The sequence below is a fragment of the Condylostylus longicornis genome, unplaced genomic scaffold (assembly GCF_029603195.1).
Source record: "Condylostylus longicornis isolate FDR11 unplaced genomic scaffold, ASM2960319v2 ptg000030l, whole genome shotgun sequence".
In the NCBI taxonomy this organism is placed as follows: domain Eukaryota; kingdom Metazoa; phylum Arthropoda; class Insecta; order Diptera; family Dolichopodidae; genus Condylostylus; species Condylostylus longicornis.
Window position 1 is genome coordinate 8,105,549 of NW_026577999.1, and position 70,133 is coordinate 8,175,681.

The window sequence follows — 70,133 nt, forward strand, 5'->3', positions numbered from 1 at the left end:
TAAAGTGTTATCATCTATTAGCGAATATTAAAGTGTACGCTATCATCTTGTGTAATTGCTGAATGATTTTAACAAATATTTTTTATAATTTGAATGAAATTTCAATTTTTTTTTTTTATATTTCCAAAAATTTAAATTAGTTTTTACTATAGGACCTAGACTATGAAATCTGCTTTTCCTTAGAAATTCGGTAGTTAATTTCATTTGACGAACAGAACTTAGAAGTTTCAAAAATGGTTTTATTAGAAATAGTCAAAAATATAGAAATCGGAACTTACAGGAAATATCGAGCGTCCGATTTCTTCGAAATATTTTAGTTAATGTCTTGCTTCGGCAATCAGTTATAAAATGTATATTTTTATTGACTCTTTTTCTTATGAATTGGCAAAAAAAGTGAATTTGTGCAGACCGACGAACCTACCTGACGTTCTTCAACTGATTATTCCAACAAACAAACAAGTAACAAACTTTGTAAATATTTTATAACTAAGATGATTTTAGAATTCGGATGCCTCAATGTTTCATAAAATTTAGTTTTTCTTTAAATTTTTCTTTAAATAAATTTTTTTGGAGTTGAACCATTTTAGCAAATGTATTTCAGAGAATATACGTGTGTACTTAGAATTATATACTCTGAATTTGATCTAATTCTAATTTTACCTTAGTGCATCTCATACTTAACCATGAAAATGCAAAATAATTGAAAACAACAAAAAAATTTCAATAAAAACATTACAGATTTGACGGCTGTATGCAAAGTTAATCTTTTATTGATGGTCTTTTCCTAAACGTTGGAACAATGAATCATAGTAAACATGCCATCTGTTCTTAACTAAATATTGTTGTTCTTGTTGTTGTTTTTTTTTTTCAATTTTTCTCATCGTTTTACTTCCACTTTTATCTATTTTTATCCCTTTCATTATTAATGACAAATCAAATGTTTTGTTTCTTTTTCTATTTTTTCTTTACGTTTATACTCTTAGTATAATCATAAAAAAAAAGCAAAAACATAAAATATTGAGTGAATTTGTAATGTTAATTTGGTCGTTACTTCTTAATTCATATTTTTAGAATACTACTGACCCGGAAAAACATCAATTTGGCAGGAAATCATGAATATCTGTTGAATAAACATTGTAAATCAAATCATTGAAAGAAGAGAAAAAATCTTAGAAAAAAAAACCTCCTCCATTATATAAGATTGAAAAAGAAAATTTAATATTGAAAATATTTTCAATAATTCAATTTATTGATCATTTATTTAAAAGAAATTAAAAAAAAATATTTGAAAATTGATTTAAAATTTATTAAGAATCAAATAGAATAACCGATTTTAAATAAACAATTAAATGATAGGAAAGCAAAAATTTATTTATTTGATATTGTGGAATAAGTGTCGGAGTCAGATTTTTGTAAGCCTTAAATACTTTTAATTGCAATATGCCTTCCGCTACACTTCCTTCGCTTTAAACTTTCGAAGAAAGAACATTTCAATCGATTTCAGCCGATTAAATTATACCCTATATCTTGAAAACTTTGTCTGAAATACAACTGCCAGTCAAATTTCACACAACTACCAAACAATTTGTTCAAATATTTCATATTACTAAAATTTTTCAAGGATACGCCTGGGCTTAAATTAGACGCATACTGCTAAATTTTATACAGCTAGCTTAAATATAGCTTTTTGAGTTATACGGCAATTACCAAACTTGTTGTTCGAATTGGTCGAATTAAAATAGCGGCCTTCTTTAGCAGAAAAGAAAAATTTTTTCAAAGTTCGTTGGTGGTGTTTGTTTTTTTTTTTTGTTTTTGAATTATTGTACGAACCCAAGAGTGAGCTTGTATCGATTTGGAATTTTGTACTGAGCGAAAATGTGTATACATATTCATACTGAAGTCGACTCCTTCAAAAGATTGTTAAGACCTACAAATTCCATACCAAAGTTAATATACCCGTTCACTATAAGTTATAATAACACAGAACACTTATGTAATGTGTAATTATAATTAGAAAAATTTTTTTTAAGTTTGTAACCCAAATTTAAATGGGTTTATTTAAAGTTTTAAATATTTGAATACATCACTGTTTTTTTTTTGCGCAGAGTCAAATACAATTATTATTGTACAATGTTTATTTTCAATCAGAATTTTAATTTCATTTTAATAAGACCACCAACAAGGAACCACAAATTAAACTTACAATTGAAAAACATTATCTGTATAGTTGCGTAAATAAAAAATTTGACAATTTTGTAATCATTAAAAAAAAAGTTTTTATAATAAATTTAAATAGTTCTTTTAAGTATCATAAATAGGGCATATATATATATATATATATGCCATGTTTTACATTTATTTTTAATATTATTCTACATTTGAAACAATATCACTTTTAAAATTATATAAGCGGTGTTAGGTTTTCATAATTGGTTTATCAAATTTGTTAAATGTTACAATATTTATTAATTCACTTTCAAAAAACTGAAGTTCACATTTAAATCTCAATCCCTTAATTGAAAATGAAAGTCGAGAGTATTAAGACCTCCCATTTAACTTTAGATTTGAGCTTCAGTTTCACAAATCATTGAGTTCATTCAGGTAACTAAGTGATGACCAGCCACCCGACATCATTCAGTTAAAGAAAAGGTGCCATAACCACTACACAATTGGTCAGATATTGTTTTACTTAAACTTTCCTAAAAGCTTTCTCTCGAAAAAAAATTCTAATATAACAAGAAATTGCATCATCCGGATAGTGTTTTTTTTTATATTCTAAAAAATTGCATAATAATTTTATTTAATTTAGAGTGAAATTTATTTAAAAATAAATTAATATTAAAAACTATAAATAAATTTAAGGTCAAGATCAAACATTGTACAACATATAGCAGATATTTCATTAAAATGATATTTATTCAAAATTTTATTGGAATTTTGACAATTTTGATAATTGAATTTTTTTTTTGTCTAAAATGAATTTTTTATTATTGCTTGATTTTATTCCGCTGTATTTATAAAGAACATTTAGAAAGTAATAAATAAAATTTTGCCTTTCAATGCATAATAAAATTTAAATTAATTGTGGATGTTGCAATTCCAAAAACACGCGCAATATCTTATGAAATTTTAAAACTAAAAGCTTTCCATCTCATGATTTTAAATAACATTAAGAGTCAAGAAAAATTAAAAAAACATAATTTTAAATTTGTGGAAATTTCGAATTATTTTTTGTGTTTTCATTTAGTTATTGCTAATTAATATTTTAAATAAATTTTCCAATTTAAATTATTGTGTTTCCAGGAGTGCTTATATTTGAAAAACTATACTCCAACTTCAAATTTTAGTACTCTAGTGTGTATATTGATGTTCTAGTACCATTCATTTCATCAATTCCTATATCAATTTCTGTGTTTCAATCAATCTAGAACGGAAAAAAAAATTTTTTTTTTTTGTTATTTTTTTTTTACCGAAAGGAAGGGTGAAAAATTTCGAAAGACACTGCCAGACAAAAAGCAGTAGTGTGGAACTGTAATCCACTAAAAAACACCCTACTCAAAATAAATTATAAAACTAGTCGGAAACGACTAACCATTAATTTTGCTCCAACCTTTTGATTATCCACAAGCTGGCACAATAGCGTGCTAAGTACTCATTGTTCCAGATAAAAAACATTAAACTAACTCCAGAAGTCTCGTACGTTTAAGTCTCCTAACAAAGTTTTGATTGTCAGCCAATCGAGCCGCCTCGATGCTGACATGATTGGATAAACGCATTTTATGATTGGCTGCTTGCTTTTTAATTTTGTCTGTGACACTTAGGATCGTGAGATCCCTGTGTATATCGGCATTACGGACATACCAAGGGGCGTTTACTATTTTGAAATCTTTGAATAGATTGGATATGAGTCTGCGCAGCGCAGCCCCACAACTGCGAGTACCGTAAGCCCAGACAGACTTAAATATTTGATTATATATCTTATAACTTTGTTGTATATTGTCAACTTAACGCCTTCCCAAAAGCTATTCAAACTTTCTGTATTCCTCCTCGAGTTGAGATCTCTTTTTCTTTATATGCTTCTTCCATCTGAGCTTTACGTCCAACGTCATTCCCAAATATTTCGCCGTGTTTGCGGACGGAATCAAGACGCCATTTATCCGAAACGAAAATGAATTGTCAATTTTCCTATTAGTGAAATTCACGTGTACTGATTTCACCCCGTTAAGTTTTATATTCCACTTTCGTTTTATATTCCATTTGTCGTCATTCCTTCCGATTCAGGAATATCACACGTGTATAGCAAGTATAATATCGGGCCAAATATACTCCCCTGGTGGCACCCTCGGCCTGATATCCCTAAGCGAAGAATACTCCTCAGGTAAGATTCGAGCAGGCTAATATACTGTCTTGGTAGTAATTGCTTAAGTTTTTTTATTAATCCGCAATGCCAAACCATATCTTAATCTGATTTTAAGTGTCACATACGTATACACTTAGATTCAAACATTGAAAAAATGGTAATATGTGTAAGCAATGCAAAATTATGTACATAGAATATTAATACATTTCTATTCCGGTATTTCTCAAGACACCTAGCTGATTGATGAAAAGTAAAATAAAAAAACTGTCAAAAATTTAAGAACAAAAAAATATTAATAAATAGAAAGAGAATTAATAGGTAAATTTGTGTATGCATTTAGATTTTTTATACATGCACATAATCTAATCTAATATCAGAAATGTATAGAGTTTGCGGTGATAATTCGGTCATACTCAACAATTTCGATATGACATCCGTTTATAAGCACAAATGGTTATTAGTTCACAGAGACATAACTAGTCTGCCGTAATTTGCTACATATGTATTTATTTCTGTGGCAGGATGAAGTTTCCGATTTTCTCAAATCTGAAAATTTTTGAATATAAATTTTAGATATTTAATAGATTCCGAAAGAAGTCATTTGATATTTTTTATATTACATATTTGAAATTGTAATATTTATTACTATTTTCTGCATAATATTGTAATTGCATAAAAATATTAAATAATTCATAATATTAATATTATATCTTTATTAACTCTATTTGTGTTATTTTGTAGAACTACCTGGCTAATGTTAGATCCTAAGATTCTCCTTTTAAGGCGCCGGTCCACCAACTACTGCTCGTTTGCGCATAATATGAGAATACATATAAAAAAACATAATTTTTTGAAGAATCTTCAGCATTAGATTTATTTTATTAGAATTATTTTGAATTTTAAACATTAAAACAAATGCATTAAAAATTTGCATTTAAACAATTTGAATTAAAAATTTTTAAATTTATTGGTCTCCCTTATAAATAAATAAATTTAAATTTCTTTCTATTAATTTGTCTATGAATCTAAAGAAAAACACTTAAAAAATCTAATAAATAAGATACAAGCAGAAGTTAAAAAAAAAACTAAATAACCGTTTCGCGTAATTTTCTCGGTTTACACCAATTTGTTTTTCTTTGTTATTTTTCTGTTCAATGAATTTTCCAACTAAATTTTTAAACCGCCAAGAACATTTATGTAAAATGTAATAAAATATTATGCAATATTTTATCAAATTAAATTTATGCAATAATTTAATATATTAGATGTTCAGTATTGCAATATTATACAGGAAACAATAATTTTTCCCTTTCAAGGGATCAATTAGAAATTTGTTGTGAAAAATTGAATTGAAATGATAATGAATATTAAAAATTTGATTTATATAACAATGGCGAATTTTTGTTTGAAAATTGATTTTAATTCAATAAAAGAACGATAGTTAGATAGATAAACATATGGGCCGGCAGAAGATGGACGAAGAGACTGACGGAGAAGTTAAAAAAATACAAAGAGGCAGAGCGCCAGTCTAGAAGCAGATAGACGGATAAATGGACAGAAGATGAACATATAGATAAACGAATAGAGACACAGACTGAGAAAGCTATACAGACAGGTAAACTTTTTCTAGTTTAAGATGAACTTCTATATAAAAATGGAAGTATAGACTATTTCGAAACTCTTTTTTTTATATACTTCAATGCATATACCAAATTATTACATATGTAAATTTATGACGTATGACAATAAAGATTAATAAGTTTGCATACATAAATAGAATCTCTATATATACTTATTCCAAAATAATATATTATAATTATCATAACCATAGAAAGCAAAAATAAATGCACAATATGGTTCACATATAAAGTTTATCCCATTTATAACTTTTACCATATTTTATTTTATTTCCAGTATCTCCAAACATAATTTATCCTACGCAATATTTACAAATATTTTAACTTGAATTAAATCTAAAACCTTAATGCAATTTTGATTTCTCTGAACCATATACACACTATGACATTAATTTAAAATTTTAAATTTTTGATGTCGTGCTAATAAAATTAATTTATTATACTTATCTATTTAAAATTTTTATAAAAATTAATTAGACCAATTATAAAAGAAATTAAACAAAAATAACTGTAAGTGTATTTCTTAAATAAATATTTTATATTGCACTGCTTAATGTTTTAAACAGTTTTAAATTCTTTAAATTGCTTCTCAAGTAGTGTTTTTTAATAAGCTTTACAAGTTTTTTTGAATATTTAAAATGTACTTAGTATGCACATACCACACAAATTGTAGTTTAAAGTGAAAGTGTATTTTAAACACTTTTATTTTGACCTGTTTCTAATATTACATACAAACTTACATATTATTTATAAGTAAAATTCAATATTGAATTATTGTTATTGAAGATTTTTTATTTTACAAATTCAATAATACTAGCAAATTGGCATACTTACATAATAACCCACATATAATTTTTATGTAACGCAATAAAAAACACTAAATAGAGAAATGTAGAAAAAAATTTTTATTCGAAATATTTTTAATTTATACATTAAAACTAGGTAAAAGAAAAAAAAAATAAAGAAATAAAAAAAGCATTTTTTGTTTTAAATTCAAGTTCAAGCTTACAGTAAAGCCCACATTAGCAATATTCCATACATGTGCTTTTCTAATTACATGTACACACAATATTATACGCTAATAACAAATTAATTATTTTCGCTCTTGATAATTACTTATATATTTATTGTATATACATATATATTTTGTTTATATTTTTAGTACATAAATCATTTAATTGTTTATTGTAAATGTATATTGTATTTTATGGGCGTGACGTAAATGTAGAAAAAGAAAATCTTTTTTAAAATGTTTTTTTTTCTTCAAAGCAAGTTTAATTTTCTTAACCTGCACTTAATGATAAAATAAATTAAATGTTAAATAAAAAATTAAAAAAAAATCACAATTTTTAATTAAAATTGTGCATTCAGCTGCTCAAAGTCCATTCCTTACATTATGAATTTGGAAAAACTATCATTACCACATTTATGAATTAAATGACTTAAGTGACCACTTCTCGACACGTCAAAGTCAAACATTATATATCTGAACTAAAAAAACAAAATTTCGGCGGTCAATGATTAATGAATTTTTTTTAATTAAATTTATATTTTCAAACTTAAGCACAATTACACTTTTTTTTTGAAATATTGAATATTAACCGTATATTCTTCCAATATATCACAAAATATCAATTAAAACTTTTCTAATATACCTTAACAACTCTCATACTGTAAAAATCTAAAATATTTACTAACACGTTAGGGTTAATATGTTGTTGTTTTGGAAAATTATTCTTTTAAAAATCAATTATTCAAGTAAATTAAATATCCATTGAAAATATCTAAAAGAAATTGAAATTTTCAAATTATTTTAAGAAATTATCATTATTTTTCCTTTAATTTTAAAACTATTTATTTATTTACTTGAATATTATACTGTTCTTGCCCTTGAAATTCTATAATAAAAATTTAAATAGAATAATAAAATTAAATCTAAATATTGAAACATTTAATTGTTTTTTTTTTATTATTATAAATGCGTAAATAAAAGATCTTAATTTTTTAATAAAAATTTTAATTTTTGAAAATAGGTTAATGATAATGAAGTGCTATTTCGAAATTAAAGCTCCATCCTTAGTTAATTTGTAGTACAGTAAATTTTCCAATAATAATGGGTGCCTTTCTTTTGTGCTAATATAATTTTAAAAATTTTGACTTAGATGCAATCAGTTATTTAGTATTTCAAATTAATCTTCACAGTAGACTTCAAAAATTCAAACATACCCGTAAATTACACCCAATATTAACTTTTCGTAAATTTTATGTTTTTCAAGTTCATTATAAATAAAACGCAATCATTGATCTGTTATGGCTAACATGTAACATTAAAGATGCTCAAATTTCTTTTCAACAGAATATTTAATATTTAAATGGGCATTCATTGAAGAATGTATGAACATACATATTATACCAGTTTGCTCAATGGCTCCGAACGTGCTCAACGGCTCCGATGAGGGTTCTCCAAGAAAAGACTTCATTTTATATGCATATAGAAACTCAAACAAAAAGAGCCTTCCAAATCAAATAATATAAAAATAAAAAATTTTGTGGCACAAAAAACCAGTTAAGAATTAGAAAGGAAGGAAACAAATTTCAAGACAAGTGATCTTCTTACACGCGTACACTCTCAGCAATATTTCTAACGGAGATTAGCGCTATTGGATTGCGTGATCATGAGTATATCACGAGAGCAGGAATTATGTGTATTATTTCGGAAACAAGATTCGTCTTTAAAGACCTCTCATTTAAAGTGATGTCTTAGCTGGTGCATCATTGCTCTGGATATGCTCAACAAAGTAACCAAGTAACAAACGAAGACCAATACAGTATTTACAGCTGTTTTAACTTTTCCAGGCTTGATGTTATTAATTCGTGTACTCACCTTAATAGCACGCTTATATAAAGTTAAGCATGAATAGAAATTATGATGTAAAATACTAATTAAAGTAATACGATTTACGTTTATGAAATCTGTGAAAACTCCTACTTCAAATTTGAAAACAAAACTAACATCAAATTAACGATGAAGCAGAATAGCTTCAAAACGCAAAACAGAAAATCATTAAACTAATTGACATTATTGATTTTTATAGCATAATTGATCGTAATTAAGCGTTCTTTGCGTTTCCAAATTAAAATAAAATTACCATATCGAAACTCTTTAAATCCACTCTAATTAATTATGTAGCTTGATAGTGACAAAACGTTTCTTATTTTGCACTAGTTTTAAAAATTTATAATTCGTTGATCAAGAATCAAAAATATTAATTTAATGTATCAAAGTTACAAAAGTTTTTCAATTAAAATTTTGAATTGTTTCATAAGTATGGTCTTACTTATTTAATATAAAGAGTTATTACGACACTAAATGGAAATAGGTAATAAAAATAAAATTCTATGTAGCAATTACTTCACTTATTCTTACACTACTTTGTTTACTATAATTACTGTACTCCTATTAAACAAAGAGGAAAACAATTTAAAGAAAAAGAAAACTATACAAAATTTTTTCAAATTTGTTAAAAACAGAAAACGAACACTTAAGTAGTTTCTGTGTATACACTTATGCTGGTGGAGCAACTCATTAAAAATATAATCAAATATTGAAAATAACATAAAGATATACCAAAAAAAAAATTATTTGAATAAAAAAAACAGAAAAACATTTTATATACAAACAAATGTTTAAAGGTGTTTCGTCAAAGTGGTCATTATATGAGCTTAAAACATTCCGCATTTGCTTTTATTCAAATTTTTATTGCGCAAACAAATAAATTATTTGTTATAAAATTTGTTACTTATCATTTCTTTTTTCCCTCATTATTATTTTGAGTTCTCTTGCTTTAAGTAGGCTTTTATATGATATATGTTTGTATGTACCTATGTATATTAATATATTAATAATGATGTGGAGAGCTTTACTTTTTACTATAGCCAAAAGAATTTTTATTTCATTTTTCTTTAAATTTTTCTTATTATTTTCTATAGTTTTCATTGCAATACAAATCACAAATCTTTTACATAAGTACATATATAAAAAGTTTTTAAATACATAATAATATAATTTCTAAAAAAAAAATATTATTATTATATTATTTAAAACTATGTACAATCTATGTATGTACTTATATGTACACATTCGTATAGGTATTATATAAAAAATATTTATGCATTTGTTTGTAAAACTTATTGGAAAATATAAGTTTATTTTTTTATTTTAAAAAATCACATTATTATACTCACATTACGTCAAGAAAATTCTACTTATAAAGTATCGGTACGAAATTCATAATACAAGTAAAAGAAATGGAGAGTAAATCTACACGTCGCTCTCTTATAATTCTTAAGGTGAAAACAGAACAAAAGCGATTATTTGTGACGATTCGTATAGAACAGACGTATTTTGAGACGGCTCAATATAAAGCGAAATTATCGCTGCGAATTTAACCGGCGGTAGTAAAATAGCCTTAATTCCTATATTATCGCTAGCGTTTTTTTTTTTTGACGTTAACTGTTTCTATGTGACATTATATGCAAAATATTGAACAGTTAATTTTGCTGCTCTGCTATTTTTCTGTATTAACAACGGAAACCGTTCTTCTCTTTGGTTAGTGCAAAGTCTGCACTTTATTTTGGAGCTATAATCAGTTGTAAGTTCTTATGGAATAAAAATAAAGAGGAGAGAGTATAATAGAGAGCCAAAAACACATTTTTTGTTGGTAAAAATATTTACGTATGAAAGAGTAGCACAGTAACACAAGTGGGTTATAGTTGATAACTCTTCAATATCTGCCAAAAATATTACCCATAATCGAAAAAATTGTATCTATATGTTTGCAAACTGCATGTGAAAAAAACCATATGTTTGGATGTATAGCCGAAAACTAATTTAAAATTGAAAAACAATAGAATTGCGTATGTAAACCGAAAAAATTTAGGGAAATTTAGGGAAACTGTGGATTAGAGTGCAATAGGAGATCGTTTTTAAATTTCAATGTAAAAAATATTATAGAGTAATTTTCAAAAAGAATATCAGAGAGCTACTCGTATCTTATAGATTACTAGATCAAATGAACTTTTCCACACTATGTATTTTTTCTTTTTATCTTTTATTCTCTTTGTTTTTATTAATTTTTCTTTTATTTATTTATTTTTTACTTTTTTTTTTATTTTATTTTTTGAAAAAAAAAACTTTTTGATTCCCGCATTTATTTCAGTTCTAATTCGAAATTTCATATGAAAAGGCGCGACGCGATTAAATTAAATTTTTCATTTGTTGTTTTTTAAAGTTATGTAAAATTTGAGAATTCTTTACTCTATATTTTATTTATTTTATTTTGATGATTATTATTTTCGCATAGAAAATTCGAAATTTTGTACATACATACAAACATATACATAACATAAATGTTTTAATTATAATTTTAAAACAAAAGAAAAAATTGAAATCAATTTTTTTTAGAAAAAAAAATAAATTATAAATATTTTATTAAAAGAAGTATTAAAATTAAAATAAAAAAAAAATATTTTTTTACTATTAAATTAGGTATAAAAAAAATTTTTTTTTTTGCAAATACATGCAAAAAATTTTATGATATAATAAATGGATAACGTGCTAAAACAAATTGAAAATTAAAATTAAAAAAATAAATAAAAGCAATAAATAAAAAAGAAAAAAATTAATGACATCACATTTTGGGAAGTTCTCAAAAAATACAAGCAAAACACAGAAAAAAAGAAAGACATCCTTGTATATTTTAAAGTGACAATAGCAAAATAAATTTTTGGAAATTATTTTAAAAATATTTTATTTAAAATAAAAAAAAAAAAACAATAGCAAGAGATAAATGTGTAAATAAAATAATATGAGATTTTGTTTTAAAATATTTTAAATTAAATTTATTTTATTTACCAATTATACAATATTGTTCAAAACTTAAGTGCCTATTCTATACCATTGTATGATAACCGTAAATATTTAATATAATGAAGAAACTACGGCAGGCTAGACTAGTAATCACCCTAGTTAAAAATCGAATGGCGTAGGAAACTAGGGCATAATTATCTACGATATCACAAACACCAACCTCTTACTCCTCCCATGGGTTAAGTAGTGAAAAAAAAATGATTAAACACCACAAAAATTTGAAATTCGAATTATATTAAAATTTTGCCAGCCATCAAAATAAAACATTTGCAACTATTTGGTTGTTTCAAATTTTCGAAATAAATTTTAAATTTTGCCTAAACTTTATTCTAATGATATTGCTAAAAACTTTCAAATTTAGTAAAATTTACATGTTGTGCCCAAAAAATTCCACCTAAAAGACCACACAAACAACATACATATGTAGTTCAAATTAGCAAATGAAATGAAAATTTCTTAACGGTAAACAAATATTTCTTCATACAATGTAACATCAAATAAATACACTGACAAGCAGTCGGTTTTATAGTTAAATTTATTGTTTTAGCTTAATAAAGCCAAAAAAAAACTGAATCAGAACTTTAACCAGTATAAGTGAATATCATAGTTAGGCACATATAAAATAAGTTTTGAACGATACTGTCAATAAATTCTCAAGGCATATTAAAATCTAACATACATATATTTTCTCTATATAATATTAAACTAAACAAAAAATTTGTAAATTTTTCTATTTAAAAATAAAATTAAAGTTGAATAATAATATAAGAAAATAAAATTTATAAGGAAAAACAAATAAGATTATAACGATAATTTATTATTTTAAAATTTTGTGAAAAATAATAATAAAATAAAAAATATTTTTTAAATAAATTAATTGCTTAGTTAACCACAAAAAAAAATCATCATCAGAAGAAGATTAATTCTTAAATTGTCATTTAAAAAAAAAATACATAACACTTTTCTTTTTCTGTAAATTTTGAATATTGTCAAATTTTCTTTAAAAATTTTAAATATAATAAAGAATATTTTCAATAACAGTACAACCTCTTAGCAAATAATAAAAAAATCTACATGAAACATAAAAAACTGTTAATAATAATTTTCAATTGATTTTTTTTTTATTTTATTTACTGATCATAAATTGCCAAATGTTTGACCAAATATATATATATAATCGAAAAACATAAAAATTGAGGTATTTTTTTTTGTACATATATCGTCAATCTGCGGGATTATGCTATAGAAATATTAAAACATTAATCTTGTGTGTACGCAAATATACGCATAAGCACTTATACAAATATTTAGGTTAGAACTTAATCAAAACCTGGTTTTGTATACCGCCTGTATTGACATACTCGTATTATATTTATATGGTTTCATAATATTTAGAAAGATAACACATTAATTATTATAATATTAACAATTTAAATTTTCAAATCTAATATTCCTATTGAATTTATATTGTTATACCAATTACTTAAAGACTTATATGTATATTCTGAATATTAATATATTATGAAATAACAAAAAAAAAACTTTCATGGTTCTACTGTGATTATTAAAAATTATAATTTTTCTACGATGCATTGATGCATTTATACTTATATATACAATAAACCTACATATATATATAATGTATATTTAAATTTATTAATACATACATGTTTGTATAATGCAATATATCGATTTTTTTTTTCTTTAAAATATTAAATTTCATATAAAAAAATTATTTCTAAATTAAATTTACAAATCTAAAATATCAATTCTAATTTAAATCTGCAAGACTTTTATATACATATACAATACATACATATGTACATGTAGATCTATACTTTATTTCAAATAATTTATTATAACATCATATTATAAACATTATAACGTGTACATAATTTTATTACGTGAATCCATTTTATTATAATAAAATCATATAATAGCTAACTCTATAACTCATAATATATAAAATTTAGCTTTTAATACAAGTTTTCTTAATTAAAAAAAAATTATTTGAAATTGCAATATTTACGCTCATTAATTTTATCGCTCAAAAATAAATATTGCAAATAATTGCATATTTCCCCTATAAATTTCGACGAATTTGTTCTAAAGTCAAAGGAAATTAAATTAAAATAAGGGAAAATTTTTTTTTTTTTGTTTTTAAAAAAAATGCAAATCCTTGAATTTCTAAGTTAATTACTTTTGTGTACATATTCTACCTAGTTACATACATAATGCACTCGGATTTTATTGCAAATAAAACGGGCGAAAATTGAAAAACCAACAGTGGGTAAAACCAACCATAGCAAAGTTAAAAATGATTTTTTTTTTATTTTCTTAATTAGAAGAGCTATAATTTTTTTTTTGTTACCAAAGTCACCACCATAATATTTGTCCTTAAAAATAAAAATTATTTTAAAGTGTAATATTTTGCACCTGATGCATAGAAGGTGTAAAACAAGTTCAAATAACAAAAACAAAAAATTATGTTGATTGAAAACATTTCATTACCATCAACACTTTTATCCCATTGAAATTCAGTTAGCTTACAAAGTCAACATTTTTTTTTATAGCATAGAAAACAAAAAAAAAACTCATAACTCAAAGAAATTTTTTTTTGTATATTTTTTAAGCATACTGAAAAAAATATTCTTTAGGAAAAAATTTAAAGAGCCAAAAAAAGTTTTCTGTATAGGATATACAAAATATGTCAAGCAGTTGTTACTTCATAATTTTTTCTCCTTTAATCGCAATTGTGCCTATATACACATTATATAAGATACTACGAGTAGTATTTTGATTTTTGTATAGAATCACAATATGTAAAGTTGATATTTCTATGAGAACCAAGTATACATTATTAGTCCCATATATTTTATAGCACATTAAAATTTATATTATGTTGTAATGCCCTGTATTAATATATTTTATATCAAGATCGAGATAATTCTTCTTAACATATCTTCAAAAGTGGGAAATTATTCTGTATAGTAAAGGTCCACTTACTGGGATTCGATTTCCTCAAAAACTGTACTGGTTCGTTCAAAAATGTTAAATGAACTTGCTGTTAAGATCAGTTCCAGTAGCCTGACATACTCGAATAATTAATCTTGTCCACATATAATTAAAGAATACAAAGAAACCAACGGTTTGACATACTTATAAAAGGCTGAAAATATTTGTTTCTGCTTGTCTCTAACACGGTTCAGATTTTTTGCTGTGAACTTAGCATGTAAAATTTGTAGCAATTGCAGTACCTCTCTTATTATATATGTACAATATGGTCACTAAAGAAAGTAATCTCAAAAACCGATTTATTTAAAGTGTTAAAACGAAATGTCATAACATTAAGCTTATGAAGGGAACAGAGTAATTAAATTTTCAATTGACTTTTCAACAAAAGCTTTTAAAAAAAATACTTATAAAAAAATTCAATGAAGCAACGTAGCTAGTATAAAATTATGTAAAGTACAAATATACTAAGAGATTCTTGCTTTTAAGATTATTTAGAGGTGTAATATTATGCTTAAATATGCCGTCACTGATCAACAACATTTTTATAATAAAAATTTATTAAAAATATATTGAATTTTTTATTACATTTTATTTAATCATCGTTATTGATTCGAAAAACAACAACAATATTAATTTACCTCGCATGTTTTCTTATATTTTTTGAAAAAAAAAATTGTATATTTTTCATTAATATTTAATTTAATTTCTTGTTTATTTTAAAAGGGAATCATAGAGAAAAAACAATCTTCCCCCCTCTTGTAATCTGCATAATTGCGTCCTTAATATGTCATTGTTACATTTACAAAGCGGGACGGTTTCTTTTATCGAAGCCTATGTAATGTTTTACACATATGTATGTTTTACAACCCATATTGCGTTTTATAACAAAAAAGAAGAGGTATAGAAGATTTTCTAACAAAGTAATTAATGATATACTTAATTATACTTAATTTATACCACTTATGATACTTCAAAGTACAGAAACAAAAATTTTTAAAAACGATTTAAATACAATAAATTTTATTTTTATTCTTAAATGATAAAATTTCATTATATTTGAATTATAAACATTTAAATACAAATAGAGCAAACAATACAATATTATTGTTTAAATTTCAACCACGAATACCACATAAATTATGACATGGCCTATAATTACTTAGCATATATTTTACACATATTTATATATGTAAGACGCATAATGTAAATAGTCTATAAATTTTCATATTAAATGAGTTCAGATTTTCATAAGATTTTCAACATAATGTACATTGTATTTAAATATGATGTATACATAATTTTAATAAATACTTAAATATTTTAAAATGCTAAGATGAAAAATAATATATTCTTCATTTTTAAATGATATTTAATAACTATACTAAATGATATAGGAATCGCAATTAAGTATATTGTAAATCTAAATAAATTGCAGAACAAATATGCAAAATATACTGTGGATATAAAATATATGCAATTTCAATTATAACGCATTGGTTATTTTACAATATCCATTTTCAATTATTTGCATTTTTTATTACAATATATTTCATATTAAAAATTTTGTAATCAACCTTTGATAGTTTCTCTTATTTCTTATGGTACAATTACGATTCATTAAATCTATGTTTATTATATGGATGCCTATGCAGGCAGAATTATCAATGCAATATAATAATATACTTACACACTTGACACTATAGTACAGTTTCTAAAGTTAATTTTTTTTTTCAAAGATGATTAGTTTATGAAACTTAAGATAAATCCAATATTACATAAAAATTAAAATAATATAAGTATGAATACAATACTAAAGTATGTATACATAACATAAAAATTATGAACACAGGGCGTTCGAGACTTGCAAATTGTTATCATTTTTGTTTAATTAATTAAGAATTTCCTAATAACAGAATTAGATTAATAGAACACTTTTAATAAATAAATATAATTTAAATGAGAATTAACTTTGATTCAAAGATGAAAATGACACGATTAAATACACATACACCGATACACGTATCGTATGTACATATATATATATGTACATATTATGTGCATATCTAAAACTTTCATGAAATTTTTTTAAATTTAAAGTGAAAATGAACACAAAAATTATTTCTTAGAATAATTAAGAAAAGCGATATGAACATTTTTTTTTAGAAAAATAAATAAAATTTTGAATTTAAAATTTTAATACTGTGCTTATATGTTTGAGGGCGTATATATATATATGTATATTTGGATTATTTGGAAAATTTGACTTACGAATTTTAAGAAATTTTTTAATATAAGTATAATTCTCTTTAAAATAATTTACTCATTATTAAATATAGGAAACAAATAAAATTTTATTTGGTTGAAAACACTTAAAACTCTGTTGATTCATTCGTATCCTACACCACAGCCCCAATTATCACAATTTTTTGTTATATACAATATTTGCCGTTTTCCTGGCATTATATTTCCGACATTATTTAATTCCGTTCATATTTTTTTAAAAATTAATCAATATTAAAATAATTTCTCAAAATATATTATAAATTCGAAAATCGATTGATCTTTTTCTTGAAATAGTACAAACGTATTAAAAATTTAAAAAGAAAATTTCAAAATAAAAAAAATCTTAAAATGTTTTACTAATATTTTTTGTGATAATACAAAATGTATTTTAAAATACATAATATTTAAATATTTATTTTGTTCTTTTTAATTTTTGGAAAACATTTTGGACTATAGTTCTCTATTATAATATTTTTATGACTCAACAATTAATAAATTTGTCATTTTAAAAACTCATAACAATGATCTACTTCTTAATTATATACGAGTATATTTAAATATAATATTTTATTTATAGAAATGTTTCATTCAGTAGGTTATTATGAGTATATATACAAGAATATAATTATGAATTTTCGAAAAAGAATTTTTAGAACGTATATATTATTAAATTATTTTGAAATTTTAAATAAAATACAAAAGTAATAAATTCAATTTGTTTGCTATTTTCCTCTAATTTTCCTTGTCGTGATTTCAATTTTCTCTTTTTTTTTCTATTATTTTTATTTTCTTATAAAATTGATAATAAATGAAATCATATTTTTGAATTTTTTTGATGATTTCTTTTCAAAAATTTGTTTTCCAATTTTTTTTCTTTTTAGAAATTGTTTTTATTTTTACTATATTGTACAGTGTTATACACGCAATTTATTATCATAATAGTTAGTTCGATTCAATATAACATGATCATATGTAGGACTACACAGTATACATAAATGACATTCAACCACAAAACGATATACAAAAATATTTTATAAAATACACCTTCACATTATATACATATCACATAAATTTTGTATGAAATTATTTTCTGACATTTATAAATTAAAACACATCTATTTAATTTTTATATTATTATGTTAAAAGAGTATATGTTTTTATTGTTTTTTAGTATAATGAGAAAACAATGTTTTCCGAATCGTAAAAATGTTGCCATAGTAAATAATTTATCATTATCATAATCATCATAATAAATTTATATATGCACATAAAATCTATAGGTGTTGACATTTTAATATTTATAGACAGATACGATTTATAATAAGAATATCTATGTGAAACATAATTAGTGAATTTGATAATATAGATCTATGTATTATTTAGAATGTAAATATGTAATTCTGAAAACTGTACAGGTATACATACATGCTTATACTCGTACAATAAATGTAATTTTTCAAACCGCTGTCAATGTATAAACTTCAATAATAATTTTTGTTTTTCTAATGTATATCATAAGAAAATTCGAATTCTGGGTTTTATTTAACATATTATTCAATTACATGTTTACAAATTTTTATTTCTTGAATCAAAGTGTATACACATACACATAAATTGAATTTTTCAAAGGTGTCATATGAAAATATACTATTACAATAATGTCATTGAGCACTTTCGCTATATTATACACACTTAATATGTCATATTTATGTTAAACAAAAATTTACCCTTATTTTTTAGTCCACTCATTGTATATTATTATAGCGGTTCAATTTTAATTGTTTTCATAAAACAAATTTGGTATTTAATCATTTATGTGCGTTTATAAACATCTATTAATGATTACTTATGCACACTTAAGACAATAAATTGTTAAATTATGTTCATGAAATATAGAAATTAAAATTTTAACAATAATAATTGAATGTGTTATAACATTTATACCAACTATTAATATAATATTGAACATATGTTTATGTAAAATATATAATAAAATATAATTAAACTATAATTGTTATATTTTAAATACATAGAATACATAATAGGAATTATGATATAATGTGTTATTTATAATTTATGATTACATTTCAATAAATAATATAATACAATATGCTCCGCATACATGTAACTGTATCATATTGGTAACTCTGTGAAGTATTATGTAATACGCGTACTTAAAAAGTGACAATTTTGACAAGTTATATTTAATTATATTTCAATTTTTAAAATTTTGAAGAAGTTCCGAATTACTCGTATACTGGTGGTTTTACAGATGCAGGCTTGAACAAAACATCACACTTAAAGTATATTAGGTCTACTTTTAATATTTTCTCTATACTTATGTGTACGGTTGTGAGATTACTTTATTTTGAAATTGGAATAATTTTTTTTAATTATTTCCTTACTTATGCAACTAAGTATTATACTCATACTTAGCAATTACTTATGCTAAATACTGTTATATTTAATTAATTGTTGAATTTGATTGACATAACATTTTGTATCGCAATTGCAGATTTAAAGTTAGATTTAATTTTCTTTCAGAACAAAAATTTATACAAAATCAAGTTATAATTTAATTACATTCTTTTCCTCTTATTGGAATATAAAAATCAATATGATATTTTTTTTATTAAATTAAAAATAATCTTTCCAAAAACAAATTGTTATTGCAAAACTATACTTGAACTATATATATATGGTAACATTGTTTTTATATTTTATCAAAGAAAATACCGACAAATTATCACTCCTTAATTATTTTTTTACAAGTAATTGAATTAATTACAAACATTAAGCAAACTGAAAGTAGTAGATTCGCGTCACATCATATAAGAATTTATGAATTTTATTATTCATAGAAATTCTTATTTCGATTCAAACTGATTTTCAATCAATATATTGTTTGTATGTAAATATAAAGAACTTTATTTAATTATATATAAAAATTCAATATCAATAAAATATTTTTTAATTAATTGTTATATCATGACTTATAAGTCTGTAAGCTAAACTTATTAAATAAGCGGTATGCTAATGATTAATTTTAGATTTTAGAATTAAGTACATCTCGTATACATATATATATGTAATATAGAATTTCTATTAAGTATTATACAAGTATAATAAAATAGTATATTTAATATTTAATTTAACGTTAAAAGAAAAAGCTTGTTAACATTAACAGGTACAAATATTCTGTAAACGCCACGGAAGCTCTTTCAAATACAATTATATTAAGTATTGGAATTATTGAGCACAAGTTTTGACGCCTTAAAACTCGTATTGTACTGGCTTTTTTTCATTACAGATTGATTTATTTATGAATATATAAATACACAAACAAATGTATATAAGTTAAATCAAATTATATACATACATAATATATACACATATTATATAAATCAATTAAACTATAAATTTTACAATAACTACGTATATATAAAAATAATTTAAAATTCTCTTTGTTCTGAATGACTTCTGTATTAAAACAACAAAAATGCATTCATTGAATTTTATTGTACACAAATGCCAATTAGCATATTAATTTATTCTCATAAGTAGTTCATAAGATGTAATATCACGATATCTTTTAATGACATCCGATTAATCTCAATGGTTGATTTTTTGAAATAATTGAATAAATCAAATGTGAGCTTAAAAGTTAACATTTATTTTGTAATCAATGTAAGAATTGATGTATGTACCTACATATGGGTACGTATTTTTATGTAAGTATTTAATATGAATTAAGTATGATTGTGAGAATATATGCAATGAATTACATAAAATACATACCTTGCATTAACACAAAAATATTTTGGTTTTTACACTTTCTGACAGTAAAAAATTTATAATACATGCCGTTCTTTTTATATCATACTTACTTGCACAGTACTCTTTCATATTAGTGTGCAAAATTTGTGCCGTTATTGCAATAGATTATCTCGCACTTGCCGCGTCTGCTACTAGTATGTGAATCAAAAAATAATGGGAGCATTACATTCCATAATTCACATTTAAAAATTAATACTATTCAATTTTGACAATTTTGACACTATAACGTTTATGTATGTGTTTCAAATAAACTGAATGAGTAAATTTTTACTTGGCAACAAAACTGTAGTGTTGAAAAATTTAAAAATGGTTCTGTTTCAGAAGTCACAATGTCTCAAAAATAACATAATAGCACCCTGACTAAAATCATAAAGTGTACAAATAATCGTTGAATGAAGATCTGATTGGAGGTTTTTACATAAGCAAACTTTACACCAAATATTAAATTTAATAAATTTTGTGGGATGATTTGAACTAAAGGTTTTTTAAATAAACATACCCGAAGTACTGCAAGACATTATTTAAATTACGTAACAAATTAATATCAAATTATTAATTCAAAATGAATGAATGAATTTCTTTCAGAAATGAAAAATAACAACAAAAAATTTTATGAACACTCCAATAGAGTGAAGAAAAGAACATATGTAGAACGAAAAAAATCAGAAAGCGTCATGAATGACAAATTTATTTAACGTTTTGATCTTAAACTTATTTGACATTTTAATTAAATATTAATTATTTTATACTATATTTATAAATTGAAAGAACGTTTGCACATCTTAATTTATATGTTCTACACACATATTAAAAAATTGCATAAAATAAGCTGTAAATAATAATTTAATTAAGGAAAAGTTGTCAGAACAAAAAAGGCGTCTACAAATATTTTTTTTATTATCATGAAAAAATTATGATTCAATAGAAAATAAAAATGCTATGAATTATTACCTATTATACTTCTTCATATAGATTTAATTATGGTTTCAAGCATAAATTAATTGTTTTCTTTATTTGGATTTTCGAATTAACTGAAATTATGTATTTATGTATCATATGGCACAAAGGTTTTGGAAAACATATACACATACATACTTGAATCATCATATATCAAGAATATTTTCTTTTATACCGTAAATTGTATAAGACTATAAAACTGAATAAATTTTAATTGTAATTATAATCGCTAAATACTAAAACGTAAATACTAAGTGTAAAGATTGTCTATACATAAATTATTACTGATCTAGTCCAAATTGATTTTCATTAGCACTATATTTCTATCGCATTATAAAAACAAATAATTTGTTTGTTGTATAAATGTTTAGGCTACATAATATGTAAATATATATGTATATACATCAACAAAGTATGAAGTTTGTATTATATAGGTGCAAATATATATCTGCCTTAACTGGTTATGCAATAAGTGTTAAACAAGACTACAGAGTACTAAAAAAAATTAAGAAAAATAATTAAAAAAAATTAAGAAAAAATTAAAATTAATACTCTTTTTGAGGGGTAGCCTTTCTTGACGGGTAGCCAAAATAAGGTTTCTGAAATTTCTTTTTGAAATTTTGTCTTGTATAGAAGCCACATATTTAATTTCAGCTTTTAATTTGACAGCAAAACTTATAGTTTGAAAATATTAAAAGAAACCGAATCCAACAATTTTTATATTGATTTGTGTGAATATAACAGCTTAGAAAGCATCAAATTTCATTAGTCTTCCTAAAAATTTCGTATATAATGCACTATCTCTGATAGCAATTTATTTATTCTTAATATTGTTGGCGACTATAATTTATAGAAAATAAAAGCTGATCTTCAAAAATTTTACAGTTTGAGAAAAACTTATAACATACTTGTTAACTTTACAAACAGCGTAAATATGCATTTTCGTGCCGTGGCTTGTCTAATTAAATTTGATTTTAAATGTATACATATTAGTTCGGTATATAATATGCGGCATTTGATTTAGAATTCGATACTTCGTCAATTCCATTTACATATTATTGATTTTTAAATTTTATGGTATTAAAATCACATTCAAAATAAGGTATACATATGTTGCTGTAAAAATTCATATTGAACAACCCTTTGCTCTATTTTTGTTTACACAAAATATAATTTGTAAAAATATTTTGAAAGTGAAGACCACATAACACATTTTCTTGTTTTATTTTTTAAATAAATACAAAAGATCGTAATTTTTGAATTCAATTTTTTTTTTATAAGAATACATAACAATAACAGTATTTATATAATATTTACATATGTATGTATATGCAAGTTATGTTTAAACAAAAAGTTAGAACACAAAATGTACTAAAAATCATAACAGATAAGAATGTACAATTTGTTTTTGTTTTTTTTTTGTTTTCATTTTAAAATCTTAAAAGAAATACAACAATCATATTTGTAAATTAATGAATGAATTTAAAAGAAATAATAGGTGTGTATATCATACACCTACGCTTTATACAATATACATATATTCATATTTACTACATATATACTATTTACTCTTTAGTAGATGGTTATGTAAACCATAACCAAAGTGATATTCTTTTCAAATCAAATATAGAGGGACATTTTAATTATTTATGTGCAAATTTTAATTGTATATTAAAATCTACAAATATGGTTTGTTTACTATAATTATATATAACAATTTTATTATAATTATATATATTTACCCATATACCTTTGTATACATGATTTGATTAAAGAAACGGAAAAGGAAATGTCTATAATGTTATATAATATGACTATTAAAAATTTATACAATCAAAAAAAAAGAACATTAAAATTAAAAAAATAAAGAAGAAAAAATAAAAAGAACATTTTTCTATTGTTTAATAACGGTGCGTATTATAAGAATATACACAACTACAATAAGAATTTTTGTGATATTGCAAAAATCTTATAACATATACCGATTACATAATATTACTACCCTTGAAATTTAATATAATAATAATTGTATAGTCGATTATTGTAATTCGATTCAAGACTAAATTTAGAATTCAATACTTTTTAGAGTAACTTTTATTTTTCTAAAAAAATATATTTTTTTTTTATTTTACTTTAAAATATCATTTTAAAAGTTCTACACACTCGCGTATTTTGTTACAGTATATTTGGTTATACAATTAGCACGCATTGAATTTATTAATAAAATAAAGATACTCTATTGATCAGTACAGGAATTTATTCTAAAAAAAATAAAAATTTCTAATCGAAATTTAATTCTTTTTTTTTTATTTTAGTTGTAAAATTTTAATGTATAAATAAAAAAAAGGTGCCTATACCAAAATTTTTATTTAAAAAAAAATAAATTTAACAAAAATTTATAAAATTAATAAAAAAAAAATTAAAAAATGAATTTATTAAATTTAAGTGAACACAAAAGTATAAATAGTGGAAAACTACTATTTACGATATTCTTATGTAAGTATGTAATTGCTTTAATTTATCATAACTTAAGTCCGTTAATGCGTCATACTAAATAAAAGTTTCTTGAATTTTTTAAAATTTCCATTTGACTCACTTCATCAAATTTATTATTAAAGAAAATATTATTAAATAAATCCCGTAAAAATTTTCAATATTATGTAATAGTATGGCAATGAAAAAAAAAACTGGGTTCAATTTTTGTAGCCGAAAAGCATTATTACAAAATTGGCAACATTTCTGCCTCCATATTGAATACATATTTATTCTGTATTATGATATAAATAGCTGATTTGTGATATAGAAATGAAGCTAGATTTTATGACTATGTTTTCAACAGACTTTGTTAGATTGTTCATGTGTACATACCAAACAAAACATTTCTATGTTAATTAATATGACTGCTTCTGCAATAAACATATTCACTTACAGTAATAAAATATTGCTGTAATACCTAAAATATATGCTGAGAATTTTTTATTATATAACTATATTTTTGTATATTCAATATCTAGAACGAGAATGATATGATTAAATTTGCAGTATTGCAAGTTACAAGTTACAATTTACAAGTTTATATACAAAATGTATATAGATATTTATAAAATTAGGCGAAAAATTTCTCGTAGTAATGCTCCATACCTTAAATATGATTTGTAAAACACACTGAAGATAGCTAGAATAAAACAGAAATTTTTCATATTATAAAAATTTCAACACATTTTCCCAACTTAAGAATTCAATATTATTTTAAATTTATGTTTAAATATATTATTTTTATATATATATATATATATATATATATATATTTAAAATTATTTTGTTGTCATAGAAACTCATCTTTGAATATAGATTTTTATAGGTCGTCTTAATTAATTTAAAAAGTTGCAAATAATTTCACCAAAATATTTTATTTTAAGATTAATATAGAATGTTAAAAAATTTTTTATTATTAATTTCAGTTACGACTATTTTAGTAACGATTCAAGCGAACTTGCAAGGATTTTATAGAGAAACATGTTCATATAGAAGAGGACAACTTGTTAGTAAGATTAAAAATTATATTAAAGAAAAGCAAAATTACAAAAAAAAAATATTTCATTTAGTTTCAACCAATCAGTGAACACAGAAAACGACTTCATTTGTTAAGAGAACATATGCTTATAAGAGCATCAGTAGAAGGACCTGAAATAGATGGTATGCAAAAGTATAATTATATGAGTTTTAGGTATTTATTTTAATTTAGAATTTTTACTAAAAACGATATTCTACTAAATATCAATATTCTTATTACCGTAATATATAATATTGCTCCTTGTAGGATACCTTTTACCATCATATGATGAACATTTAAATGAACGTGTTGCTGATCGAGATAGAAGAGTTGAATATTTAACAGGTTTTACTGGACCAATAGCTTTTTTAGCTATAACAGTTCATAAAGCAGCATTATGGACAGAAGATAAATATCTTGTACAAGCAAATAGTGAAGTAACATGCGACTGGGAATTATTTGATCTCAATGGGCCAGTTTCAATTATAGAATGGTTTAAAGTTAGTTTTTATCAATAAATTCACAATGATATATATTTCATTTTAAAAAAAAAACATATTCTTAAATATATTAAAGGTTAATTTACCAGTGGATGCAAAAGTTGGAGCTGATCCTCATATTGTACCACATTCCTTATGGACAGAATGGAAAACAAAATTAGATAATGATGCTTTAATTAATTTAGTTAAAGTAAATAAAAATTTAGTAGATATAGTATGGGGTGATAAAAGACCACCGGCTGTTGATGTTACCGTAAAAGTACATGAAAGAAAATATGCTGGTGAGAAATGGATAAATAAAATTGAAACATTACGGAAAGAATTGGATGTGTTAGATTGTGATGCAATTGTATTAAATTCATTGACCGAAATAGCTTATCTGTTAAATATTCGTGGACGAGATATACCATACACACCAGTTGTTAAAGTATAAAATTACATAAATATCAAATTAATATCGTATTTGAAAACAAATATATGTACATTATTATAGGCTTACCTTGTTGTCACCAGATATGATATATTCTTTTACACAGATCGATCAAAAGTTTCACTTGGAATCTCTTTACATTTGAAAGAAGCTGAAGGATGTTACAACACACAATGTGTTAAGTAAGCAATATATTTAAATTAATAAATTCAAATATTTAATATTTATTTACTACACTTATAATTTCAAAATTTTTATTAGAATCAAAGATTACAATCAGATATGGCGTGACTTAAGAACTTACAGCCAAGTTTGGAGAAAAGTGTTAATGCCTGCACCATGTGTATTTGATAAAGGTTATCTTAAAACATTGACAAGTGTTCGACAATTCATTTTTTTTCCTTTATTTTAGGAGCATCTGAAGCATTATTTACTGCAATACCTAGGGATTCAGTTGTTGAGAGAATTTCTCCAGTAATATTTATGAAAGCTGAAAAAAATGCTATTGAAAGAGAACAAATGAGAATTGCTCATATAAGAGATGGTGCTGCTATGTGTGAGGCTATGAGCATGCTTGAAGAAAGGGTAATTTAACATACCATATAATTTTTTAATTATGTACATGTGTATGTAAAAAAATTCTATTGTCTTTATAATTACACCTTTTTATGTTTTCAGTTTGCAGTTGAAAAATGGACGGAATTAAAAATTAAACAAGAAATTGAAACATCACGCTTGGCACAAAAATCTTCAATGGGCTTATCACAAGAAACTGTTGTAGCATATGGACAACATGGTTCTATACCACATTATATTCAAAGCAATGCAACTGATATTGAAGTGAAAGATGATAGTTTATTAATAATTGAATCAGGTGGCCAATATTTAGAAGGTACAACAGATGTATCACGAACCTTCCATTTTGGTACCCCAACTATGGAACAAAAAAAAACTTATACCAGTGTTTTACTTGGTATTATAAGAATTGCAAATTTAAAATTTCCATCTAATTTAAGACCAGGAGAAATTGATACTTTAGCTAGAAGTCCAGTTTGGTCATCAATGAATGATTATCCACATGCAACAGGACATGGTATTGGATCATATTCTGCAGTTAAAGAATGTAAATTCGACTTTACTTTTAATTGGAATGTTTACGTTTATTTAAAAATTTTATTTTCTTAACAGCTCCAATCGATGTGTCTTATGATGCAAAAGATAAATTTCTTTTTAAAGAGGGTTACTTTTTCTCAAATGGTAATTGTAATATATATTGTAAAATTACTCCATTATACCAAAATTAAAACTATTACATAATATTAAATTTAAAATTTTTAAAAATATTTTAGAGCCGGGCATGTACAAAAAAAGTGAATATGGTGTTAGACTTGGAAATGTACTTGAAGTAATTAACACCGGAAAATCACATCCATCAGGTGTTCAATTTTTAAGTTTCGAACAAATAACTTTAGTTCCATATGAAGCTAAATTAATTGATAGAAGAATGTTAAGTCCTGAAGAAGTAATAAAAATATTTTATAATAAAATTTTCATTAAACAAATTTCCCAAAAATTTACTTTTTAGCGGCGTTGGTTAAATATTTATAATGCAAAAATCCGTGAACATGTTGGTGAAGAATTAAAACGTCAAGGTAATATGCAAGCATTCTACTGGATGATGAACAAAACAGGCCACATAAAAGAATATTTCCCAGAAGAGGAATATCGCTACTACGGAAGCTTATCAAATTCAATGTCAAAAAATAATTTTTATTCCACATTTATTTTATTTTCGCTAATATTCATTTGTTTTAACAGCTTCACTTATAATATTTTAATTTAATTTATGTATTCCTATAAATATAATATACACGTTATGTAATTTGTTTGTGTATTAATTTATGTAGATCAGCCACATTATATTTCCATATTATTTCCAAATTCATTAATAATAATTAATTAAATTAAGATATAAAAAATGATAATAAATAAAAAAAAAGTTTATGTTGTAAATATTTAATTTAAAGCGTATAGTGATTTAATAAATGCCATCATTTCTAAATGAATTTTATGACATATACGTATAAAACATACTATGTATTATATATATAATAAATTAATGTATTCGTAATTATAGTTTCTTATAGTATACGTACATAAATATGCTAATTTTTCTAATAAAAACTAATATAATTATTTTATATAAAATTATGTCGTCTTTTTTTATAAAAGTGAGATACATATGCTAAAATTTTTAATTTTTCCTATTTAATTTACATTCCCCTCGAGTTATGTTTCAAAATATATAATAACATGATCTGCAAACATAAATCATGAATTTCTTAAGACATTTTCAAGAACAATAAGGTGAAAATGAGGTAAATTAAAAAAAAAAATCGTTTTTTCACGAAGTCTTTCATTGAAAAATTATGAATTCTATAGCTGCAGACTTGCTAAATAATAATACTTACTTATTAATTTTTGAATTTAATTACAAAAAAACAAAAGTTCAAAACACTTTTGCAAGTCCGTCTGTTTACAAAATTTCTTCTCAATAAATTTTGCTTTATGTTTGTTTGTATAATTGTTTTCAAAATTATCACTTCAAGGTTTCTCCTAAACTTATGCAAAATTATAAATTAATCAAAAAATACAATTGCAATTAATAGAGAGGACTTGTATTAGAATTAAAATATTAGTCTAAATTATTAAACATTTGTTAATTATTTACAACTTTGAAAAATAAATGATTTTTTGTATTTCGTTTTCTAAATACATTTGAGACAATTTTTGAAAAAGTTCAGCTCATTATCACAAACACCCTACATCTCCAATTTTTTAATTAAAATTCTCTATGGTATTGTTTTCATTTAAATAATTTTCAATAGTAAGTAAACAACTTATTCTAAAATGTTTTCGAATGATGGAGTTATATTTATTGGTCTAAGATCTTCTGATAAAAACAAAGATAGAGGAACAATGTGATAAATTCATCTTATTAAAGTTTGTTTTATTATCCATATTTAACATAAATAGTTTTTCATTATTTTATACAAAATAAAGATTGCTTGTTGTTTTTTTAATATTAATTGACCATAAAAATATTTTTTATGGTCAATTAATATTTCAATTTTATTTAATATTTCAATTTTTTTGAAATATTAAATGACCATAAAAATATAATATTCACTTTCTTTCTATAAAAATTATGAATACATATACAAAAAATTAATAATTTCAAATGCTTTTAATAACATATTTTTTAAAGCATCAAGTAAAATTTTACACACAACTTAAAAAAAAAAATCAAAAAGAAAAGAGTAACTACACATTTTAATAAATAATACAAAATTAAAATTAAAAACTGTACAAAAATATTAATTAATAAATATTTATCTTATTAATATTTAAATTTAAAATGAATAAATTCTTATTATGCTACCAATCATCGTCCTCTTTGTGCTCTGACACTAAAACCATACGATGACCATCCGCACAATTCTTTAATCTTTTCAAGCAACCCCTGCTAAATGGATTGTTTCTTAAATCTATAAACTCCAAAGTTTTGTTTATGTCTATTTCATCTGTATCCACCTCTGAAATGAGTAATTGAAATTGATTTTATTTTTTTTAATTCTATATTAATAATTTTAAATTTATTTATTTAATCTCATTTAATGTAAAAATTAGTTTAAGTAATGTCAAGAGTGGCAAACTTCCCAAATTTCATACACATATGCTATAAGCACATAACATGCATGGCTAATAAAACTTATAATAAAATTTAAAACAAAATTAAAAACTAGATGGTTCCCGAATTATTTATATAAACATATTGAAATATTCTTATTTCAAATTATAGTGTTTTTCCAGGAAGAATAGTATTTTAAATTGACGCGTAATTTTGTAGACATCGTAATTTATTTATACCATTAAATAAATGGCCCAATTTATACTTATTAAGAACGCAATTTCAAAAATAAAATAACGATAAACAAATTTAGAACTTTACTTAGAGCTATGAAGAATAACGTAAAACTGAAACGTAATTTGCAGAGCTAAAAGATTTACAAATAAAAATATGAAATGGAAAATAAAAGCAGCCAATTCTACAATTGTATACCTATCCACTTACAGAACAGTAATATAAATTCTTAAACAGATTTACATATTGACAAAGCTTACCTACTATTGCATTATCATTAGCTATTAATGTTTTTAATTTAGGAACTTTAAATACAACTGTTGGAAACGTTATAAACGAGTTATGTGATATATTTAATATTGATAAAGATTCTAAACTTTCCAATTCGTCTGGTAATCTTGCTATTTCATTCCTTGATAAATTTATTTCTAAAATAAAGAAAACAAAATCATTATTATAATAAATTTTTCCGCAATATAAAATGAAATATGAATTTTGATCTTTAATATCCTTATTCTATTTCTATTAATAAAATAATACACTATTTATGTGCAAAATATGAAAATTGTACATTACCGGCAAGTAAATTAAATTTCATCGAAAATTTTGCACTAATTATTTTTATCACATTTCCGCTAAGATCACATTTTATAAGTGGTGTATTTTTCATCAGATGATAAACAGCATCTGGTACTTGCGTGAGTTTACATTTTGAAAGATCTAAAATAAAAACATAACAAAAACTATTAGTATTTTATAAAAATAGATTCAGAAGAAAAAGAAAAACGACATTGAAAAATATTTTTATTTTTTTTTTCTATGTCATTGTCAATAATGCGCATAAACTCATGACAACCCGGTAAATAATAAATAATGAAATAAAATAATATTAAATAAAAGAAACCCTTTTAATTACACATTATTATTAGATTATAAATATTTGAAATATTGAATTAATTTTTTTGTATTTCAGACAAAAAAAAATATCTGGAATTGAGGTTAAATCAGATTATTTCCCAAAAAGCATTTTGCTAGATCATAAAATATTTTTTATAGTATTTTCTTAATTTCATTGCGAAATATGCGTATAATACTCATATATTATACATTTTCAACTTTGATTGTACTTTCATTGAACTTTGATTTTTGATTGTAATTTCTTATTTTCGAACCCATTTCGAATTGATATTAATGGCACTTAATACTTTTCACTTTTAATTCACTTTTCAATCATATATTGAAGTTTTTATAAATATTTTTTTTAATCCCTTCTTTCTCGAAATTAATTATATTTTTCGAATGAATACATAAAATGTTTCTAGGGAATTTCCACTCAAAAAATATTATTATGTACATATACACATATTTTCGAAATCCTTGAATTATTATTAATAGAAAACCTTAGTATATAATTATTTCAAATTGAATTATAATAAATTTAAAACATTTTAGTCTCAAAATTTTCTTGATTGTTAAATTAATTTTTTTAAACGCACTTCACTTATATTTTATTATTCAGGTATTTTTTTTTTTTTTAAATTTCCAATTATTTATAATTATTTAAAAAAAATAATTAATTTAAAAAACGTTTAGTTTTTACATATTAATTAATATTTTTTTTTTTATTTACCTAATATAAAAGTTTCTTTAGCTTCTTCACACCGTCTAACTACTTCAACAACTTCGTGAGCCATTTCATTTATTAAAATATATTAAAATTGAGATTGCTTCGCATTAAATATGAATTCTTTTGAATATATTCGAACAAAGAAAACAAAGAATTACTATACAATATAATTTATATTTATATTTATAAAACAAAAAATTAAAAAACGTCTTAACAATTTAACAAAATAAAAATTATTGGTACTAAATAGATACAATGATACCAACTTGAAAGAAAAATTTTTCATAGTAAAAACAAAGTGATTGTATGTACAAATAAGAGTATGTATTATGTTTATATTGGCGAATGTTCATAGGCCATTTTCATGCGTGGGTGTTTGTTTCAATTTTTATTATTCTTCATTGTGTTTTTATTTTTTTTTTTCAAATTTTAAGTAATGAATATAAAATTTTTTAATAATGTTGGTTGTACAAAATTTTCTTTTTGAAAAAATATGAAGATTTTCTCAGAAAAATCTTGTGTATAAACGTATTTATATGCTTCATGAACTCTTTGTATTCGTTACTCACAAAAATATTCTCTTTTCACTACAATCAAATAATTATTTTTATTTATTATTATTATTGTTGTATAAGAACAGCAAATATCACACAATTGCTACAAACTGTAATAGGCCAAAAAATTTAATTGTATAGGTACAACTTGAATAATTTGAAATATTAAACAAAATGTAATTAAAAGTACACTATATGATAAAAAGCCAATATTCGAAGGCAACGGTGAAAATCGTTAGATTTTGCCAATATCCGAAGGCAACAGTGAAAATCGTTAGATTTTACCAATATCCGAAGGCAACAGTGAAAATCGTCGTCGAATATCATGATCAAGCATTTTTTCGGAGAATTTTTTTTATTTGGTGAAGCTCTTAACATTAGCGTTTCAATCAGATCCAATTACTTATAAATTTTGGACCTACTTATATATGTATGTAAATCCACTATTGCCCGTGTTTATTTTATAGAAGCAAGCTATGCAATCGGAAGGATAATTAATTTGTCCGTCATTTATTTGATAAGCTTCAGATATGTAAATTTTTATACGTATTAGGATACACATAGGTTAAAAGCTTTAATTTTTATTACAAATTTTTTAACAAATTTTTTCAAAATGTATTTAAAAATACAGAAAACAATTTTTAATTCAAAAAAGATAATTTATTTCTGTTTTAATGCATCTATTATTGTATTGAGTAATATGTATTGAACATATTTCATAAGAAAATAAGCATTGATGAAGAGCGTTTGTATTGCACGAAATATGTTGCGTAGAAGAGCATAAGTAACATTTCTTTTTTAAATTACCAAAAGTTTTATTTATTTTTAAATATGTACATGTAATGTTTATATGGAAAATATCGATATGGATAGGTATGTACATATAATATAGGCTCTTACAAGTGTTAAGATCGTTGAGTGTAATATCGAGTATGAGTATTTCAAGAACAACACTTACAAAACTTAAAAAAAGCATCTTACTTGTATTCGGATAAATTTGTTCTAAAAATGAAAGTCTTAAAAGACCTATTTTTGCATTATCTTCTTTAGGAATAAATCAATGTCTTGCAAAATCAAAATTCAAAAGGTGCACACAAAAATTTTAAAAAAGCACTACTGGATCTGAAAATACATACTAAATATATTGAATTGTCTATTACATATTTATTTTAATTCTAATATAAAGTTTAACCTTTCTATTAATGCCTTAAGAAAAAAATTAAGTTTTAAAATTACTTAATTTTAACTTTTTTCCTTAAAAAATTAGGGTAATAAGTGAATTCTTATATTTATTGTTAGACTTCAATAAAACTTTTTCATTTCAGTTTATTTAGATTACTAGTAAAACACGATCAAATACCGAAATATACTTATGTATGTACCCTATGTTGTATGTAGGCACCTATGTACATGAGTCAATGTGAATAATATGTATGAAGTTCAATGAGATTTTCTTCCCAACTGCTTAATTATAAAATACATTTCTGAATTTAATAAAGTTTACTCTTATTTTGCAATTAAATTTTGTCAAATCTTTAAAATAAAACTAAAAAATTAGATACGTATGTAATATTAGTTCAATTTTACAAACTTTATAATTTGGAAATTCTACATATAAGCCATAACTGCAGTGCGATAAAATGAGGATACAAAAATATATTATGTAAACAATGTCGAATTACGTTGTCAAAGTGACATTTAGTTAAATTTCAGTGATTGCCAAACTTTAAAAAAAAGAATGTATGGGCATATTATTTATTATAAACGCATCTATGATAGATGCATGAACCTAGACTGACAATCCAAAAAAATTTTCAAATTAAAACCAGTTGACACGTCAAATTTCTTTGTGATGTAGTTAACTACTGACGACGAGTATTTAAATTTTGAATAATTTTGTAAAGGAATTTTGAAAAGATGCTGTAATAAATTTTATTTCAATAGTTGAAAAAAAAACATTAATTTGTGCATTCAAACATAATATTTTGAGTTATTTTCTAGATATGTAATTTCCTTATACACAATATCATATTTTTATACACTCTATAAATTATTATACAATAAATATTAAATATATCCATTTAAAATAATATTGTAAAAACTTGAAGAAATAGACGCCAAAATAAAATTTAAAAAAGTCCTTCAAAACATTGAATTATGAAATTTTAAACACTTTTCCAAAAACTTTTGTCAATTGATCAAGAATTGATCACGAATTTTATCTTGATCAAAAAACCATTAGATTTAATATTAATTTATTTTTATTATATATGCGTAGATAAATTAAAGTCATAAAACAACCGTTTCGAAAAACAAACTATCATAAACCATAAAGTGCATTTACCATACTTTTTTAGAAACTATTTTAGTTTAGGTGTAGACGTTTTTTTTTGTATCTGTAAAATACGTGAAATCACTGTACTTATATACTTTAATTTGTACACATACATATTAAAAGCATTAAGTGGATATTTTTGCAATAGTCAATTCCAAAACAACTTTTTCAAGCAATTAAAATTTCGTTCCACATTATGGACCCGTGTAACGACATTCCCAAATAAATTTTTTGACAACCACAGCCATTAATATATAGTTGACATTTTACTTAATCTGGCAACATTTATGAGTACTTTTCAGTTTTCTTGCTAAAAGTAATTTTATCGGCGTTAGGTAAATTAAGAAAAAAATTTTCAAAGAAAGTTTAACAAATTATTCACATTTAAATTTAATTCTGTTAAACTTCTTCGCGTTATTTAAACCGAAAAGTTAAAATATAATTTTAAATTTTGGTAGCATTAACGAAATATTATTAATTAAGATTTTCTATAAAATTAATGGCGGCAGCCATTATACTTTATTGATTGTTACTATTGAAAATTAAATAATTAGTAAAAATGTCATGGAATCAGTGGGCTACAACTTCGTCTATGCCAACAGTGAGTGCTACTGGCCATTCAACTGCAATGCAGCCTCCTAATCCTCTTGGACCAGTACCTACATATAGTGCTACTGCAGCTCCCCCGACTATTCCTGCAGTTCCTCCTGCAAATCCGTCATTTAATTATGCTGCTATGACCCCGGAACAGCAATATGCCATTCAGCAAAATTGGCAACAATGGCAAGCTTATCAACAGCAATATGCTCAATGGCATGCCCAGTATGGTGAACAGGTAATAATTTTACTTTTTTTGTCTGTTTTCTTTGCTGAAGAAGCTCCTGATTGCAGTATCAACGAGAGATGCAAGCCAAGCTAGGTTCAACAGCTCCTCAACTTCCTTATTCTGGTGGAGTTTCACAGACTCAAGCTCCACCTCCTGCTGCTCCGCCGCAACCCTTACCATCTGCTATTGCTGGATTTAGTCAAAACTATCCACCACCACAAAATTCAACTGCATCGTTTTTAAGTGTGCCACCTCCTCCGCCGGATCAAGATTCACAAAAATTTGTTCAAAACATTAGCAGACCTCCACCACCCCCTCAGGATAATGCAATTGCTACACAATCATTGCAATCTATTCAGCCAAAATTGAATGAATCTGGAAACTTGCACGGAAATCAAAATAATAACAAAGTAAATCAATATTTTGAAAAAGATAATTTCAATAAGAGCAGCGCAAATATAAATAATTATGGTAATAATAACCAATCTAACAAAAGTAATCAATCTTATGATAGAAGAAATGAAAAAATCTCACAAAAAGAAGCGCATGATAACTTTAATGTTTCGAGCCAGATGTCTTACGGTAGAAATTACGAAAATAAAAATTCAAATAGAATGTTTGATAACAAGTATTCAGATGAACGCATCCAAACAGATAACACCAATAATAATGAAAAATCAAGAGAAGAAATATTGTTTGATGAACAATTTAAGAAGTGGGAAGAAGAGTTTGAAAATTGGAAAAGAGCAAATGTCAATCACCCTGACAGAAAAGCTTACAGGGAATATGAAATGAAGTTCGAAGATTGTAGAAGAAAATTGATTGAAAGAAGAGAGCAAATGCGAAAAAGAAAATTAGAGCAAATGCAGAGAAATATGCCACAGACTCAGAGTATACCTAACCAACAAGATGAAAATTTAACAAAACATCAAAATGAAACTGAGACGTCAATTCCACAAAAAGCAACTATTCCCCTTAATGAGCCTAAATTAGAAGAAGAAAAGAAGGAGGATTTAAGTGAAAAGGTTTGCGATCAAGATGAAAGAGGAGGAAGTTTTGAAAAAAATGATGAATCTGAAGAAAAATCTGATTCACAACACTTTTTAACTTCGACCAATTCAGCTGAAGGTATACCCGGTTTAGATTTGGTTCACGAAGATGTTAAGAAAAATGATGGGGAAGAAGTAGCGGAAGTTATCGATCTTGATAAACAGGTCGGTGAAGGATCTCCAGTTAAAAAACAGAATCGAGAAAGCAATGACACAATCATTAATAGTTCAAAAAATGATAATATATGGATGCAACAAAGCAAACAAACCATTCTAAATACATCTCAACCTAAAAAAATTCCATCTCTTTTTGACACAAAAATTGAAAAACCAGAATTCTCTCCCCCTAGAAAAACTTTTGAAGATGATGTCTCGAATCAAAGTGGTTTGGGTGGTATTGAAAACACTGTTAATAAAACAGCAGAAAACACTGGCCAGAAGACTTTAGATCTCTCTAGTTGTCCTCTTCCAGAAAATATAACAAAAGCTCTACAAGATCCAGGAGTTTTAGCTATTTTAAGTTCCGCATTAAAAGGCAACCAATTTGATAGTAATGATGCCAAATCAACAAACAATGCTTTCAATAATGATCGTGGTAATACATGTAATAGCGATTTTAATAGTCCTTTAAGAAAGTTTGATAATGAACGAAACTTTCAACCGAATATTTGGGACGATCAAGATAGGAGAACAGATTGGATGAATAGATCGGACTCAAACTACCCAAGATTTGGAAACGAATATGCGAATAATATGAATCAACGTAACAGATTCGATGATAGATTTGATGACAGATATGATGATAGATTTAATGACGGTCCTATGTCTTGGAAAAATTATGAAAGGTAGGATTAATTTTACAATATTTCTAATTATAATGTTTTATTTTAACAATTTAACAGCAAAATTTTACTGAAAAATTTTATAGAAATGGGGAAATTGTAGCATTTTTAACTATATCAAATTCATTTAATAGGCTGAAGATTATATAATCATATATATTATATACCCTGTCTTAAAAAGCTTTCCCAAATAAAGAGAATAGAAGAAAAAGTAATTACCCAACCAGGAAAAAAAAATTGAAAATAAAGATTTTGAAATATAAACCGAAAAAATTCCTTAACTTACATATTAACTTTGCAGAAACAAACTTGTCGGATTTATTCACATATGAACGTATGTTATGAACCCAATATAAAACATGGAAACTGAGAGAAATGGCCTTTAGTCTGATTGTGCTATCTCCAGATTTTAAGATATAATTGTTTGCAAATTTATTTTGGAAATAAACTAAATAAATTATGAATTCCAAAATATGTGATCGGAAATTTTTTGTTCCTAAATGCAATCTCCAATGGACTACCCTCTTCTTTTTATTTTATAAAATTAAATTCAAATTTACCTATCATTGTTACCAACAAAATTTGTCTCAAAATATTTACATGTTGCAATTGTAAGATAAAAAAAACAAATTTGCTTACTCGCAATGTGTTACCATTCCCGCTTGTAAACATTAAAATAAAAGAGAACCAACAATATCCTTAAAACTGTGGAGTCTTACCACATTTCGATCAATAGCTCGATAGAACAGATAGAGATTTCTCATTTTTACATAAAATATTAAATAACAAAGTTTATATTTAATTTTAATTTTGAGTAAAAGAAGGCTACAAAGCAAAACATATACCATATGTCTGCAATATCTATAATAAAAAATCCTAAAATTAAAAATACAGGCGAATGACAATAAAAGAATGAATAAAATTTTACTAAATTTTATTTACTAAAGAAAAAGTTAATTTAACTCTTGGTTATTTAAATTATTTACACTAGTATAACATATACAGTAAATAAATGATTGGTAGTAGCGCTACAAACTTATTTTCCATAAGATAATTTTTCTTCAAAAAAATTTTTTTTTGTTTAAAAACTGCCCGGCAAACAATAACTAAGAAATAAAATACTAGCAAGATTTGCAATTACTTGCAATCTCTGATCAATTCCCGCCCAAAAAAAGTTATATGTTTTATTATTTTTATAACGTAACTTTTTACAAAAAGCAGAACAGAAACTTCGTCTTCACTTTATGCAATATCTTATATTTTTTGGAATATTTCTTTAAACCACACATAATTAATTTTTTACTTTCTATCCTAAATTAAACATCAAAACACCAATTGGATTCATTTTCATCATTATAACGGCTCTACAATCATTAATTATGATGAGATTGATAATTAAATTTTGGGATTTCTGCGTACCTTCATAAGATTAGGTTTTTAACCAAAGAAGTATGTAGTTTGAAAATACAAAATCTGAAAAATTACGATTAATGTTTAGCAGTTTAACGAAGTGTAATGAAAAAATATTAGGAAAAATAAATTTTGCTATGTGGAATTAAAAATCCCGAAATTTAGTTTAAAAGTATAAAATTGAAATAGCTTGAATAATTTATTTTTCTCAATAACTAACTTGACCCATTTCTATATAATGTCGTAATAAACAAAGTTGGCATTAAAATTATTGCTACATAACGCTGACAAGAAAATAAATCCAAAACAACAACCCCAGGTTGAAAATTACGCGTCTAATTTTATCCTTTAAATTTTATTTGTTCCATTGATTATCAACAGAAATGATAACCGAGGCTCCAATTTTTCCAATTTTAATGAAAGAAATCGTGGTGGCGGCTTTGGTGGTCAAAGATACGACGATAATGAAAACAATGACAATTTTAGAAGAGATAATGAAAATAATCGTGGTTTCAATCCCTTTAAGCGCGATAATGATCAAAACCAAAATCGTGATCAAAGCAAAGATAATATGCAAGACTCAAATGATGATATGGACCGTAGTCAAGGTCAAAATAATAGAGGAAGAGAAAGGGATAGAGATAGAGGTAGAGGAGATAGGAACAGAGGTAGAGATAATCGAAACGATAGAAGCAACAGTAATAAACGAAATAACCGTAACCGAAGTAATAGATCAAGATCAAATAACCGAAATAACCGTTTCGATGATAAAAAAGGTGAAAATCCATTTGACACAAATGATAGAACGTCTACCCCGGCTTTCAATCCATTTAGGAGAGGTGAAAACGCTAACAATAATAGCATATTTGGAAGTAATAAAAATCAATCAGAACCTGATGATTATTTTAAACCTACTCAAGTTATTGATTATCAAAATAAATCATTAAAATCTAACGATAAACCTGAAGATATATTTCCACTTGCAAAAGTAGTAGATTATGGTCATAAAAAGACTGGCAATAATCAAAAGGAAACCTCTAAGCCAAATGAAGACTATTTCCCAATGAAAACAATTGATTATGGTCATGCGTCAACAATGTTTAAAGGAGATAGCCAACCAGAAGAGAAAAAGCCAGAGAAAATAGAGAAGCCAGCTGCACCTTCATTTGGTGGGGGATTCGGAGATTTTCTTGCAAGTAAAACGATGGGTGGTGCAGCGGGTATCGGAAAAGAAAAAAAAGTAAACTAAAAAAAAAACTATTTTTTTCTCATTTCAAATACTAAATGAATCATATAAAATTTAATTTAACTATAATTTAAGTTTGATATTTAAATACTTGTAATTAATGAAAAAAAAAAACTTCTTTTTTTAATTAAAACAAAAAAGAAAAAAAAAAGTTAAAAAAAATAAGTAAATAAATTTAATTTTAAGGTTGAAGATTATAAACCTCCAGTAAATAAGGATTCAGGCTTTAATTTGAACAAACCTGAATCATCACAAATGTTTGGTCATATACTGTCCACAAACAGCCAGGGAAATATTAATTTGAATTTTTGTCAAAGAACCTTAACAAATAAAAAAAATTTAGACGATAACAATGCTCAGTATCAATTCAAAAATACTGATTTTAAAAATAAATTTAATAATTTTAATAATAATAATAAACTAATTGATAAAAATTCAAATATTGATGTTGACGAAATTTCATCTGATGATGACGACGAGTAAGTTCTACTTTTTTCTTTAAAAAATTTTTTGAATTTATTATTTTTTTTTTATAATCAAATTGTAGTTGAAAATACAATTATTATTGTAATGATTTTATATAAGAAAACATAAAATCTATATTTAAAAATGAGAATTTTTTAAATTTGCATTATTAATTATTATTTGTTTCAATATATGTATTTTAAATTAATACTATGCAAAGGAACAAAAAAACATATTTTTTAAACTTCTTGAAACCTATGCAAATATACAAACACATGTGTATATTTAAATGTTTAAAAACTAGAAAATTCCATTGCTCTTGCATTAAAAATTTTTTATTAAAGTAAGTGATTTAAGAAAAAAAAGAAAAAGAAATCTACACAACCACTTAGTACATATTTTTATTCCTTAATTTAATGAATCGAAATATTGATAATCTAGTTATTTTAATTTTTTTTATTCCTTCCTGCTGTATATTTGAATTAGACTAGATATTTTATTTTACTTTTACTTTTAAATATCTGCTACTCGTGTTAGACATCACAAAATTTAGTTAATTCGTTCGTTGAAATTTGTTACATACATCGTTCCCAGAAAAAGAATTCCTGATCTCTTTTTGTAATATCATATAATTAAATTTATTTTATAATACATTTTTTTCAAATAACTTAATTCGCAATTCACTAAAATCTTAAACCTCTTCTTACGTTCAAATATGCAGCTGACCGCGTAAATGATTTTTCTTAATTGTTCTTGGATTTAAAAATTTTATTATGTTTAAAAATATATAAAAAATTTATAGATATATAAGGATGTTATTAAACCACAAAATAGTATCAAATAATATTTTCACGTGTGCAAAATTTAGGGAAAATCTAATCCTTTAAAATTATTCAAAATATTAATTATTTTGAATTTTGAATTCTTAGTTCAATTATTAATTAATTAAAAATAATAATTCTTATAATTACTGTTGTTTTATGGAAAATATTTAGCTGAAAGGAAAAATATAATATTAATAAAATTAAACTTGAAAGAAAACTTGTATTAATTAATCTAATAAAATAAATAATGAAAACACGTAAAAAAACTAAGAACAAAGATCCGTAAATTTTGAATATTACTTATTAAAAAGTGTTTTTTGTTTATTATTAAAAGCAAACTTTTGCGTTTTACATAGTATTTACACGAAATTTTATTCAATTGCAAGATTTGAAAAAAAAATTAAAAGCTATTAGAAGTTGCAATATTTAAAAATCGTTTTGAAAATGAAAAATAAATATGTAACTAAAATGAATTGCCTTGTTTTTCTTTTTTATTATTATTTCATATTTAAAATTCTTGTTTTATTTTAGGAAACTAATTCAAAAATGCCACAAGAAAAAACTTCAACTGAAAATTTGAATAAAAAAAATTTTTTTTTTTCAAATTTATTCTTTTATTTTCGTACAAAATTTATTTAAAGTTACTAATAATACTTTATTTTTTAATAGTCATATTTGAAGCAGTTAATATGCGATTATTATAAATCACAATGTAAAAAAATGCAATAAATTTATACCTGTTCCAAAATATCAATTCTTATTTTAATCTAATTATTTGAATGTTTGACTAGACTTTATAGTTTGATTAAAAACAATGAAAGCCTTACATCGTCTGATTCTGATTATTCACTTAAAATCGATATGCATTAACCGTATGCACTACTGCGGCCAAATTTTTTCCCAAAAACCAAAATTAACCTTTCATTTTAATATTGTAGTGAATTTATGCTTCGTAAGTTTCTAAATTTGTAACTTATGCTGCATAATTTTGTAAACTTGAGAAAAACCTTTCGATAAATCAATTCTTAACTTACATCTTAAAGCACACTCGATAAACCACAATGCAGTGACTAATATTCGATACGTCTTTGTAATAACAATAGCACATTTGAAAATTGCAACTATGCTTAAAGTTCTAAAGCATTCTTAAAGTTAACAATATTTAAATCTGTAAATGTGTTTTGATTATTGTAAAAGTAAAATATTGAGGACATTAATTATCGGATAACTCTCAAAATCGAATGTTTGCCATGCCACGTTGCAAGTCCGTATGTAACCTAACATATCTTTGTTAGAAATCGAAAAGATATATGAGAATGTCATGTATTATATTATGTTATACAACAATCAAAAACAAACTGATATAAGTACTTAACACAATTAGATGACAAATTCGTGTGTTCGTATTAACGGCAAGGGACAACTCGCCCTGAAAAAGCAATCGATAAGATATACAATTATTTGGTTATTTTATTTTATATCTTCAATCCTTCTTATTTAAAAAATAAATTCTATCAAGTTTACTAAACTTAGTGATGACTCTCCATGTACATAAATATTAAAAGCAAAATTATTTTTGTTCTATATAAATTTTGAATTGTCTTGGAAAATAAAATTATGAGGGTTATACTAATAATCTAATGGAGTTAAAAAAATAATTTAAGGGATATTATTCAATAATATGGTTATTTCATCAAATAACCTTAAATTTCAACATTTACAACCCGCAATTTATTTAATTTTCATGTTATATCATAAGCATTTTGTGTGTATTTAAAATTTGCTTTATTCTTATGAAGTTAAAATTTGAAGACACTTAATAAGTTTTTAATTAAATATTTTGATTTGTCCAAATACATAATTATATTCAAATATGTTGGTAAAATTACTATATACAAATTAAAATATACAGAAAAAAAAATGTAATTTGATTATTTCTGTAATCATATTTATTTTTTTTTTGTTAAATTGTGTAAGTTATACAATATTCATTCATTCTATATTGTGGACGTGTTTAATGCCATAGATACTCGTAAATTATTCAAAATAAAAATTTTTATTTGAAGTGACGTACATAAAATAAAACACATAGTTTGTGGTAGTTTGATTTAATAATCTAAACTACATTCGGGAATACATTATATGTAGGCGTACACAAGAGTTGTTTTTGCCTAAACATAGAAATTACTATTTCAGAAATTTCAGCCCCATACATTGTAATCACGTTTTGAAAATATGTAAATAAATACATAATATGTATATATGTATAGCTTAGCAACGATGTGTATATTTATTAATGCTAACCAAAAAGTTATATTGACCATTATTGTTTATTTTTAAAACTTAAGTATAAGATTTCTATTTTATGTTACGTTAAAATATTCTACAAGAAAAAAAAAATTGTAATATATTATAACTAAAAAAAAATGAACTAATTAAGATTTGAAAAAAAATTAAAATTTTTTTTATTACATCTAAGAATGTAAGAGCTAAATGGAATTTTCAAAAGAAACCAAATTCATATAGAAGATAAATCATTTAAATGCTATTAAATTTATATATATATATATATATATATATATGTATATATGTATCTTTAAAACAAAATTCTATCTAATATAACAGTTTTTCTTTTATTATATTATTATATTATATTATTCATATATAGAAACTATTCTAATGAATCAAAAAATGTTGCTACCGGTACTAATAATGTTGGTATTAAAGAATTAAATAATATAAAAAATACCACTTCCTTTTCCACATATCTTGATACCATAACAACATTAAAGGAATCTAATAAAAGCAATAATGAGAATAACATATTAAATATGATACCTCCTCCTCCTCCACCATTAATATCAACAAATGTATTGGAAATATTTTCTCCTTCAGTGAATAAACCAGTATATTCTTATAATCATAATATTAAAAATGACAGTTTTCAAAATTTAATAAATTCTTATTCAAATATATCTTGTCCAACTTTATCATCGTCAATATCTACATCAGAAAATAATCAAAATATTAATAATAATAATAATGTGAAACAGTTAATATTTCCATCAATGGAAAATCATAATACAATTACTATTGATGAGATTCTTTTAAAACCAAGTCGAGATTCTCGTCCAAAAAAAATTGTTATAATTCTACGGGGACCACCGGGTAGTGGTAAATCATATTTAGCTAAATTAATAAAAGAAAAAGAAATTGAAATGAAAGGTTCACAACCTAGAATATTAAGTATTGATGATTATTTTATGAATGAAGTTGACAAGGAAGAACGTTGTCCAAAAACAAAAAGAAAGGTAAATACAATAATTTATAAAATTTTTTTTTAATTATATGCTAAATAAATATACTAATTTTTATTTTCTGTTTTTCAGATAATTAAACAAGAATTAGTATATGAATTTGATAAAGAAATGGAAGCTAAATATATTGAATTTTTATTAAAATCTTACAAAAAAACTCTTTCTGAAGGTTTGTTTAATTTTGTAATTGTTGACTGTCATAACCATTCCTTAAGAACATTCACTGAATTTTATAATATAGCAAAAGCTGAAGGATTTACGGTAAGATTTTTTTTTTTATAATTTTATTAATTAAAGTTGTATTTATTTTATATACAACATTTATTTCGTAATTGGTAATTTTATTTATATTATTTTTGGTTAACTAGACTATTAAGAGAATACTAAGAATATTAAATTTTTTGTTGTTTTGTTTTGCGCATCTAGACTAAAGTTAAAAAAGTAATTTGTAGTTTATTTTTAAGAACTTTGAAAAAGTTTTTAATTTTAAAAAAAAAAATTTTTTTTAATTTAACATTTAATTAACAAAATAAAATTCAATAATTTTGTAAAAATCGAGTATAATTTTATAAATATAAATTTTGAGTAAAATGAAAACTTAATAAATTAAATGAATAACTTTTTTATTATTTGTCTGTACAAATTATATTTCAAATATGTGTAAATATTAAAACATTGTTTATAAGATATTTCTATAAATTATAAGTAAGAGCGATATGCAACATAATTATTCAAAAAAACAAAATTGATTTTCTTAAATTACATTAAAGAAAAAAACTAATACTATATTTTAATATTTTAGCCATATACCATCGATTTGATATGTGACATCGAAAAATGTTTAAAAAATAACATACATGATAGAGATCGTGATGAAATTAAAGATATGATTGATACATGGAAAGAAACTCCTGAACATTATATTAAACTCGATGTTAAGAGTTTAATTGAAGAAGTTGTTGATATACAGGAAGTAGAAATGGAAGATGCTTTTGATAATATAACTGAGCCCGTAAGCAATCATTATTAAATAATTTTTATTTCCTGTTTTTTTTTTTTTTTTGTTTTTCTAGCATTAATAAATTTTTTAATATTTTTATATTTATTATTTAATTTTATAGGTTGTAAATTTACAGGTTTTAAATTCAAAAAATCAGTTTGCAGCTTTAAATTTTCCATAACTTATTTTTCTTTTTTTTTTTTTATAGATATCCGCTTTAAAAAGTAGAGGATTAAAAATTAATAACTATATAAAACTTATTAACTATATTATTAGTCCCTTATTTTTTGAACTTATTATTTAAATTTTTTATGGAGACAAATACATAATTATATTTGAAATTTAAAATTTAAACTGACATACATAATATATATTCATATATTTTTATATTATACTTTAATGCAAATATTTCTATAGGATAATTTAAATTTCAGGAAATTAAGTATCAGATATTATAATTTTTTCTGATCTTTCTGCATTTCGAAAATTTGTTCAACCAACTTTATTGTTTCAAATTTTACTTGATAAAAGATTTTTGATTTAGGAGTACCATATAGTATACATAAATTGCATATTTAAATTTCTTAATATTATTATACTCTTATATTAAGAAATAAAATATGCTTTAAGTTTTTCTAATTGAAATATTGATCTGGTTTTTCTAATCAAATTTTTGGTCTCAATTATTGTTTTCAACATAAATTTTTCTGTGAAAGGAAAAAAAAAAATTTACTGACTATGTAAATGAAAACTTTTATATACCTTTTTCCCCCTGTTTATATGCCGAGATTTCGACAAACTTTCTGAAATCTACATAAATTTTAATGACAAGCGATATTAGCCAAATCATGTAAAAGAAAAGATTATAATTCTATTAAAGGTGAATTCTAAATTATCTGGTGTGTGGTTAATCAAAGTATATAAAGATTCATTTTTGGATTTTATTTTGGACAATATATTTGAAAAATTTCTGAAACTCATTTTGGATGCACTAAAATACATAATATTATTATAATTTTAGTGTTTTATTATTTAATTTCAACTTTTTCTACTATGGAAACCCAATTAAAAATTTCTCTGTACTTATAAACTTATAAAATTTCAATTAGTTATCTGACGAATAACATTTAATTATTACTCAATGTTTATCAAATCTTTTTTAAATTTTAAATGAATATAATTATTGTTTTTTAATTATCAATTAGAAATTAAAAAAAAAATTAGACAAAAGTATATAAAAAATTTTTATTTTATTTTTAGGAGTCAGATGAAAATTCCCATCAATCAGCAATTAATAACAATAAGAGTGACAACGAAAATGAAGATGAATTAAGTTACGAAGACAATTTTAAGGTAATATTTATAAATAAAACTCAAATAAAAAATTGATAAAAAATTCATTAGTTTCGATAACATAAAAGATTTCTTTTTTACTAACGCCATTTTGAATATTCGTTACTGGACTTAAGTTAAAAATTTTTTTGTTATTTTCAAGATGTAGAGAATATTAATTGCCATCGAACTAAAATATTTCTAAAAAATTTTATACTAAAAAGTTCACTTTTTCAGGATGTCATGAAAAGTAAATGGGATGCTGATACAACCGAAGATCGCCTTGGTAAATTGTAAAATTTAATACCAACAAAATACATCTTATAAGTTTTAATGAACTTTTTTAGCTCGGCTTGACGGAATAAAAAAGAAATTGAACAAACATGATACACTAGAAGACTATCTTCAAATGGATGGTTGGGAACCTCCAATTTCAAATTCACAAAATAAGAAAAGGGTTTGTAATTAAAACTTTTTATTATACTTATGCATATTTATTTCGGTTATTATTTTAGGTCAGGTGGGCTGATATTGAAGAAAAGCGAGCTCAGGACAAAATGAGAGCCATTGGTTTTGTTGTTGGTCATACAGATTGGAATCGGATGATGGATCCTACCGGTGGATCTTCAGCATTAACAAAAACAAAATATATTGAAAGAATTAATAAGTCAGCATTAAGTAAAAAATAGACCAACATTATCTACAAATTGACATAAGAAAAACACAAATTTTTTTTTTTTGGAGACAAATATTCAATATGATTGAACTGGATATTCGCTATATACAAATAACTATTTTATTTTATTGAAAAATATTTTATATAAATTTTTCAATTTTTTTTTTAAAGTGCAAGCTTGGTTTTTCCAGTAAACTATTATGAACAAATTGAATGTTAGGAAATTTCCAACATTTTGTCTATATTCAATATTCAATATGTGCATTTCAATATGTAAACACTATTGTATTCATGAATAGCTATTAATGAATAAAGCATAAATGGAAGTTTAATTTTAAAAATTAATTAAAATAAAAAAGGTAACAAAATTACATTTTTATGAAAGTTTTTGTTTTATTTTCAAACATCAGTTTTGCAGAAAAAAAAAATTATTAATAACTTAAAACTAATGCCTAATCACATATGCAAGGGAAATCACTTTTTCCTTCTGACCGTTGTCCAACCTTCCTCTGGCTCTACAAACGAATCTTCTTTTTTTGATTCTCTATGTGAAGGCTCATCAACTTCCATTTCAGATTCCGTATCACTGTCACTATCAGTTACATCAATTCTAAGAGAAGCGTTTGGAATCAGCCATTGTTCTTTCGATGGCATTTTCAAAAAGGAATTTTTTAATTCTTGAATATTTTGCGATTTGTAAAAACCTAAACATTCAAACAAAATTGATGCTATTTCTAAAAATTAAAATTTTAATTAAAACTTTTCAATTAGAACCTATTTATAACCAAAACCAACCCTTTACGGAATTATCTTCACAAATTGTATTAAATTCTTCATCTAGCATTTCTTCAATTATTCCTTCCAATTCATACGGATCGAGATTTTGATTTAACATGCAATACTGATACACATATTCCATCATTTCTATTGCTGTCTATAAAAAATATTTCTTACATGTTGCTTTCTAATTAATAACCCCAAACTTACTTTTTGACCATTTCGGCCCCCCATTCCATTTTCTACAGCCAATCGAAGACCTGTCCAGTTGTTGAAAACTCTTTTGACTATCATCTCGAATTCTTCAGCCATTGCACAACGTGAGAGCCAAAATTTTTAAAGTTTAAATATTTTTGATTAGATTTTTATATTCCAAGATATTTGAACTTAATAATTTATTACACAGGTTGTCATGTGTACATCAATGACGGCTGTTTTTTAGTTTGTTTTTAATTCATAATTATTTACATATTCCGTTCTGACAAAAAGTGTTACAATTTTAATATTGTATGAACACATGATCGAAAGTATGACGTTTGGTTGTATACAAAACGCAAGCTACAAATCGATAAACGTGTTTCAGGATAGTGTAATATTTATGTTTGAATTTGTGTTTATAAGACAAGTTCCATTTACATGATCGAGTGGTTCATGAGGTTATAAACATACATATGTATGTATTTTCCAAATAGGTTGTTTAACCTTTTCGAGCTTAATAACGTATAAATTAGATCATCATTATTTCGTTGAAGAAAATGATAATTAACTACTAAATTCTAGTTTTTGAAAAATGTATAAATAAAATTAGAATTTATCACAAAATTATAACTAGTTTTATGTTAAATTTATATTTATAAAAATTTTTAACAAAAACATTTCGAATATAATAGCTAAATAACTTCGAAACTATGCAATTCATCTTCTCTAAATCTGAAATAGGACTTTCTTCTCGAAAAAAATTTGGTAGCCGCTCAGCTTGTGAATTCATATTTCAGCATTATTTGAATATGCAAATTCATCATATACTTCGTTTATATGGCTAGTCGAGTACTTGACTGGAAGTTTCAATCTGCATATAAACTGTACAGATTTAAGCAATATTACTTGAAATCGAATTGAGTGTGACTAGGTGACAAGCATTAAACATTAATTTGTCGATTTCAATCTTGTAATCCGCATAAATTGAAATTCATTCGATTTTCAAATGAAGCTAATAATTTTATCGGATCCACTTGACCTTGAGCTTATATGAGCTCGAAATCCGCTCGAACTGCATATTAACGCGGTAACAGTGACTATGTGTCATGATAATTGATATTTCTACTCTGCAGATTATTAATCGAATATATATCGATTTTTTTAACTTAATCACGCATTACTACTTTATGTTGTTTTTTTTTTAATGCGATGCTAGCGCTGTTATTTAATTGTCAAAAGTGGAAAATGACTTTCTTTGACAAACGTCATAAATCATTGTTTACAAACGATAACAAAAAACCATAAAAATAGCCGTCCATACAAAAATTTGTACGTACTTTCTTCACTATCAAAACTTAAAATTAAAAAAGCACCTTTATTTCAGTAAATATTGATTGAAAATAAAATTTATTAGATTAAATGAAATGTCTGAAGACATCATAGACTTCGAAAGCGATGAAGAATTGATAACTGCTCAAAAGGTAAACAAAAAACTTAGTAAAGTAGACGTAAATAACAAATTATACAAATTAAGGTATTAGAAAAGTTACAATGTGCCTGGCTGAACGAAAAATTTGCACCTGACATTTTACCTATCCAGGAGGAAATAATAGAGCTTATGATGGGCCAAATCTCACACATGGAAGAAAATATGGTCCAACTAGATAAAAATGATCTTAGATACATTGCTCATAGAATGGAAATTGAGAGAATCCGTTATTTAATTACATCATACTTACGTTGCCGGTTGAAGAAAATTGAAAAATATACAAGTTACATAATATCAGAAGATGAGAAAAGTTCTGAAGATAACAAACGTCTTTCACAGGGAGAATTAACTTTTGCACAAGAACTATTTGAAAACACTCAAAATCTTTTTAACAGAATAGCTTTGCAATACATGCCAAATATGCAAAGATCAACGGCGGATTGTGATAAAACTGTTAGACCTAATTTAATGAGTCACGTTTTTCTTAAGGCTAAAACAACGGGTATTTATTATGTCTTTCCACATATTTCAAATTATTATTTTTTTTAATTATTTACTTTTAGTATCGGGTGTTGTAATTGGTGCTGATGATGAGGAGGTTGATTTAGCGGAGGGATCTCAGCATATTATACCTTATCAACTTATATCAGATCTAGTTTTAAATGACAAAGTTCAGCTAATATAAAATATAAAAATGTAATTTTTGATTTAATTTTGATATTTCTCTTAACTAATTAAAGCTGCCACAAAGATATTTGATATGGTCAGAAATATCGAGTTAAAACATTGCAGATATAGAACTGTAAGGACTTACATTTTTTTGACTTAAAAAATTTTCTATTTATACATATTCAATTGTGATAAAGTCTCTTAAATAGTCCTTTTCCAGAATTTTTCATTATATTCGAAAAAAATTATTGCTCATTCTTTATAAGGTTATTGAGTTGAAGTATGAAGATGATGAAAATTTAAAGAATCCGTTATTTAATTACGTCGTACTTGCGTTCCTATAACTACATTCCTTTACTAGAGATGTACATGAATGTAAATTAAATTAAAAATAATTTTCTTAAGAAAAGGTTATCTTTTATAACCTTTAAAATATACCAAACCTTTTCGCTAAAAAACGTAAGCGTACACACCTTATGTTAAAAATAAGAAAGAACACATAGACTTAACATGCATAGTTGTACTTAACATTGAACAAGATTCTTGGAATAAATAAAAAATTCAAATATCACAAGTAAAAATAAATTTTTCTTGCTTTTTTATGAAATCTTTAAATTTCCTTTATTGCATTCAAGGTAAGAGAAAGCATAGTCTTATTTTTTTTTTGTTTTTTTTTTTTTTGCTAATCCTTTAGGTATTTTCCACTTATTTTCAATTTTTAAATAAAAAAATGTAAAGATCATAGCCACGTTTAGGCCAAAACAATTTTCAAACCAACATCATGATCCAGATAGAAAAACTAGCCAATTCGTCTTATTTTTAAGCTTATGCCTTACTTTCTCCTCCTTCTGTTGTCGCTTGTGATTGAGCGTCAGAGCCTGATGATGTCTTTTCATCTTCAACTTTTCCGAATACACAACATGGACATTTCTCTTTAAGAGCAATTCGATATTTAGGATGACTACAAATGTAATGTATTATTTAAAATTGATCTTACATAAATTGTACACATATGTATACATAAATATGCAGCAGTAAAATATACATAAATATTTTTTGAAAATTACCTGATACCGTATACAATGGGATTATAAATAGCGCTTGATTTAGCAAAAACAGCTCCCCAAATTGTAATAAGAGGTGTAAGACCTTCGTATTTGAAAAGTCCCATATAATTGATGATTGTGTATGGTGTCCACGCCATGAACCACAAGCTGATTGTAACTAATGCTACTTTAGCTAATTTTCCCTCAGCAGATTTGTCAGCATCATCTGATGATCGGAGAGATTTTACATTCATTTTCTTGGCTTGTTCCCGCATTGCTTTTTCGTGAGCTGCTACAGCCTATAAAGTATAGAAAATAAATTTATTAAGTAGATTTTCCTTGAAATTTTCCGTCTGGTTATACCGCAATGATGAACCAATAAGAGTAGCAAATAAGGAACAATGGTAAATAGTATGCGAAGAGGCCATAGAAAATCAAATATGATCTTGGATTCCAATCTCTTGATAAATAATCAATTCCGCATGAAGTCATGTTGCCTTCTGGTACATTTCTATATATTTAAAAAATGTAAGTATATTTTTTTTTACTCTTCCCATATTTTTTTTCAAAAACTTAAATTTACCTGCTCCATCCAAGAAGCGGTCCAAGTGTCCAAAATACCCCAATTGTCCAGATACCAAGAATTTTAATTACGGCCATTTTAATAGTCATTGGTGTACCATTAATACCTTTCACAATTACATTATATCGATCAAATGCAACCATTGTCATTGACCAAATAGAACCACAACCAAATAAACTACCACAAGCTGAATATATATCGCACATTAGTGGACCAAGTACCCAAGTCTCAAAAAAGAGATTTATAGCCATCATTGGTCCATTCGTAAGCATCATGCAGAAATCTTAAAATAATTAATATTTTCATATTAAGAAATTAATCGCTAATTTTTTTCATTTTACCAGAAAATGCTAAATTCAAAATTAGTAAATTTGCTGGGGTCCTAAGTGATTTGGTTGTGGAGAATACATAAACTACGACACCATTACCGCAAAATGATAAAATGCATAGAAAAGCTATAAAGGCACCTAAAAGTTTCGCCCAAATTGGATCCATTGGTGGATATTGATTCCAATAAGGATGTACTAAATGTTTCATATCAGGGGTTACCTAAGTATATTAGTTCAATATTAATTATCAAATGAAAATAATTTCCAACTAACTAAATATTTTTTTGATTTTTAATTAAAAATTTTTTTATAATACTTAAAAAAATTAAAATATTAGCTATTTACTGCTAAAACATTGAATTTGTATATTATAAATACTGCAATGTTATTGTGGCATTAAGGCAATTAGAGCAATTCTGTATTTATTTTTGCATGTAGATATATATATGTACTTATTTAAGTATATACATAATACATTATTATTTTGTATATAGATAAATATATTTATTAAATCGTTCATTTATTTATCCTTATTCTAATTAATCAAAACTTTTTAATTATTCGTCAATAATCTTTAAGATCCCAAAACATGAATTGTAACATTTAATAATTTTATTATCAATAAGCAATTTGTCACAATATATATTTTAAATTAAATTATATTTAATATTTTATTTTTATATATAAAAATTTTTAATATCAATTAAAAATGTGATTAATAAGCCCTACTGCCACTATTATATTATATATGTATATGTAATTGTTATATTAATTATTTTATTAACATACTTTATCGACAACAGTACCGTTGGCAACTTGTGCGGCAAACTGGGGCCCTAACATAGATTCCATCGCAAAACTATTTACAAAAATAATTTTAAAATTTAATTGTGTGTTATTAATCCATTTTTTTTGTTTTTATTCTTTTGTTATAACACTATACTATTGCACTATTTAATTTTAATATTACCTTTCCATAGTAAATAATTATAATTATTTTCCTATATATTGCACACAAAATATATATGTATATTAAAGAAGTTTTTAATAATATCACACTTTTTAATTTAAATTTTTTTAAAATTTAAATTTTTTTTTTGGCTTTGTTTTTTTTTTTTTTTTTACTTATAAGTTTTAGAATCTACGTGACCTCCCTTTGCCTGAGGCACGAATTGTTAGGTATCAAAGTTTGGACTTGCTTTTATACTCTTGTTTTTTAATTAAATTAAATATGAAATGAATATTATGAATATAAATATAATATATTAAGAAAAGAGAATCTTAAAATTATAATATTTATTGATTTCAAAAAAAAAAAAAAATAAAAATAATATATATTAAATAATTTTCAAAGTACAAAAAAAAAATTCACAAACAAAAGAGTTAAACATAAAAATTTTAATATATTTTAATATTATATTTTGCATTATTTATTCTAAAAACAATATTCACATCATATACAGATGTACATACAAAAATACTATTTGGTATTAACCTTCACAATGTGGAGGAAAAATAAAAAAATAATATTTTATTTTTGTATGGTTTCAGTTTATGACCAAATATTGAAAAAAAAAAAAAGTATAACCTTTTTCAATATATAATGATATATACCGGGGAGGAACCTTATACAAAAATTAAAAAAAAAAAAAATTAATATTAGAAGAAAATCAAAAATAAAAAATGTAAATTGTTACGATAATGTAAAAAATACATTATCATGGTAACAAAATATATAAATATAAGGTTGCAACAGATTTTTGAAAAATTAAAATCAACGACGTCACTAATAGCACTACGATAATGGTTATTATTCAATAGTTAAATAGTTATAAAGACAATTTAATATTTGAACTTAAATAAAATTTAATAATATTTTATTTAAATAATAAAATAATATATGTGTATATTATTTAATAAAAAACTATATTCTGATTATTATCCTTATTTATCCAAATCATTTTTAATTTTGACTTCCGGAATCTTAGATCGCATTACCTAAAAATGTATCAAAATTCATTTGAATGTTTCTGAAAATTTATTAACCCTAAAAACATATGTGCAATATATTTTATTGCAAATTAAATAATTAATTCATATAATAATTAATATATTTAATTAATTATTAAAAATTCGTACAATTAATGTTCATATAATAATTAAAATTTTAAAACTCATGTTATTTAATTTAATTTAAGAGGATTAACATTTATATTATTTAATTTAATTATTAATACAAAATATAATTTAAATATTTATATTAATAATTAATATTTTATATATATACTATAATGAAAAAACATTTTAAATTTATTTTATTTTATTATTTATTTATTTCATAATAATATTTTATTAATTATTATATATAAAGAGACTTGTGCAAATATTTTAATGTTAAACACTTCGTTTAACTATAAATTCCGTACTAACCTCAATAATTTTGCTTTATAATTAAAATTTCATTATTAAAATAAATTGACAGTATTAATATTCATTTTTGATTGGGTGGTAAAAAGTCAACGGGTAAATTCAAGAATATTCATCGATGCCTTTTTAATTCGAACCCAATTTCCGTTTATATGAATTATTATTCGTTTTTGAACGCATTTTTTTTAATTTACTCATTTATATGTGCGCCTACGCGTATGCTATTATGTCATCTTTTCTATGTATATTGTATATTAATAAGACACATAATTATTGTAATAGCTAGAGTTTTTGATTAATTCATTTTAGGTTACTGGTATAGAAATAAGGAAATCATAAAACAAAAAATTAAATTAAAAAATAAAAAAATTGTAAGGTACTTATGAATTATTTTGAATTTTCTTTTAACACAAGTAGGTATATGCAATATATGTTTATGAAGTCTCCACTCTTTTGATATGGATACATGGTTTATATGCAATTATTAATTATACTTGCATTGTGTTGAATGCATTTTACAAAAAAAAAATGGTGTAATTGAAATAAAACTGCATTTATTTTGTATTTTTATTAAAAATATATAAGTATGTATATAATTGTTCGATCATTCATTCATTATGTTATAAAACGTTATGTTCTTTTAATGTTATATAGCGATGTTTTATTTTGTTATATTTATATATAGTGCTTTGATGTTATTTTGATTTTTTGTCTGTTTTGTTTTCATTTTTTTTTTTTTTCATTAACAATTATTTCGATTGTATAATATGCGTTATACTAATTTTTTCGATTACAAACATAAATTGATACACACATATTTTTTTTCTTTTTCATATACTGTTGTTGTTGCTGTAGTCGTATTTTGTATATAATTTTTCAGTTCTTGTTATTTGTAAACACTTTTTAACTTATATCTATATATAATTAATTTATTTCGCTGTTTCATCAGCTGTTACCGCTGATTGATTATCATTTGATGCTGATTTTTTCTCTTCTTCACCTCCACATGATAAGCATGGCATTTTTTCTTTTAATGCCAATTGGAATTTAGGATGGCTATACACAAAAATATAATTAAATGTTTAATTATTAAATTTATAATTATTTTAAAATAATTGTGAATTTGAATGTGTTTTCGACATAAAATTTATAACTATTTGAGTAAGTACTATTTAAATTAGAAAATCTGTACATAAGTTTGAATTCAATTGTTTTAAATTTTCTCAAAAATTGCTTTATTATTAATGAAATGCATCTTCCCATATATTTAGATCTAATATTAAATTTTGATTTATTCCAATATTTACATAAAGTTCTACCAATATTTTATATATATATATATATATATATATATATTCGGAAGCGGCTTATATAGCTACACAACAAATTTTGTAAGAATTTGTGACTAGAACGTTGTATGGCCCCCTTATAATAAACAGTATAAACCATATGTGATTTGCACTGTACATACATACATATATAATTTTTGTATAACAATTTAATTGTATCTAGCTACAAATTTCGAAAATTAATATATGTATGTATTTATATAATAAATCTTAATAATCTTCTCTTAACTAAATAACCTTATATCGTTTTCATTTCTTTAATTCATAACGAATATAAATACGAGTATTTATACAATATGTCAACACTATTTTATAAATTTTTATTTCTATTATAATACTGTTATATATATATATATATATATATATATGTATATAATTTACCTGATTGCATATACAATTGGATTATAGATTGAACTTGCTTTAGCAAATATTGAAGCCCTATACGTAAAATAAAATCATATTATAAATTTAAAATAAAAAAATATATTTCGTTTATATTACCAAATTGTATTTAATGGGGTTAAAGTTCCAACTTCAAAAATTCCCATCCAATTAGTAATTAAATATGGTGTCCACGCCATAAACCATAATGATATTGTTATAAGTGCTATTATAAGAATAAGAAAATTTCAAAATTTAAAATAAAATTTAAATTTCATATAATATAAAATGAATAAATTTTACTAACCTACTTTCGCTAATTTATATTCAGCTGACATATTTTTACCATCACCATCACCACCACCAGATCTCAAAGAAGCGACATTCATTTTTTTGGCTTGTTCTCTCATATTTTTTTCATGTTCTGCTACTGCCTATGCGTAAATAAGAAATTTTTTTTTTATAATATAATATAACAGAAATAAAATAATCTCTAATAATATACAAAATATGTAATAAATTTTTCCTTTTAATAGAAATATTAAATTGAAAATATTAAGGTATGTTAGAATACAAAATTTCAATAAAAGTTTACCCTAGAGTAAATTAATTCTTCTAATTAAAATAATTTGTTTTTCTAAAAATAATAAAGCCATGCGAATTGTAATGATTAAAAATTGATGAATGGAATTGTATAAAAACGAAATTCTTAAGAAAATTTTATAGAATTTTCAAAAGTCTTGAAATTTTCTATTCAGACTGATTTCGGTTATCGTAAAAAAATATTTACTTGTCAAAAATTGCATTTTTTTTTGAAAAATTACAATTTGTTCTGTTTCTGGTCTGGTTGAATCAATTTTAAAATTATAATTTAATTTCACCACTCAGAGTAAATAAATAGTTTTAAAATTTACAAAAGGCAAAAGTTGAGCCTCCATAAATAATAAAATTTAAAAGTTTCTGTACAATCATATTAATTATTTCCAAAATTTTTATACCATTTTAAATTTTCTGAATCCAAAGAATTGAAATCTATTTATGTAAATTACAGAAATCTACTTAAACAATCAGAATATATTTTGTTTGTATGCACATATGTACATATGTACATACTCACTGATCGTGTTATATTTTCGAAAAAAAAGGAAACAATGAATAATATGTAAACGTAAGTTAATGTACTAAGGGTGAAAGTACTTCACTATTACCATTCTTGGGTACCCATAAATATATGCAATATTTTCGAACCTCATATATTTTGTGAATTTTATTTTACATAATGGATTCATTAAAAATGGTGTTAAAAGTCATGACAAAGGAGTGAAAAAGGAAATGACAACGCTAAATGCTTAAAGGGTCAGTAACAATATAATCAAAAAGTTTTAATTTACAAATTTTGTTTCATAATTTTTTTGATATGATTTTTTTTTTTGAGTTAAAATGAATAAAAATACGGAAAAGGATAAAATTTAGTACTCCTATATGAGACGAAATTTTGAAAAAATCATTATAGTTTTCAGTGTATTAATTGATTCGTGTTCGAAACGCACATCCGTTGTTTAAAATTAAAATTACAGAATATTAAATAATCTTAGACATAAAACATAAGAAGTAAAGAGAGAAATAAAACCTCAAATATAATAGCTATTAAAATTAATTTATTTTAAATTTATATAAATAGATTTATAATGCAAAATGTAAGAGAAATGTAATAGAAATGTAAAAGAAAATATAAGGAAATTTATTTGTACTTTTGTACTTATAAGTAAAGAATTAAAAAATAAATTCAATTTTAATCTGATTAAATTTGTAATCCTACGGGATTTTAATTTTATTTCTTTTATTTGAATGTTTATTTTGTATAAAATATATTTTTAAATAATATAAAAAAAATATAACAAGTGTGTGAATTTATTTTATTTATTGAAACAAAACTAATTAAAAATTGAGAATTTCTCGTACAGTTTAAGTAACTCTATTCACCATTAGAGTCATACTTAAGCACCATGTTTAAATGAGGTGAATTCATAATGTATAGGTTGTGTAAGAGTGTACAGTTATGAGAAATTAAAATGAATATTTCAATATGTTAAGATCTATTTTTGAAATATATCAAAAAATTAAAAGTATTCTTAGCTGTTTTAATAGTAATTATATAGAATTACAAAAATAATAACTAAAGTAAATTTTAAAACAAAAAATTTTGCTATTAACTTAAAGTATACATATAACAACTAGTAAAAGCTACTTTATAAAATCTTTTAAAAGCACGTGTAAGAAATATGATATTTACCTTAATAATAAAGTAATATGAATAGATAATTGATAGTAGTGGTAAGAAATAGACAAACACTGAATAAGCAAGAATATAAGAACGGCTAGTCCAATCTTTTGTAAAATAATCTGTACCACATGCTGACATATTACCCTCTGGTACATAACGATTCCAACCAAATAATGGTGCAATTGTCCATGCCAAATTAAATAACCATATTGCTAAAATTTTAATTATAGCCAATGTTATTGTTAATGGTTTTGCTGCCATTCCTTTTGCAATAACATTATATCTATCATTGGCTACTAATACCATTGACCATATTGATGTACAACCAAATAATGAACCACACATACCATATATTTGACACATAAATGGCCCAAATACCCATGTTTCATTATAACAATTAACTAATAATGGTGGTGCCATTGTAAACATCATACAAAAATCTGATATAGCTAAATTAATAACAAATAAATTTGATGGTGTTCTTAATGCTTTCGTTGATGTAAATATATATATAACAATGAAATTTCCTGTTATTGACACTGTTGCTAATATACACATTACAAACATTAATATACCATGCCATAATGGATTCATTGGCGGAAATTGATACCAATGATCCGCAATTAAATGTAAAACATCAGGCATTACAATATCAACAACTGATAGATTGCCATTTGATGCACGCATATATTCATATTTCGGACTATCAAATTTTAAATGCCTCTGATAATCCATTTTGTATTTTTTGGTTTTTTTTTTTTTATTTTTGTAAAACTAATTTAAAATTTTTTTATAATTTTACAACATAAATTAAAATTTAGCTTTCGATTTTGAACTTAAAAAAAAAATTATTAAAAAAATTTAAAAAAAAAATTAATTGTTTAATCAATTGAACTATATTTAATATTTGCTATTTTTGTTTATTTAAAATAGCCAATGATATTTCGAATTAAATGTCGCAACTAAGATTATTCTAAAACTTGACAGCCTTTTTATATTAAAATAATTCGTAGCGTTTATTTAATTAGCCTCCAATAATTATATTTATCGTTATTTATAAAATTTATATTAAATAATATAAAACAATAAATAAAAGATATAAGAAAATTGTCTTGTTTAATATCAACACATTGAAGTGCCGACAGATTTTCTTTACCATTTTATTTTCATACAGTGAAACCTCTATATATTGAATAGCGATTGAAGCAATTTTACCTAAAGCCAAATCCAAAAATTTTTAATTTTACTCGAAAGTTCAATTCATTTAATATTAAAACTCGCAATAATGAAAGCTCGGGTATTCAATTTTATTCAAAATTCGCAGGAACAATTGGTTTACTAGAAATCAAAATATACAGGCTGGAATTATGTGTAAAAGAATGTGTTTTAATAATCTGTTTGAGTTTTAAGTGGCGATTTGCACTAAATTGCATTAAAGTTGCACTACAGCACGTTAGAAATATTAACACTAAAATTTTAAAATCTTATTTTATGTCAAGTCCTGCTATATGAGTTTGTTCCATTCATATTCTACTGTATTTTATTGTCTTCAAAATATAATAAGACAATATTCAATATTATATCGATACACATGTCCATATAAAACCCTTTTAATTCGTTTATATACATATATATTATATATCGAAAAAAAATTTTTATTATATATCTGCGTATAGTATGTATATATATAACGCATTTCATTTGGATATCAACATGTTATGACGTATATGTAAATTTAGAGAGACCATTGTTTTACACTGTAATTATTTGTTGATGCTTTTATTGCATATTTTAATTTCTATAAGTATATGCATTGCTATGAATTAGAATACATGTATAAATTTTCAGTTGCTTAATTAATATGATAGGTACTATATCAATATATAGGTATTGTGGGTCTTTGGAATAACAATATGTTGCTATATTTGCAAATTACAGAAATGGTCAATTTTTGTAATTTGTAAATAGCGCGGTCAAGGTCACAAAATTTGCAAATTCCGATAAGGTAGATATCGGATTTTGTCAAATTTCCAAAGAATTGATAGCTACTCTTCTTCTGTTAATTTTCTTCACGGGATAGTGAACTTTAATCTATGCATAATATGTCAATTTCATATAAAATAATTTGTCATTTTTTTAACTTCACTAGTGTACTGAATTTCTTACAAAAAGATATGGTCTTCCAATTATAGACGTAAATTTCCTTACGAATTGAAACACGTATTTAAAAATTTAACTATAAATTTTATAAAATTTCAAATACTATTATTAAAATATATTGAGTATAATATACAAACTATAGGAACCAATTACTTAAATACTATTGTTAGAGTTGTGCCGTACAACAATATCAACAGTTATTATATATTAAAATAACAGTACATACGATTATACACGAAAATTAATTGACAAAAGAAGAAAATTTTCAAAATATTTACAAAAATAAAGGATCGAGTATTTTCTGTTATTAAAAATATTAATTGAGCGATTGCACCTGAACCCCTAAAACCAAATCTAACGAAAATTTAATTAAACACAAACTCTACCCCGCTCTCCCACTCCTGTACAAATTCATCTACCACCTAATTTGTAAGCACTTGTAAAATATGATAACAGCACTTAACAATATTTAAAGAAATAACGGGGCCTGTCATATTTATTTTTCTCATTCACATTTTTGTGAACCTGTCATTCATTTTTGGTGTCATTATTAAAAAATTAACTGTCAAAAGTAGTTGCAATTATTGTGTATTGTGATTTTATATAAAAAAAAAATTCGATATCATCATTAAGAAAAAATGAATGATACAGCTGGCTTATCATTTACTCATTTTTTCCTTAGTGAGAGGTAATTTTTGTCTTTCACTCATTTTTCTTTTCATACGCTGTTTTGTGACAATGATGACAGGAGTCATTACATCAACAGTTTTGGGACTGTTTTTCCATACAATTCCTATTATAAACGAATAAATATATTTTTAGCTCATTCATAACTACATATACTTACAAAATTTATATGTGAAGATTAAAGAAATAAAAACAATAATAATTCTTGCATGTGCAATTGATTAAGAATAAAATATCATTTTATTTATTCTTATACAATAATATTGTGCGACTAATATAAATTTATTTAAGTGTAATAAAAATATTATAACACCACACGTTTAATATTCATGTATTTTGAGAATATAGTAGGGTTTCTTGCCAAGATTCAATTATAATATAGAGAAATTATGGAATCCAATTTTTTATATTTTTTGAAAAATATTTGAATTAAATAGATTTAATCAATTATTAACTGATCAATATCTCTGTTAGCTTAGAATAGAACATGATAATATTTAAATTAACATTTTATAATTTTTTTTTTTTATGTTATCCATTTTGATAAATCATGAGGAATTTTTAAGATACGTATTTCAAATTTTTACTTTTTTTTTTATAATTTTAATTCTGTTGTTTCTTTCAGGATGAAAAATATGAAATTAATAGAATAAGATTTTAAAAATATTACAGTTCTTATAGTACAGCACAATAGCACAGTGGCCGATTTAGTATTATTTTATATAGTTGTACAAAAATCAAAGATTTTGAATCAACAGTAAAGGAAGACTCGAAAAAAAGGAATTGATTTTCACATAAAAAAATAATAAATTTTAAAATATAAAAGGAATAAATAATAAACCCAATGGTGTAGGAAATTAAAGGGACAAGTAAATGAAGAAATTAACACGAAATTTCAATTGGTAAATTTAAGAAGACGAATTACGGATAAATTAATTTGCTTAATTTAAGGATTTTAAAAATATTTCTATATAATATGGAACAGTAATAAAGAATCTAAAGAAGATTAGCAAAAACAGAGACTTGAGCAGGAAAAGGTATTCATTATATAGTTCTTACATTACGTGCATATACGGCCAATAAATAAAATAACTTATGCTACTCGTATATATAATTTTAAATAATTAATTTTGTTCTAAAATATTGACTATTAATTCATTTTAGATTATGCAGAACAGGAAAATTTCACAAAAGGAATACCCGTACAGCCTTCATATTTACCAAATATTCAACAGTAAGGTTAAATTAAACGAGAGGCGCTAGACGTTTTAAATTCAAGTATAAATTCCCACTGACACAAAATTTGTAAAAAGCAATTAAATGTTTAAATAAAATATTAAAAAACCTATGAGTAAGGTATTATATACTTAATGGATCAATTTCATAAAGGATATTTCTAAAATAATAAATTTTAATACAATAAAAATTAATAAAACAATTTTTAGTGGCTATTCAAACGAGCTCCAATTTTAACGTCATCATTATTCAGCAAAATAATTTTAATGATGTATAAAATTTTATGGTACGTTTGTCTATTATCCAATTATCTTAAATGTCGAACCCAAAATTAAACAAAAAACCATACTTACTTACTAATTTCTTTTATATTCATATTTCAGTAGAATATTTTGAGCATTTTTCTATGTTCGGGAAGATTCGTATTTAAATGCACTCTCATGAGTAGGTAAAAATTTAATAAATGTATGTTTAGGCAAAATGTATGTTCACAGTTGAAGAGATTCCGTGTTACAGCAACTTAAATTTAATTCTAAATGTTGAACAGACGCTTAATAAAATATGATTTGGAAACCTCACAACAAGAGTTTTCTAATGAATATCTACATTAATTAAAATCTTTTCAGATTTTGCAAAAGGTTTTTTAAAATCAATTTTTCAATCATTCAAAATGTTATTAAAATGTTGTTGACTATTCTATTATGAAAATATTCGACTTGTTAATGAAATTTCCTTAACATTTACAAAAAAAATTGAGTCATGTAAGGTCTCAGTTGTGACAGCTACCATTGTCAGTTTTTTTATTTAAGGATTGAGTTTTTAAATTCTTGTTACATGAAATTTTTTAATGAAAGTTCTTTTGTTATCAAAGATCAATTTACAGAAACTCAAGGATGATTTTAAAAGGGCTCCTATCAAAGTATTGAAAAAACAAACTCCAAAAAAGAAAAAAAAACCCACAATACATTTTTATTAATCAGAATTTTTAATTTAAATTTAAAAAGTCCAATAATTATGGTTTTCAATTATAGTTGCATCTCATCATTATAAAAATATTCATAATTTATTTATAGATGTTAACAATGTATAGATGTTAGATTTTTTCGATGATTCTTCGATTATGTTATTCAATGTTATGTTTATTTTAATGTTATAGAACGATGTTCGTGTTAAAGTGCTTGGATATTTACTTTCGTTCTTTTGTATTGAAATTTCTCCGATTGTATATTACATTTTTTTTTTTGTGGATTATAAGTATAAACAATTTGATACACACATATTTATTTCATTTATTATTTTGTTCAATAATTTTATTTTTTTTTTGTTGCTGGTTTAGTTTCCTTTGACTTCTTCAGCTGTAACAGTTGATTGATTTCCATCATTATTTGATACTGCTTTTTTCTCACTTCCATTTGCGTCACATGCTAAACATGGTATTTTTTCATATAATGCTGCTTGATATTTTGGATGGCTATGAAAAAAATTAAAATAGTAAATAGTTTAAAATATTTAAGAGTAACAATTAATTAAATTTTGGTGAAAATATGCTGTAAACATTTTGTCCCTAAACAAATATCTAAATAAATATTGATTTTCTTACGACAATACAAAATATCTGAAAAATGTGCAACAATAATATTACATGCAATAATTCAATATTTTCATCTGTGTTCTCCTAAGAAATTCAACATATAGATATTGGTGGTTATAGCAATTTGAAAAACACTAGTGATTTCAGACTTCCTCTTTATAGAAGATCGAAAACACAGAATATAGTTGTTTGTATACAAGAGAATGCAATGATTCAACCGTTCACCAAAAAAAAAATTTTAAATATCTAATCTCAATCTGCATTCAAAATATTTACTATGGGATTTTAGTTTAAATTTATTTTTAGTTTGTTCCATTTTCTCATCAAAATGTTTCCAGTTTCTAATCAAAATATTAACTATGAGCAGGGTTGTACACAATTATGCAGTTTATTATTAGTTATTTTTTCCTTTTCTATCCCTCTTACGTACATACCTTCCTGCAATTGAGAAAATTTATTTTTCCCATAAGAAATAAAAAAAAACTGAAAGAATACAAACAGAAACCCAATAATTCCATAAAACTCTGGTATTTCATTACTCGGAGCTTAACTCCCAATTATAGGATACTATACATAATTCAATATATTTTCCGATATATATAGACACACATATTTCTAGATCTATCTCCTATATAATACTTACCTAATAGCATAAACAATTGGATTATATATAGCATTCGCTTTAGCAAATAATGAACCCCTGCAAAAATTTTATTTAAATATATTTGAATATTAATAAATAAATATTTGTGTGTGTGTATTTAATATAATAACATAAATATTTTATATTACCAAATTGTATTTAATGGGGATAATGAAGCTATTTCAAATATTCCAAACCAATTAATAATTAAATATGGTGTCCATGCGACAAACCATAAAGATATTGTTATAAGTGCTAAAAAACAAATGAAAATTTCATAAAAAATTTTTTTGGAATGTCAAAAATTAGTTATTCATATACCTATTTTTGCTAATTTATATTCAGCAGATATATTTTTACTATCATCACCAGATCTTAATGAAGTTACATTCATTTTTTTGGCTTGTTCTCTCATATTTTTTTCATGAGCTGCTACCGCCTGTAAAATGAGTTCTTTTTTAACATTGTTCATATATACACGAGTACCATATAAGGTAAATAAAATAAAATAAATATATATAATATTGTATATAATAAAATTTTCTTGTTAAGTGTATAGAAAACAATATTTTTGTTATACACATTTTTGCCGTAATTTATGCAATTTATGAAATACGTAAAAGAAAAGGAAAATTATATTTTTTGTATATATAGGTTTCGGATTTTTGTACCATAGAATTTTGTGTAAAATTAACAGCCTGATCGTGTATCTCGATTTTTTACTCACTTTTTATTCACTTTCAACTCAGAATTCTCAGTATTTTCTAATGGGTATTTAATTTTCTCAATAAGATTTCACATTTTTTCAATTGAATTTTTTTGGAAAAAAACGAGCAATACCGAGTAATACTTAATTTTCACTCGAAAATTACATTATACAAATATATGACAGTTACTTCCTTTCTTCTCAATTTCCGAGTAAAATAGCGAGATAGACGATCAGGCCCAAAAGTCTTATTTAAATTAACATACTTATATATTAGTGTGTTATTTTAATTTCTTTAAAATTATATTCCTTTTAACAGAACTTTTGGGCTAAACGATGGGACTACAAAATGTAATAATTATTTCTAATTTACATTTTACTTTCGTAAATAGTTCGTATATATATATACATAAGGTAAACGAAGATTAAATAGGATTAAACACTTTATATATTTTTTATAAGTCTATAAGACTATCTGCTTACATTGATAGAAAATAGTATTTTTACCATAGTATTAAAAAATTAATTCGAATTTAATGAGATTAAAATTTGTAATCATTCATTGTTTTTTCATTTAAATTTTTCGTTTTTATGTTTAAATCCCATATATTATCAGTTTTAAGTAGAATAAAACTATAATGTTTATATGTATATACTCTGTAATGGAAAAAAACATACAAAGAAGAAATGGATTAAATATAATGTTGCTGGCAGTTCGTACGTATCCATACATACGTACTACTTAGATGCGCAGTAAATATGATCAAATATGGAAAAATAATTGAAAAGAGGTTCAAATTATTTAAAAAATACTAAAATATTTAACATTTATTTGTAATAGGATGCAGTTATATTGTCATACGAAATAAATGCTATGATAATTCTCTAATTTAATTTAGAAGAAATAAGTATCAGAAGATAATATGAACCGTATATTAGAATTTTTTTAAAAATTTCTCAATACATTTATTTCATCTTAGATTCTAGTTCAATCAAACAAATTTGACATATATATAAAGGACATATTATATATAGTGTTATATATTTGAAATGATTCCAACTTACCTTAATAATATAATAATATGCATAGATAATTGAAAATAATGGTATAAAATACACAAAAATTGAATATGAAACAATATAAGAACGACTTAACCAATCTTTTGAAAAATAATCTGTACCACATGCTGACATATTACCCTCTGGTACATAACGATTCCAACCAAATACTGGTGCAATTGTCCATGCCAAATTAAATAACCATATTGCTAAAATTTTTATAATTGCCATAGTTATTGTTAATGGTTTTGCTGCCATTCCTTTTGCAATAACATTATATCTATCATTTGCTATTAATACCATTGACCATATTGATGTACAACCAAATAATGAACCACACATACCATATATTTGACACATTAATGGACCAAAAACCCATGTTTCATTATAACAATTAACTAAAAATGGTGGTGCCATTGTAAACATCATTAGAAAATCAGATATAGCTAAATTAACAACATATAAATTTGATGGTGTCCTTAATGTTCTCGTTGATGTAAATACATATATAACAATAAAATTTCCACTTAATGATAATATTGCTAATATACACATTACAAACATTAATATACCATGCCATAATGGATTTAACGGTGGAAATTGATACCAATAATTATCAATCAAATGTAAAACATCTGGTAAAACAATATCAACAACAGATATATTGCCACTTGGTGAACGCGAATATTCATATTTTGGACTATCAAATTTTAAATTCATTTTTAAATTCATCCTTTATATACAAAATAAATGTATATGATTGTACAGCATTAATTGCAATTTTTTTTAGTTTTTTTTTGTTTTTTATTTTATTGATATTTAAACCAAGTCAATTAATTACTTAAAATAAAAAAAAATAAAAATAAAATAATAATTTCGGAAAATTAACGTTTCAGTTTACTCGTTATTTTTGGCTTATTTAATTAAATAGAGCCGATAATATTTCGAATTTAATGTCGCAACTAAGATTATTCATAAAATTGACAACCTTTTTATATTAAAATAATCCAAATCCGTTGATTCAATTAGTCTTAAATAAAAGAAGAGAAATTAAAAATATAAGAAAATTTTCTTAATTAACATTAAAACACATTGAAGTGCTGACAAATTTTCTTTATACCATTTTATTCTCTATATATATTTTATCGTTTTTAATATCTTATTAGCAATATGCAATATTATGCATTTATATATATATATATATATATATTAGGTATAATATAAAACCTCTTGATTCATGGGTATATAGTAACATATATATATGAATGTATGGATATTGAAGAAATTTATATAATATCCGTAGAAATCTAAATTTAATTCAAAGTAAGTATGTATAATTCAAGTTAGATCAATATATAAAACCACATTTAAATGATTACATATGCAATATTGCAACGTAATAAGGCGTTGTTTAGTAACAGACAGACTATTATAATCATTTGTATACATAACATTTATATACAAATAATTTTATATTACACATTTAGTATTAATCTTGAAATTTTATTATTCCATCTTCTAATAATAGTACTACTATAACAATATATTTACCGTTAAACAGCCATTTTTATGTAAAAATTCGAAAATATTGTTGTATTTATAATGTGTGTATATGTATATATTTCATATTATGACATATTGACAATTCTCTTGTACCATTATGATGCCTAATTTCAGTAGTCATATTATAAAAGATACAAAATTAGTTTATGAAGTTACGATTACTTGCTAAAATGATAAAAACTGTCTGACTCCAAATATATTTCTATAACAAGTTAGTATTGAAATTAATTAACAAGTTAGTATTGTAGGGGAAACTGGAGCACATTCGCCAGTAGAGCACATACGTGCGTCAGGCAATTTTTCTCTTTAACTAAAAATAAAACATAATTTTAATCATACAACTTTATGGCTACATAATTCGAACTTCTAGATTAGATCGTAATTTTTTATAGTATAGGCACATTCGATTATTAGACCTTATGTTAGCGACAAAAATTTGTGATATATTCGATTCAAAAGTAATTTATTTTTAATTTAAGGATTTTTTAATTTATTATATTAATACTGATAATTTATTCTTATTTCTTTTACAAAATTCTAAAAGAAAAATTTTAAAAGAATGCGTATTTTATTTGGATATCATTTGAGATAATTTATCTGTATACTTAAATTCTATAATATTAAAATTCCAAGCCAGACAGAATATGAAATATTTATAATAAAATTATATATGTGTAAATAATGTAAAAAATGTATGCATTATATAGGCAAAGGTAAAAAACATGACGAAGAGACACAATATTAAACTAGGCAACATTTTTCTACATACAAATATAAACATAGGCTATAACTAAAGTGAAAATTTAAAAATTATTAAGACATAATTTAAGTGTTAATTTCTCTAATCAAAATTTTTATCTCTAACCAGAATGAAACGAATTGAAATTTAATATGAAAATAATTAGTATAATTATTAAGTTGTATTGCAAGAAGTATGAAACTAAATACCATTATGCAGGTTAGTTCTTATATACCTGCCGGATTAGAAGTAAACAAATAAAATTTATACATTTACATATGTACATGT

General features: G+C 23.9%; 7 protein-coding genes across 11 annotated transcripts; 3 read left to right on the top strand and 4 right to left on the bottom strand.

Moving 5' to 3' along the window:
- Window positions 1-11,219: 11,219 nt before the first annotated feature.
- Window positions 11,220-28,788, top strand: LOC129607849 (xaa-Pro aminopeptidase 2). 4 transcript variants are annotated; one of them, XM_055519065.1, is made up of 13 exons: window positions 11,220-11,287; window positions 24,334-24,514; window positions 25,480-25,559; window positions 25,624-25,714; window positions 25,839-26,071; window positions 26,148-26,498; window positions 26,565-26,683; window positions 26,763-26,857; window positions 26,914-27,086; window positions 27,180-27,624; window positions 27,690-27,758; window positions 27,851-28,023; window positions 28,087-28,788. In XM_055519065.1, exons 2-13 carry the CDS (start codon window positions 24,445-24,447, stop codon window positions 28,342-28,344), a joined length of 2,157 nt encoding a protein of 718 aa, XP_055375040.1. In that variant the 5' UTR covers window positions 11,220-11,287; window positions 24,334-24,444; the 3' UTR covers window positions 28,345-28,788. The 4 variants fall into 4 exon arrangements, with proteins under 4 accessions (XP_055375040.1, XP_055375039.1, XP_055375041.1 ...); XM_055519064.1 differs by having other exon boundaries at window positions 11,232-11,545; XM_055519066.1 differs by lacking the exon at window positions 11,220-11,287 and adding an exon at window positions 11,600-11,850.
- Window positions 28,789-29,815: 1,027 nt separating this feature from the next.
- On the bottom strand, window positions 29,816-32,192 carry LOC129607936 (leucine-rich repeat-containing protein 20). The gene is made up of 4 exons (XM_055519203.1): window positions 32,057-32,192; window positions 31,003-31,146; window positions 30,687-30,854; window positions 29,816-30,097 (listed from the first exon to the last, which is right to left on the bottom strand). The coding sequence occupies exons 1-4, from the start codon at window positions 32,118-32,120 to the stop codon at window positions 29,940-29,942; spliced, it is 534 nt and encodes a 177-aa protein (XP_055375178.1). The 5' UTR covers window positions 32,121-32,192; the 3' UTR covers window positions 29,816-29,939.
- Window positions 32,193-35,268: 3,076 nt separating this feature from the next.
- Window positions 35,269-48,301, top strand: LOC129608021 (homeobox protein 2-like). Its single transcript, XM_055519320.1, has 11 exons — window positions 35,269-35,777; window positions 35,834-37,662; window positions 39,451-40,309; window positions 40,502-40,794; window positions 44,273-44,915; window positions 44,994-45,182; window positions 45,724-45,933; window positions 47,182-47,274; window positions 47,491-47,539; window positions 47,601-47,710; window positions 47,769-48,301. The coding sequence occupies exons 1-11, from the start codon at window positions 35,502-35,504 to the stop codon at window positions 47,940-47,942; spliced, it is 4,725 nt and encodes a 1,574-aa protein (XP_055375295.1). The 5' UTR covers window positions 35,269-35,501; the 3' UTR covers window positions 47,943-48,301.
- LOC129608023 (uncharacterized) lies at window positions 48,298-49,182 on the bottom strand. Its single transcript, XM_055519324.1, has 3 exons — window positions 48,917-49,182; window positions 48,725-48,863; window positions 48,298-48,663 (listed from the first exon to the last, which is right to left on the bottom strand). Exons 1-3 carry the CDS (start codon window positions 49,016-49,018, stop codon window positions 48,404-48,406), a joined length of 501 nt encoding a protein of 166 aa, XP_055375299.1. The 5' UTR covers window positions 49,019-49,182; the 3' UTR covers window positions 48,298-48,403.
- Window positions 49,183-50,143: 961 nt separating this feature from the next.
- Window positions 50,144-51,801, top strand: LOC129608022 (DNA replication complex GINS protein SLD5). 2 transcript variants are annotated; one of them, XM_055519322.1, is made up of 4 exons: window positions 50,144-50,233; window positions 50,289-50,385; window positions 50,439-50,895; window positions 50,957-51,801. In XM_055519322.1, the coding sequence occupies exons 2-4, from the start codon at window positions 50,329-50,331 to the stop codon at window positions 51,076-51,078; spliced, it is 636 nt and encodes a 211-aa protein (XP_055375297.1). In that variant the 5' UTR covers window positions 50,144-50,233; window positions 50,289-50,328; the 3' UTR covers window positions 51,079-51,801. The 2 variants fall into 2 exon arrangements, with proteins under 2 accessions (XP_055375297.1, XP_055375298.1); XM_055519323.1 differs by having other exon boundaries at window positions 50,170-50,233; window positions 50,319-50,385.
- Window positions 51,629-60,211, bottom strand: LOC129608133 (uncharacterized). Its single transcript, XM_055519460.1, has 12 exons — window positions 59,471-60,211; window positions 57,485-57,611; window positions 57,298-57,403; window positions 57,178-57,234; window positions 56,386-56,503; window positions 54,635-54,645; window positions 53,810-53,879; window positions 53,033-53,240; window positions 52,692-52,974; window positions 52,472-52,619; window positions 52,130-52,407; window positions 51,629-52,023 (listed from the first exon to the last, which is right to left on the bottom strand). Exons 1-12 carry the CDS (start codon window positions 60,194-60,196, stop codon window positions 51,888-51,890), a joined length of 2,268 nt encoding a protein of 755 aa, XP_055375435.1. The 5' UTR covers window positions 60,197-60,211; the 3' UTR covers window positions 51,629-51,887.
- Window positions 60,212-64,795: 4,584 nt separating this feature from the next.
- On the bottom strand, window positions 64,796-68,480 carry LOC129607959 (rhodopsin-like). Its single transcript, XM_055519234.1, has 5 exons — window positions 67,550-68,480; window positions 66,100-66,217; window positions 65,928-66,033; window positions 65,779-65,835; window positions 64,796-65,015 (listed from the first exon to the last, which is right to left on the bottom strand). The coding sequence occupies exons 1-5, from the start codon at window positions 68,273-68,275 to the stop codon at window positions 64,877-64,879; spliced, it is 1,146 nt and encodes a 381-aa protein (XP_055375209.1). The 5' UTR covers window positions 68,276-68,480; the 3' UTR covers window positions 64,796-64,876.
- Between the last annotated feature and the right edge of the window lie 1,653 nt (window positions 68,481-70,133).

Excerpts from the sequence above, each read along its gene's own strand:
- LOC129608022 (XM_055519322.1), top strand. The coding sequence starts at position 50,329 with ATGTCTGAAGACATCATAGACTTCGAAAGCGATGAAGAATTGATAACT. Across the intron at positions 50,386-50,438 it reads AATTGATAACTGCTCAAAAG|GTATTAGAAAAGTTACAATG; the intron begins GTAAACAAAAAA and ends ATACAAATTAAG. Across the intron at positions 50,896-50,956 it reads TCTTAAGGCTAAAACAACGG|TATCGGGTGTTGTAATTGGT; the intron begins GTATTTATTATG and ends ATTTACTTTTAG.
- LOC129608021 (XM_055519320.1), top strand. The coding sequence starts at position 35,502 with ATGTCATGGAATCAGTGGGCTACAACTTCGTCTATGCCAACAGTGAGT. Across the intron at positions 35,778-35,833 it reads ATGCCCAGTATGGTGAACAG|TATCAACGAGAGATGCAAGC; the intron begins GTAATAATTTTA and ends TCCTGATTGCAG. Across the intron at positions 45,183-45,723 it reads CAAAAGCTGAAGGATTTACG|CCATATACCATCGATTTGAT; the intron begins GTAAGATTTTTT and ends TTAATATTTTAG.
- LOC129607849 (XM_055519065.1), top strand. The coding sequence starts at position 24,445 with ATGAATTTATTAAATTTAAGTGAACACAAAAGTATAAATAGTGGAAAA. Across the intron at positions 25,560-25,623 it reads CATATAGAAGAGGACAACTT|TTTCAACCAATCAGTGAACA; the intron begins GTTAGTAAGATT and ends TATTTCATTTAG. Across the intron at positions 27,759-27,850 it reads GGGTTACTTTTTCTCAAATG|AGCCGGGCATGTACAAAAAA; the intron begins GTAATTGTAATA and ends AAAATATTTTAG.
- LOC129608023 (XM_055519324.1), bottom strand. The coding sequence starts at position 49,018 with ATGGCTGAAGAATTCGAGATGATAGTCAAAAGAGTTTTCAACAACTGG. Across the intron at positions 48,864-48,916 it reads GGGGCCGAAATGGTCAAAAA|ACAGCAATAGAAATGATGGA; the intron begins GTAAGTTTGGGG and ends TATTTTTTATAG. Across the intron at positions 48,664-48,724 it reads TGAAGATAATTCCGTAAAGG|AAATAGCATCAATTTTGTTT; the intron begins GTTGGTTTTGGT and ends TTTAATTTTTAG.
- LOC129607936 (XM_055519203.1), bottom strand. The coding sequence starts at position 32,120 with ATGGCTCACGAAGTTGTTGAAGTAGTTAGACGGTGTGAAGAAGCTAAA. Across the intron at positions 31,147-32,056 it reads TAAAGAAACTTTTATATTAG|ATCTTTCAAAATGTAAACTC; the intron begins GTAAATAAAAAA and ends TTTTTATTTTAG. Across the intron at positions 30,098-30,686 it reads TAATGATAATGCAATAGTAG|AGGTGGATACAGATGAAATA; the intron begins GTAAGCTTTGTC and ends TACTCATTTCAG.
- LOC129608133 (XM_055519460.1), bottom strand. The coding sequence starts at position 60,196 with ATGGATTATCAGAGGCATTTAAAATTTGATAGTCCGAAATATGAATAT. Across the intron at positions 57,404-57,484 it reads ATATAAATTAGCGAAAGTAG|CACTTATAACAATATCATTA; the intron begins GTTAGTAAAATT and ends TTCTTATAATAG. Across the intron at positions 57,235-57,297 it reads ACCCCATTAAATACAATTTG|GGCTTCAATATTTGCTAAAG; the intron begins GTAATATAAACG and ends TTTTACGTATAG.
- LOC129607959 (XM_055519234.1), bottom strand. The coding sequence starts at position 68,275 with ATGAATTTAAAAATGAATTTAAAATTTGATAGTCCAAAATATGAATAT. Across the intron at positions 66,218-67,549 it reads CATATTATTATATTATTAAG|GCGGTAGCAGCTCATGAAAA; the intron begins GTAAGTTGGAAT and ends CTCATTTTACAG. Across the intron at positions 66,034-66,099 it reads ATATAAATTAGCAAAAATAG|CACTTATAACAATATCTTTA; the intron begins GTATATGAATAA and ends TTTGTTTTTTAG.